The following is a 65665-nucleotide window of genomic DNA, read 5'->3' as shown; positions in this document are numbered from 1 at the left end:
ACTTTCAAAGTTTAAGTTTGAGGAATTGATCAGACATAACTGTTCTCATCTTTGTTCACAACAAATTTTGTGAACATCATTTCATTTTATTGAACTTTTTTGCTACTGTGTTGTCTTAATGGATTACACTGACTATGTTACAAGTTTTCATTCTTCTTCATGGTTTTCCTTTGTCTGTAAAGAAACAATGTGTGGATGGCGCTTTCACTGAAGCTTAATTTTTCCAGAATCTAAAGAGAGAAACATCTTTTCCTTCACAGGGCCTGGAGATCAGAGTCAGTTAAAGACAGTGTGGCAATATCCATCCTTTCCTGCAAGAGTGATGTTATTTTGGAAATAGTTCTGTCTAAAATGAAGATCTATATATATATATATATATATATATATATGCACATCAAACCTTTTTAATTACTTCAAAAGAATATTGAGACTGTAAGTCTTCTGATATGGTATGCTTAAGCAGCTTAAACAATTCTTAATCTTTATTTACATTCACTTCTGAATATCCTAAAGTAAATGCGACAGAAAGGATATAAAGCAGGTATGGTTAAGTGTTATCAACTGAGAATTAGTACACTCTCTTATTAGGTATATAATAATGTATATAAATGTGATGTAACATTTTATAAAGTGATACATAATACAGTTATGAATATTGTAAAATATATTTTAAATTTTAATCTCAATAGCTGTTTACCTATAAGTCTTCATAAAATAAAAGGTTTTGTTCCAAAATATGATAGTTGCATAGAGTGCACAGGGTATATCCCAATAGGCAATGGGTATATCTAGTGTAAAGTGTAACATTAATTTGCACTTTGATGGATTTTCATTCTGCCTCATTGATTTTCAAGTAAAGACCATGAGGACTCTTTTTACTGTGGCCTGTATAACACATTCCCAATGCTGTGTTTTTTAGTGGAGTTTATCAACCATGTACAGTGTGACATTCCTAGCCACACTATATATGTAGCACTTCTGTGAGCCAGTTCAGATTCTGGACTGTGCTTATTTCCACTCTTTCTAGCAACTCTTTATAAACAGAGAGTGTATCTTGATACCAGCAAGGTGTGGTCTTCCACAAGTATGTCTGTGTACTATTCCAATGTATACAATGCCTCATGCTATTGGTTCATTTTGAGTGCTTCCTGAAGGGGATTTATTTATATAAGTAAATTTTGCTTTTGTAATCCCTTCACTGTTTCAACATTGGATTCACACTTCCTTTAGTGCATCATTTCTTGCTCTTATAATGATGGTTGAAGACAGAGGGAGTGAGCTGTGCTATTAATGAGTCACACTTTATATAGTGGAGGATTTTCATGTACTTATTAGTATGCAGCAATGTCATGTATAAATATGTGCTTAGGTGAAAGTCTTGAAGCTAGTGAGAAGTGAAAACATTTGTATAAAGATATACCTGATTTATGTCCCCTTCTGAATGTAAAGAAAGAACAAGGATAATTTAAGCTGCTTAAGCATACCTTATCAGAACACTTACAGTCAAAATATTCCTTTGAATGAAAAAATTATGTGTCACCAATATAATTTCAGTTTGTGTAAGCAAATTCGAAAATGCTAACGTTAAAATGAAATTCTAGTACCTCAAATTTGAAGGCATTTGATGCTCTTTAGTTTAGTATTGTGGAAATATTTTGGGTTTTGGCAGTGTAGAAAATAGTTGAGCAAACCTTCCCAAAAATAAAAAATTTGTTTCAGCTGATGAAAATACATGTCAGTGACGTAGGAGTGGAGTGGAATCAATGTGTCTTTGCACATATGCTGACATTATGAGAAGGTCAACTTGCAGAAAGTGTAGAGAAAACCTGTAAAAGGAATTGTTAGTATCATCTTTAGTGTTGTAAATTTAACATTTTTGAAGTCTTTTATCTTTGGATGGAATGGTTGAACTGTGTTAAATTCAAGTAATGACTTATTATTTATCACAAATGTTCTTTTGTTAAAATGGTTGTGTATGTTGTTTGAAAAATATTTGTTTTACCTTATTTAATTAGAGGTGTAGTACAGATTTTGTGTGTTGCAATGTATTTATCTTACTGTGGCTCATGTATCATGATATGATAAATATAAAACTATAATAGATCTACCATCTGACATCAAATGCAAGCTTATAGCAGTCTTTTGTCAAAATTTCAGAGATTGCCTGTTGTCACTCATAAATCTGATGACTATTGATGCAAATGACCCCAAAATAAAACATATTTAACCAAAATTACTACAAATTTAAATATGCAAGATGATATATACAAATACACTTATGATAGTTATCTAATTATGATGTGGCATTAATTTCGTTCTTGAAAGTCAAAAGGCCTCATTTACTTAATTTGACATCAATATATTATACTTTTCTATAACAGAGTTCAAATCAGTTTATTTATAACACTCATAACAAGCTTACACTTAGTTATAATGTTATTTGTAAAAACTATTCTACACTATTTATTGTGCTTATTTCTGTAGCTTAGCATAAAGAAACAACAACATTTAAGGAAATATTAAATATTTTCATAATTACTTGTTTTTGCATTGAAATTATTGCAGTTATATTTATTTGAGTATAAAAAACAAAATGTTTGACACTCAAAAGAACCTTGTTTTCTACAGTAATAGAGTGTGCTAGCCTTGGTTTTATTAGCCCTGACAACTGTGTTTTAATGCTAAACTACCAATATTGTTTTACAAACATAGACCTTACAATTAAATACAAACCCTAAGCTATATTTTGAAATAAAAATCTAATCATTCTGATAAAACTTATTCTTCTTAAATTTTATACAAATCCATGTTTGCTATGGTTGAATAAAACACAACTAAACATGTCATATGTATGATGTATATTTAAGGATAAAAATGTTTAGCTTTGTTCCTTTGTATTTATCCTTGACCAGCATTACAAGTGAAAGACAAAATTCCATGAAACTGTTATAATTTAATGACATGTAGTAAACTGAATGATATCTTGGTTCATATTTATTTTAAGTATTAAAAATTTGTTACCCAGAAAGGTTTATATTTTTTTCTTTTGTTTTATGTGTATACATGGTTGTTAAATTGTGTTATATTAACTGCAATATTAACAGTAGTTTTTATTAGTTGTTGATGTTTTGAATCAGGTGTTAATATTTCAAAATTATTATGGAAGACACTCATTAAAATATCTAACATATACTCATAGCCCCATAAAATTAACAATTGAGTGCTAAAACTCACTGTAAAGTCTGTCTTAAGATCTCTTTCACAGTTAAAAGAACAAAAATATATGTATGTATATAAATAAGATCTAGGCTGAATATTTTTATAATGTGAATTTCTTTAATTTGTTTTAATTTCAAAACAATAGCTGTCAGTTCTTCTTATATTGCTGTTGCAAATCATATACTAGAAAATTAGTTTCTTGTTTGTGTTATGATATGCCTTAATATTTCATGTTAAATCTCAAATAAGTATTAACTTTGTCTTTACTGAATTAATTTTAACATTTTAATGTTTGTTAACAGAAGGATGGGGGTTAAATGAAGTTAATGCAGTCAATCTTGTATTGGGCTTGTAAATAATATAATGCAAAACTAGTTTCCTGTTTAAGTTATTTTATTATATGCAGCATTACTGTTATTGTGCAGGAAGTGGCTGGCTTTGTTCTACATTTTCTACCTTAGAGCCTGGACATATGGCCTCTTACTTTGCTAACTTATTTTCTCAACTTGTTGTGTCTTTGGAAGATGTTGTTAAGCATTTCCAACAGCTTTCTTTTACTTCATGTTATTCAGATGAGGATCAGTTAACTGTTGGGTCTTTCCATGTCAAATCATCCAGGGGCTGCAGGTGACCCCACAGAATTCCTCGAAAAAATTTCACATGTGCTCATTTACCCATATAATGAAATATTGCCAAAGATTAGATCAGTATCTCTAATAGTTTCTGATTTACAGCACTGTAAAATTTAATTTTTTTTTTTGGTGAATTCATTTTAGAGGCAACTTTGGCTGCTTAAAGCTGCAACAGTAATGGTGGTAGGAGGCTGAAATTTGCTACACTGACTGAATTAATCTCACAGAATTCAAAATGGTCTCAAACCAAGTTTATCTCTCTGAGAATTTGCATAGTGAGGCTGTACCATCACCTGAAACCCAAAATTATAAAAAAATTGGTTTATTTAAGAAGCCATAGCCCTAAGACTTAATATGATACAAAGCTGAATTTTGTTTTCAAATTTCCTATGACATATCAGTTGATAAATCAGCAATTGTTGTAGTTAAAGTCTATTAGATCTCCTGTAAAGAATGTAGTTGCATGCAACTTTTTTATGATGTAGCTAAAAAACAGTCCTATTTCTGGTCACAGTTTGACCATGTCACCAGTTATTCAGCCTTTTCAGATTTTTTACCATATATTCTTACATCTCTGAATATGATGTACAAAAAAATCAGGATGGTGTTCAACCTACTTTTGAGTTATAATTTTTTAAATATCCTCTGACCATAAGTTTTTTTATTGAAAAACAATTCAGTAGTGGTGTGTTACTGGTGCAAATATATCCATACAATTTTGAGAAAAATACCTGTCAGAATATTATGAATCCCACTGAAATATTGTAACCAGCCTTTCACATTGTTAAATAATGAAGTTGTATGAAACAAGAAAAGAATTGTTTCAGTTTCTGAACAAGTTTACTGGCATAACTAGTTACATCACATGACAATGCAAATATATTGTGTATGCATTACAGTTACGTAGATATGGCTGAGTTTAAGATTCATAATATAATAAATGCAAAGATAAATCAAACACAAAAAAAGGACAGTGCTACAACAGAGGATAACTGAGAAAGAGATTATAGTCATACCAAACTGCAATAATCATGACAATGAAATGTTTCAAAACTGCTTTGGCGATAAATTAGCCTTAACAACATCAAATAAACACTGATTTGTTCAGACAAACAGCTTGAATAAATTTCTAAAATTTGAGTTTGGTTATATTGTAAAAAAAAGTAACTTTGTGATAACAACATATTTGCATGTGATACCGTCAGTTGCATATTTTCTGATTTTCTTCATTACTACAAGTAATATATGAATTTTTGTTGTTTTAGTAATACTTGACAAAAGTTGAAATTTTTGTTTTCTGAAGTTAAGTAAAAAGATAAAACTGAATGATTATTGAAGTATAACCTTACTGTTCATTTTCTGAAAGAATTTAATCAAAGGTATTAAGATAATTTATTGTGTGCCTAGATCACGACATCACAACAAAGCTGTACCTTGGCTGAAGAAAACTGAGTACATTTCTACAGAGTTCAACAGATATGGAGTTTCTAATGACAAAACTGAAACAAAGTAAGTGTATACACGAGTCCTGAAAATGGAGTATATTTACTTGTGCGTAAGAAAAATTAGGGTGTAATATAATGCTTTTGGTATTCTGTTTATATACATTTATATTATTTGTAACTTTGACTGTTGCTTTTCCATGTGTAATGAAATTAATGTCTTTACTTTTTTTGGCATTTTAAAAGTATTAGCTTCTGGTATTATTATTAAATACAAAAGCAAGTTCTGTTACTTCAAGATCATTATTCTGTACATCAGAATGCATGTATAATTACAACTTTCCAACTTAAGTTTCTTCTACAACAGTCAGTTCTTATTTAAAAAGCTAAAGCTTATTTACATACCAGTTAGGTATATGTATTATGTTTCATTATGTTTTTATAAAACTTTGAGCTGTGGTAACATTAACACAGTGTTCCATTTTTTCTCTGATCTTTTTTCACTGGATTCATTAAACAAACGTGTAAGGTAACAGATATTTTCCTTCTTTAGACAGCTGTACTAAATGTTTTACATTACTATTTTCTAAGCTAGTCCTCAATCTGTTTTTAACTACTTAGCTTTTGATATGGGCTAGGTGTACTGCACTTAACTTCTGAGCATTAAAGTAACCAAGAGATTAGTGATGCAATAACTTTTGATAATGTAAGCATATATTCATTAAATTTCATGTACTATTAGTACATTTTACGAGTCTTTTGGAGATAAAAGTTGGAGTTTTTAATTAAGTACTTTTAAAATAAATTTCTCCAGGAACATGTGTAGTCAGTGTTGACTGCTCTGAGTTCAAAGTGAGTTTTATGTTAGTGTTAAAAATACTTTTATGCATCCTAGAATTGTCATATTTGGTTTGCATAATTTGTGAAATCTCATAAATAGGTATGATTTTTTTTTAAAGGAAATCATTATATTTTAGCTGTTAATTTCTCTACCCTAGCTTTAAACTGGGTTGATCAATTTGACCAACCTCATAACCACAATAAAATCAGGAAATAAATCTAAATTACTTTTTTTCTTTCTTGAGTGACTGCAGGTTGTAACAGGAAACTGTATTTGTTTATCCTAAATATCTTAAAATTAATAACTGTATACACCAATTTATATGTTTTACTGTTTTATTGATATTTGAATCATGTCTTACTAATAATTCTGTCAAATAAGTTTTAAATTATTCCATTAACAAACAGCTCCCATTATACTGGTATCAAATTATTTAATGCATGAGCTGCCTGCTAGCATACCCTGTGTAGAATTTTTATGTTTTTGCTTCATTATCTTACCTAATCTTGCCTGATCTAATAAGTTTCTAATTTTTATACATTTTAGTTACTTTTATAATAATAGTTAAAGAATACTCATGAAAAACAAGAAATATATTACTTACCTGGGTCTTCTCTTTTGGCTGTTGACTGGCATTGCATCAGTATAGTTATTTATGATTTGTTGGTTATTCAACTGTTTATATAAAACCTTACAAATATTTTGTTTGGTATCATCCACATTAGAAATTTTAAAAAAACTTAGCAATCTATGACCAGCAGCGACCAAGTTCAAAGGTCATAACTGGAAGAGATAATTGTTTGCTTTACTTCTTTAGTTATTGTTCTATATTTTAAGAAAAGTTTCAAAACTTGTCTCTAAATAGTAATAATGTGTGTGTGTGTGTGTTTAATAGTTTAAATGTTACTGTATAATACAAAATATTAGTCCACTGAAACACAACCAAGAATGGGCCAATTTTATATTATTGGATACGGTAACATGATTGCATTACATTACTAAAAGTCTGCCAAATTTTATCTTATAGCAGTTTTAACATTTATCATCTGATTAATCATTCATAAACTTTAAAAAAATGTAATGAAAGTATAGCAGCTTAAAATGTTGAATAGGGCTAACATTTAGGTCATAACAGCATATACATGTATTGTTCAAGCATATATGTCTAACAAGAGCTGCAAGCTGAAAATATGTGCACCCACATGTTAAGGATTATGTATTGAATTGGTTAATGAGCAAACTTGTAAATTTCAACCAAGAAAATTTGTATGTCCTGTACATGCCTTTTGACATGTTTTCAATTTCTGATAATATTCTTGAATCTGATCAGCAAATACACTGAAAAGTCTTCATTGTAAGTAGCTCTGAATGAGACACATAGGTATATATAAACAGTGATTTAATTGGTTGGTATTTCTCTGATCTGTTATGCTCACTTTATGTTCTTGCCTTATGTAGTCTAAAATATTCAACTTCAAATGTTCTTAGTTGTCAGACAGTATAATTTTTGAAAGTGGTTATACAGTACATAGGACTTAGACTATTTCTTGTATTTGAAATTGAACTGAAATGTTTTACACAGTTTACCATCTTAATGTAACCATTAGAAAAGCATATTCTTGAAATTCAAGTATATTCTTTTTTCTTTTGAAGTATGTTTTTCCAAACATATTGATTATTAGTTAAATTTAATTAGGTATTATCAGAGTTTTGAGATACCTGTCTTGCAGTTTTTACTTAATTATACTTTTAGTATATGCTACTTTACTGTTTTTTCTTAATATTTAGTTAATTGTCTTTTAACATTTGTGAAAATAGCTATTAAATTAAATTTTACTGTGATTTAAAAAAAACTACATTCTTGAAGAGTTTTCTTATTCTATAATATCTCTAAACATAGGTTTAACTGTAGTTACAGATCAGTCATACAATACACTCATTAGACTCACACTTTACATTTGTATTTCAATTATTGTTTATTTCACCTACCTTTCTGCAGAGTTGGATACAATGTCAAGAAATTGTTCAAAGAAGAAAACCTTTATATGGACAGAGAAAGTCAAATTAATGCTATTAATAAAACTTTTGAAGATGCCCAGAAACCTGTAAGTAGTATAATAACATTTTAGTAACTCTCCTAATACATTAATATATATATATGTGTGTGTGCATGTGTGAAAATAGTCAACAAGCACATAACAGTAAATGTATTTATCCTTCTACTTTTCTGTATGTTGTTAATATCACCTGATTTTTGTCCTGTCTCAATGAGAGTACTTGATAAAATGCAAAGAACCTAGCACAAACTTACTAAATTATATCTCATTTCTGCTTAAATAATGTGGTATAATTTTTATATCTTATTTTTATGGTTTTTACAGGTTGGGAAGTTTTCAAAATTTTGTGAGATGTTGTTTTGAGATAACATTAAAATACCTTATTTAATATTTTTCAATATGTACTCTACATCTGTCCAATTGATTAACATTCATTTACATACTTCTTTTGATACTTTACTAATTGCAGTAGTCATTACTCTTAGCTATAAGTCACAAGAAAAATCAGAAAATTTAACAAAGATCTATTGATGACCTTTGAATCTCACCTTTCTAAATGACATCACTATTTGTAATTTTTACTAACAATATTTGTGGTCAAATTCAGCTTATATTTAACAAATAAAGTTTTTAATAAATAATAAGTTTATTTCTGTGAATTGTTTGAATACAATGAATTCAAATGTGATAAAAAATATTCAAAAAAAAGCAAGATTTAATCAGTACAAGAAATTAAAACATTTCATAATACTGAAATTACCTAATGACAGTTTTGTCTTTAACTGTTCCATTTGCTTTTTTTTGTGCTGGCACTGACAAAGTGAAAGTATTAGACAGCCTATATAAAATATACAGTCCTCTACCCTATAGGGCAGTGATTAGTTTGGTAATGTTTGACATCAAATCTGCCAAATAACTTTTCATGATCTTGTTGCTGAGATTTAAGGTTATTTATTGGTTGCTCTTTTAAACAGTTGTTTGCTTTCTGACAGTTCTGAGCTTTCTGTTAGAACAATAGAATGCACACACATCTGATGTAAATCCCAGTAATAGTACACCTTAAAAAAATATCTGGTTCTCATCACCAGCAGAATTTTATCCTTGATCAGAATTCTCATGTTTTCAAGATGGTGGATGATACACAAGTCTTTGGCATGTGTTCCACTGTCCATTGGACACTTGCACTGTGGGAGGCATCCTCTCTCAGGACATAATACATCCTAAAGGTCATTTTCTAACTGTTTGTCTACATTTATTCATATTTTCTCAAGATATTTACAATACTTTAATATACTTTAACTCAATGAGGTTTTTGTGAACTGCTTTGATGTACCTGTTGTTAAATTGCATTACAAAAAAAAAAAACAAACTTCTAGGGAAATACTTTGGAATTTCAGAATTACTTTCTATAGGTTGTATAGCTTCTGCAACTAAAATGTTTTTTGTTCATTTTGAAGTTATCAGTGCTGACTGAAGGATGGAGACCATATTTCAGAATGATGAGAAACAAGTTTAGTAAAATATATTTTTTACTCAACATTTTATAACTGGTGCTTTTTTCAAGGATCTTTGAGCATCATATGTTAAAACTGATTTTAAATAGGAGTAACTGGTTAATATCCTATAAAATGACTTCTGTAATGTCTGTCAATAAATAACAAAAAAAAGTGGGTGAAATTTATCTTTCTTGAATATCTTGTTTTTATATGTGATATATTTGAATTTGCAGCTTTGAAATTTCAAGAAGATTTCATTGTAATATCTTTTGCTTAAGTATTCTACATTCTTATAAAACATTTTGTAAAGTATTTATTATATAAAAATGTATATTTTATCTTTGCTTTAAATTGGAAAAGTAAAACTGAAATTACAAAAATTAAGTATGATGTACAGATGGCAATGCTAGAAAATACACAAACAAGGGAGGGTTGTAATATTAACTCATAGCTACTTGTGTAGGAAGTTTTGTATGTTTTTTTTGTATTCAACCTATCTTGTTTCTGTACTTTCTAGCACTGCCATCTCTACACTACACTATACTTATTTTTTTAAAAAATCTTTTGTTTGCTACTTTATAAATTGGAACTTTCAAAACAACAATTAAAGAATTTGAAAATTGAAGTAAATGGGAAGTATTTTAATTGTTTTTCAAAATAATGTCTCACAATAAAAGTTCTGAAATTTTAAAAAAACAAAAAAATACTACTAATAAGTCAAATTATATGGTTTGTTGCATGCAGAATCTTTATACGTTACTTAGAACTTTATACTGTTCTCATGCAATTTAAGTAAATATTTCATTGTAAAAAGTGAAGGACAAGGATATCAGTTATATTTTTTCAGTATAGAAAGGGTAAACATTTCAAGAAGGTCACCATTTGAATGAACAAATCAGAAATGCTTTGTGCTGTGCCTAAACAGTCCAGCTATTGATCAAACTAGACATTTAGAAGATGAGTAGCCTAATGACTAACTGTGGGAATTTTATCTGAGTTGTCCCAACATTTTGGCTTCATAAAGAAATGAACCATCATTCAAACCAAGTTCAGAACTCAAAAGCAAAAACTTCAAGAAAGTTGACTGTTTTTTATAAATGACTTGCACTTCCTAACTGGATTACATGTTTCACTATGGAAGCTGCAAGTGTCAGTGATATCATTTTCTATAAGCTTTTTAAGGGTCACCCTCCTTTACTGTATGGGGATATTCATATAGCTTTACTTGCACTAATTACCATTTCTGTGTCAACTAGATTTGCAGTAGTTATATCAAGCTTTTCACATGTAAGGAAGAAGCCTACATCAGTAGTTTCAGTGGTACGAATTCAACCAGAATAATTTTCAGAGATCACAGCTGTCTGTGGATCAGTCATGACTATGCCAAGCACCAAAGAGATCCACTATATGAGCTTTACATCTCAAGGGTGTACTCATGGACCATTTCATCAAGAGTCCATCAGATAAAACCATGGGATGCCATGCTTGAGGAAAAAGTATCCATTAGTAGCTTTGCTAATATTCCTTCAGTCAAATTAACCATTAGAAATGCCAGTATCTCAAAATGCTTGAACTCAAACAGACTTTCCTTCCACCAATACCATCTGAATTTTAACTCTGGTCTTTTCAGAGCCTCTATGATTAGTTTTTCATAGCAGCATGAAGTGTTTCTTCTCCACATCTCTAGGTGACTTTTTGAACAAGAGGGATGAAGTCCATGCTTTGACAGTAAACTAAATGCACATTTTGAGAGGAATTATTTGTAAAATTGTGTAAGGTAAGAGAGGGAGAACATGCAATTCTATAAAATCCCACAACAGTCACAGGAAGTCATATAAAGCCACAACATAAATTAATGATGTCCATGTTGGAGTTTGGGTATTGAGTTGGGGAGTATAGGAGTCCGTTCGAATTCCAAGATATGGTGATCAGTTTGTTTCATAAAGGACTGAATGGCATTTATTATATGATGATAAAATTACACTGGTAGAAAGTGAAAATTTTTGGTTGGTGTAGGATCCTCCAGAACTCTAGTTGTTTCTTCTTTGTATCAGGTACTTCAAGTAAAACCACTACTCTAAGAGATGAATATGGTTGTCTCTAATCTAAAATTAGGCACTGGTATCTAAGGTTTAGACTTGTTGTGGAAATTAAAATCAGCATGACCTGTGAAATAAGCTTTGGCCTTTTAATGAAACAATCCAGTGCCAACATGTTAGCATAAATATCTTCAGAAAGGAGCACTATTACTTCTCAATCTATAAGTAGTATTTCAGATTCTTTTAAAAAGCCAGTTTAGTGTGTAGTTGGTGTTTGATGTGGTAGTGGAACCAATATGTGAAACACATTGTTTTTGTCCATAAATAAAGCTGCATTTGTTCACAACACCAAAGGCTTGCTTTGTGTCAGTACTAATCTGTAATTACAGGGAAATGGCTATTCATTTTGCTGCTAAAATAATTATCAGCTCATTGAATGCAATGGAAATGACTAGAATAAACTGTTGCTAGTGTTGCTTCAGATGCATTGTGACCAAGGACAGATCCATGGGTACCTAAACATCTGACATCACTATTTGAGAATTGTACAGATAATTTGGGCTCGTTGTAGTAACAAGAACATAGTAAATATTGAATAAATTTTCCAACATGTATGTCGGATCTTATAGCCAACTGAATCCAATATCAGTAACATGCGCTACATAGTCAATAGATGTATCTAAGTAAGTGTAAACAGTATGTGTGTATCTAGTACTGAAAGGAAGTGTATGTGGTTAAATCTTTAGTGTGTGTCTGGTCAAAAATAGGGTATTCATGTACATACTGGAAGATGTCCACTTGTCTAATGCATTACACCTTGCTTCCAGGAACTTGCTAGTGAAACAAGAGCAGATGTAAAACTGCTCCCAGATTAAAAAAGTTTTTTATAAACTTTTTTGTTGTACCATTTGGGTTGCATAATGTACTTGCCATTTTTGAGAGTTTGACAGAGAGGATTAGAGTTGGATAAATGTCTCATTTATATGGATAACATTTTAGTGTTTTTTTGTAGACTACAGTATACAATCAATGGTTTTTTCAATAGGTAAAGAAAGCATGCTTGAAGTACATATCAGAATAGTATGTGCTTATATGTACTCTTTGAATTTCTCAGTCACATTTTGAGGGGGGGTTGGAATGTTTATGGATCATAACAGTAAAGAACAGCTCCATCTTGTGAGAGAATATTGTGCAATTTCTCCAGCTGAAGTAAATTTTAGGTTGACTATCCAAACTGTTCAGTCAATCTAATGGGATTTCATTGTTAACAAATATTCTAGTTAATCATAGCAGCATTGTCAGGATGGAGTATAACATGTTATCCTGTGTATACAAAGAATTAACTACTGTCATCTTGTATTTGTCAAACCATAGTATCACTGATTGTATGGTATAAAGTTTACCATTCAAATGAACCATATATCATTTAAATGGCTTATGAATTTCAATAATGTGTTAGAGATATCCACATTTAGAATTACAATGCTGTATGAGGACAACCTTGTACATTTTCACTAGGTAAAGCAGATGGATTGTCTACCGAAATAGTGAAAATCCAGATTCTGAAATACATTGCAGCAGCAGTGACAACAACCATATACTTTATGATGATTTCCTTGTGGTTGTACTTCACATTAAAAGAGCTCTGGCAGGAGCTTTCCAAAGATTGTGATCTAACTTGAGTGTTACTTGTCATGCAACAATAAGAAGGGTAACTATTAAACATTGAAGAACGTAGTCTTGGTTCCCATACCATTATATGACAATTACAAATGCAGGTAGTGCATACTATAGAGTAGTGGTTTTGAAACTGTGATATAACTACTGGTCCCCAGAATTCTGAGGTAGGAGATACTCTGATGCAAAACTGAAAGCCATTAGTTGTGCCAATGTATGGAACTAATTTTTCAAGCTACACCTGCATTAAGGTATTACAAGAGAGTTTAAACTCCTTGTTAGAGTTGTATGGTCAACTTTATAGAAAATAGATGTAGATAGTTCTTTACTGGAGATGAATAAAAGAGATTGGTATGTACAGTTTTTATCAGTTACTATATTAAGGAGTCAGTTTTGTTACTTCAACACAGTCTCTTGCTAATTAGTGGAAAACATAATTTTGAGCAACCAGATGGTTCAGTGACTCAGTTTTAACAACCAGTACACAAATATGTACTTTTTTTTGCATATTTAAAATTATAAAATTTACCAAGAAGAAAAGTAAATCTAGTTTATCATGTAATATTTTTTACTTGCCACTAAAATAAACCATTTTGATTGATTTCTGGGGATGGGTAAATAGAAAAATAAGACTTGGACATCATATAATGCTGATTTGTAGTGTATGTCTTGAAAACAGCACACTGAATCAAGCCATTTACTTATACAATAGAAAATTGTTTTACAGTTCAGAGTAAATAGAATTTTATGCAGCATATACGATCTATACAAACAGTGGCAATATATATATATATATATATTTTTTTTTTGTTAGATTGAGAAACATTGCAGTAAACCTGGAGTCTATCCACTGGAAGTATTGCCTCTATTTCCTGACTTTGAGGTTAGTATCAATAATAGCTTTATTCAAGAGTGTAAGTTATCCCTATTATTATTAATAATTGTATTACCTAAACCAATAGGAAGTATTTATAAAATAATAATGATCTTAGCCACAAGAATGGAAACTTACCCTTATTTAACCCTTCATACCCAATGCCTAAAATTAGTGTGCAAAATCTCAACATCAACATTTCAAAAATTGTGATTTAGAGCCTCAAATTACCTCCAAAATAAAACTGTAAATGATATTCTGATATTTTAATTATTTGTTTGTTTTTAAGTTTTATTAACATTTGTTTCAGATGAAGTACTTAAAAAAGAATAGAAACTGTTAGCCCTAATTTTTTTCCCATTATAATTTTATTGTTGGTGGTACGTATTAAATTTCACACCTATGCAAGTGCACTTTGTTAGTAAAAGACTTTAAGCCAAAAATCTAGTAATTTTATATTTGTTTAAGGCTATCTTAGTTCATATAATTTGAAAGCAGAGAATTTGATCATGTCAAAAACTCTAAAAGGCAACTATTCCCATGTTTTCTTTTGCAATTTTCAAATTTCTAAATACATTTTGAGACATCTCAAAGTTAAGCAGGGTTTTGTCTTATAAGTTATTGAAAATTTATTATTTGTATGCCATGAAAAAGTAGTAACTTAACAGTTTCCTTCATTGTTTATTTATTTATTTTATTAACTCTCACTACAGACTCAATATAATATACATGAGTTAGTCTACATATTTGCACATGTTAAGTGTTTGCACTATAACTTTTGATACAGCACGTGTCTTCACAAAATTTGGTAAACTTTAGGTAAAGATTATAAGTTTTTGTACACAGAAAATCAGATTTCTAATTAAATATTTTTTACTAAATATTTGTTTGTGAAAATTGTTTTGTTACTAGTCCAAGTACAAAGGGGTTTTGTGTTATAGTTAAGAAAACTATTCTTCGTTGTAAAAATCTTGGATATTATTTGCTTAATCTCTAGAACCTCCTAAATACATTTCAAATGTTTGTTTTTAGTAAGATTTGACATTTCATGTTTTTTTCTATACCATTTGTGGGGTCTATGAACTGACCAACATCATAACCATCATAAAAAAAAATAGGAAATATAAATTATTTTTGTTTTCATGCTGGAATGATTACATAGTATAACACAAAAATACAAATGTTTAGTTTAAGTTGATTAAGTCTCATAATGCTATATATTTAATATTTTGTATTATGTTGATCCTTCCAGTCATGCCCAGCTAACATTACATAAATTGCATTGATGAGGTGCAAGTGTACTCATGATATGTATTCAATAATATAAAATTGACCTTTAGTCTTCTCTGTCTTGGCTGTGTTTTAGTGGAGTAGTATTTTGTAATATACAGTCACATTTCAATTATTGTACATTATATATGTATATAAATTATTACTATTTAGGAATAAATTATTAAACTTATGTTTATTGAAATATAAAACAATAAGTCAAGAAATAAAGCATACAATTGTCTGTTGTCGCTAAGACTTGAAATTGGTTGCTGCTGGACATAGGTCGCTAAGCTTTTTAAAATTTTGAATGTGGAAGATGTTAAACAAAGTTTTTTTTTTAGGTTTTATATATATATATGTGACGTCCTTTGACCCATGACTCATCATAAAAGTAACTGTCATGGGCGTTTTTTTCCCATTAAAATAACTGTTGTATATTTCAAGGCCATTGTAAATACGGGTATCATAAAATTTGGCTTTGAACAAAGATAAATATTATGAGGTCTACTTTAAACATGTACATAAAGTTGTAAAAGAGGACATAGATAACTTTCACATTTTAAAATAGTGAAGTGAATACTGTATTTAAAGTGGTTTTAATGTTTTAGACAGTTTTATTCACTGCAGCAGTTCTTTCAACAATGCCTCCCAGTGACTCAATCTTATATCTGCAAATGTGAAATTCTAAAAACTGGGTTTCAGTACTCATTGTGGGCACAGCACAGATATTCCATTATGTAGCTCTGTGGTTAACTACAAACATCTAAATATTTCAACAAAATAGCCTAGAGCATGATGTCACTAGGCATGCTATAGTATATGTACAAAAATTGGCTTTCAGGTCAACAGTTGCAGGTCATGCATAGCCAGGGTGTAGATCCTGGGGGATGGAGGGTATACATCCCCTTCATTTTAGGTAGGGGTATAGTGCATACAATCATCCCCCCTTCAGTTTGGTCTGTTGAATTGTTTTATTGCATCACAGACCTACAAATTGTGTGTTTGTTCTTGTGATTCTCGTGTTCTTACCAATCGAATTACATAATTAGGCCTAGATGTAGGCATTTTCAGTAGCCGAAATGTACATCTTCAATATAGGCATGCTTCTAAGCTTTTCGATCTAAGCGATAGTTCATAAGTATCAGACAGTAGACCTAAGTATACATGCAAGTATCGTGGCAACAAGATTACTCTGTAACTGCATGTTTACAGCTTTCAGGTTCACGTAATCACAGATTACCAATTTGCAAATTTAACAGTCCACATAAGTGGTTGCAAAAATCATCCCCCATCGGGTATAAAAAAATCTACACCCGATATAGCTACATACTAAATAGTTATATAGTTATTTTTATTGTATTACAAATCATCATTTAACTAAAAAATCAAAATTATAATTTAAAATATCTCAAAGTGAGCAAGGTGTGTTTGAAGTTTCTGTATTTTAGTTACTGTGACTTTTATTACTTATTGACTCTCACAATCCAAGGCCAAAGGTGGCATTATACTACCCACTAGATTATAAAGGGTTACACTGGGGTGTTAATTTTATCTGAGCTTGGGATCATTTTGGTAATATGACATATTGTTAATCTGAGGGCTTGCATTTTACATTCTGTTGCAACAGAAATGTCTTGCATTTTGGGGTTGCTGATGTACTGAAATGTTGGTTTTCAAACCCCACTATTCAGTCAGATGACAATAGGCAAATCTTGCCTAAGAATTGTTGTGCATATTGGTTAATTTTTATTTTTACAGTCTTTTCTTTTATCACTCTTTATTCAAAGTTTAATGCCACAAATCCTGTTTTAAATCTTTACTTATGAACAAATTAGTAACTTTTTTTGCTTCCATGTAATTTCAACAGTCACAATTTCAAATGTAAATCATTAGAAAGCATTCTCACATTAAAGTACAATCACAAAGATGCCAACTATTTCAAATGACTGAGCATAATGATTGTAGACAGAGTCCTTTATCATTTGTGGCTACTAGGCCTGACCAATGTCTCTAAGCTGTTTATTATTATATTATTATTATAACTATTATTATTTATTACTGCTATAGATTGCTCATTTATAACTGTGTTTTGTGTATTTAATAAATAAATTTTAAAAAATATTTTGAAATTATGTCTTTTATTTAGTTCAGAGTAACAAATGTACTGGTAAAACAACACTGAACATGCACAAACAGTAAGCAGAAAAAGCCTTTGTGTAAGGACTAGTTTATATCATGTTTATGATGCTTATTGTAATAGTTTTGCAGCTGTTGCAGCCTTTGCTTTCATGAGAATGTCTCTGGATGGTTGGGAGTTACAACAACATTGTCCATTTGACTGCATACACATCTTGTGCATTATAATACTGCTCAAAACTGAGGTGCTCAAGTTTGGTCTGAACTTGCTTTTGTTTTTAGTCACTAAACTAAATATCCTTTTACTGTCAGCATTAGAATGGAAGATTGTAAGAATTCCAAGCATAACCCTACACAGAAAGTCATACTTCTGGTTACCATTTCCATCCTTAACTGTAGACAGCTGAACCCAAAACTTGTCAACATTCAACTGAAGGACAGTTTCTGAGAAAATATCAATTTAATAGTTCAAATATTGCCCTTCCAACTTGTCAATAGTGTTGTGCTCATGTGTATTTGCAAGGACAGAATACCTGTCTGTGAAGAAGTGTAGAGAAGAGAAATCTTTGCTTACTTTCAGTTTTGGATCAGCAACCTCTGCATGAATCAGAAGTTCATCATTTAGAGGGAAATGTTTCATCATGTAATTTGTAGCTGCAATATAGTATTTATTGACACTGGTGTAGAAGCTGATCAGGTCCAGGTCCTTTTCATATTTAACAATGTATTCCTTGGCAGCATTTCCAATAGAAACTGCCTCATCAGATTTGTATAAGGATTCATTGTTGTAATCAAGTTCAGTGATGTTGCCTTCACTGGCTTGATGTATCTGACAAGTATATTTTTAACTTGTGTAATCAGAGTTCTATGCATAATGTGTATGCAAGGTTCTTCTCTTTGCAATATCAAATTGGCTTTCTCAAATAAAGGAATTGCCGACTGAAGTAAAAGACAAAATAACAAGTTCATTTTGTTGTCCAAGAAACTGTCAACTTATCTAACTTGCTCTGCACATAACTTTTCTTGGTTACTTCCTTGCTAGCTTTTGTTTTCTTCTCTTTTTTCATTGATTGTCTCTTCTTTAGTTCAAGGTCAGACTGCCTAAACATATATTGAGTGATATCAAATGTTTCTTTGTCTGTTTTTGGAGACTGTTGTCTTGTGTCCCTGTGTGGCTGAGAAGATATCTTGACTGTGTCCCTGTGTGGCCGAGAGGGTGTCTTGACTGTGTCGAGAGGGTGTCTTGACTGTGTGGCTGAGAGGATATCCTGACTGTTAGTCTTGCTACCTGACTGAGCTGCATGCCTAGCTCCTTTTGAATCTAGTTTTTCCTTTTCACAGTGAAAAATACTTCTTCAATGGCTTCCACATGTCCAATATTCTGTTGAGGCACATCCCAAGTGATAGCCATCTTGTGTTAACAAGTTGTAGAGTTTTTCTTGTTTCTTTGTCATACAATCCTTGAAACTCTTTGAAATGTTGTTTTCTGCTAGCACTTTTGTCCAGAAAATAGTAGATATATATCAGTATATCAGAAACTAGGCAGGGCAGTTTTCTGGAAGCTTTCTGGGCAGCAATATTCATGAGGTGACAGGCACAGCCCATGAAGTAAATGCTGGGCTGTCATCTTGAGATGTGTCCCATCACACCTTTACCTATACCAGCCATTGTCTGAAGAAAAACTAAGACAGATTTCCCATGGAATTTTCCTCTTTGTCAGTTCATGGTCCAAAAGCTTAAATATTCTTTCCCGTTGAAGCTTCTTTCCATTCCACCATTGTCAAAAGAGAACAAACAATTTTTCCAAGTAAAGGGTCAAGATATCGTACAGCCACTGGATACAGTTTTGAGTCATCCATATCTGTGGATCCATCTGTGGCTAAACTGTAAACACTGTTAGTAAGTATGCTTGAAATCATTTTGTCATCTTCACAACCAAACATTTGTACAATGGCTGTAGTTTTAGTTCTAGCACAACCATATTTTTTTGCTATATCAGTCTGGGAACATTTTTCTGAATAGATGTCCTGCATGATCGGCTACAGCTATGGGTAAATTATGAGCAATGACGAATTACATGAACATCACTTCTGCATTTATGGTTTCATATTCTGAATTTTTACTCATAAATGTCGTTATCTGCATCGTTTTTGTCTTCACCTCAGCCTTTTTATGGTGAGATGCTAATTTTGTATGCACCACAAAAAAAATCGATATGACAAACTGTACAAAACACATAACTGTCACTGACTTTTGATGCAATGACCGAAAATTTTGCACTATACTCTTTTCTAAATTTTTGATTCACAGTTTTAGTCCTTTTAGATTTGCCAGAAACAAGACAATCTGGTGAGCGAGGCCTCTTTTTTTTTTTTTTTATCTTGTGAACGATCACATTGGTGTTTCTATGCCAATAGAAATACCCATCTACACGAGCGCTGAGTGGCTGACAAGCACTGATGACGTAACTATAGATTCCCCCATGTACCCAGTATGGAGAAGCACCACACTCAAACTATTGGTAGAGGTCAGAGATACAAATATTTTTTATTATTTCAAGCACAAACATGATTATTGCAAGTAGCCATTTGGACTATGTCTTTTATTTATTATCAAAATTTATCTGTATCTCACTAGAAATTTCCTTTTCACCCCTTTCAAGCCCTGGGGGAACAATTTATCACTTTATTGTATAGGCCTATATAATATATAATAATTTGGGAGTTGCAACAAGTCGTAATATTTGTCTGGATGAACGTATAGTCATAATGGTTACGCTCAAATCGTAATGGTTGGCATCTCTGCAATCAGTGTTTACCATTTTAATTGTAAAACAAAACTTGACTTTAATTTTACTTTTCAATTATTTCTAACATTTTACATTGCTAGTGCTTTGTTTGCATTATTTGTTACTTTATAAAGTGAATGGATTTCTCTTGCTGTTCTCCTTTATTCAACTACTGTAATGTAAATAACTGAATCCACAAACTAGACTTTGTATTTCTAGCTATTGATCACAGTTTTATTCTAACACTTGATGATTAAAATAGTATAAAATTGTGTACTGTGTAAACTCTTAATTTAATTCAAATATAATATTATCCATTGAATTAGACAATGATGATTTGAAATTTCTATTGGCTACTTTCACAGTAATTTTATGATCTATATAGCATATTTTACTGAGATAACATGTAAATGGAAACCACAAGTATACGACATATTTTAAGTCTACTGACCTTTGATGAAGTTTTGATATCATAGATTGTAGAATGTAAACATGGTAAAGAAAGGCTAAGTGTTTTATAGTATGTTAAAACTTCATACAAGTTATTTTTCAATTAATAATCTATGAGCACAGCATATTAAGGCTTAACAAATGATCCAACTACTATGTAGGTAAAATAATATGTTTTAAGATAGAACTCAGAGTTGTTGTCTTGAAAGGGGTGATTACAATAAAATTTTGAAATGACATCAATGTGCAATATTAATGTTTCTTTAAAATAATATAAAAACCTGAACTTACTATTTCAGGAAAGATGTTATGAATAATTGTTATTTTGTTGTAACTTATTTTATATAGGTTTTAATAATAGAAGCATTAGTTTTTTTATAAATATATTGTTAATGAAGTTGTAAAAATGATTAAAATGACTTTTATCCAGTAAAGTCAGAACACACTTCAACAGATTATAATTTTCATTATGCTTTTTGACAGGTTTCCTTATTCATAGAATCTGTAAATTAATCATAGATCATAATATATATAATCCATGTTTTAAAACTTAAAATTACAAAAATAAAAATGTGGTGAGAATTTATGCATATATTTTAAAGATGTTATGCTTGAAATTTAAATTTTGGATTCATGTGAGTAGGATCTTACCTTATCATTATGAAATTTCGCACAAAGCTACACGAGGGTTATGTGTCCCTAATTTAATAGTGTAAGACTAGACAGAAGACAGATAGTAATCACCACCTTGGGCTACTCTTTTATCAGCGAATAATGGGATTGACTACCGCATTATAATGGCTGAAAGGGCGAGCATGTTTGGTGTGACGGGGATTTGAGCCCAAGACCCTTGGATTACGAGTCAAGTGCCTTAACCACGTGGCCATGCCCGAGCATTGTAAAAAGTTGGATTTATACTAGTGAACATATGCAAAGATATCCAAAGGTACTATCATATTCATGATGATAAGAGGTAAAATGCAGTGGTAAGTTTGAGGTAACTAGATACAGTTAAAATACACGATAACTTATTGCGGAGGACTCCAGAAACTGGATTTAACTAGTCTGTATAAAATGGATCTTTAAAACTTTAAAATTGATTTTGAGATTAGGAATCTCACAGTATTATTGAAAAAAAAATGTTATAGAAGGAAATACAAAGTGTAACAAGCAAAACAAACGTTGGATGTGTTGCTTTTCATTTTTTTTAATGATAATTTATGGTAATTTTTTTCACTAATTCGTCACCCAGCAATCAATATTAGAGACATGACAGAGGTTTGGTAAAGCACAACATGAAACTGTTTGGAAAGTCTTTCGATGACCTAAGTCTTTTACTATCAGTTAAAGTAAATAATTGCGTGTTTTAACGTACAAGGTAACAGTAGTAAAACTGTATTAAGTTTACTAACAGTAGAGTTAGTACTGTATTTACTTGGGAGTGCTAATGCCAAATTACATCTCATCAGACGAAACATGACTTGCTACATGTTTGACTGAACATTAATAAACTATGAATCTTGAAAATATCAAAATCACTTTAAAAAAAAAACTACAGCACAGTTCTTAAGTCTCAGAATGAGCCAACTGTCATAGAAAATGTTCTTACATGAAATTAGTACAATAAATATCTATTTTAACTAAAAAACTTACAGAACACCCATTTCCACCACGGTGTTAATGAACTGCCTCCCTACCACAATTATAGCTAACTGTAAAGAGAGATCAAACAAACACCCTCCTGTTCTACACTAGAAGGAAATGTAGAAAACAGTTTCAAAATTACTGTTATATCACTTTATAAAATATCTCAGAAAGGACACAAGACTGAAAAGTACAATAAGGTATAAGTTAGTGAGAGCTCTAATAACTTGTCCAGAACCAAATGGTCCAAAAAAATAATGTTTCAAACCTAAAACGTTAAAGAATGTGTGTGACTAACATGAAAAACTTTGATTGATTCTTCATTGTTTAACTTTCTCACGACAGGCTCAATCCCAAGAACTGACCTAATAATTATTCTGTGCTTGTTATAGTATTACAATGTATTCATAATTATTCTGTGCTTGTTATAGTGTTACAATGTATTCATAATTATTCTGTGCTTGTTATAGTGTTACAATGTATTCATAATTATTCTGTGCTTGTTATAGTATAACAATGTATTCATAATTATTCTGTGCTTGTTATAGTGTTTACAATGTATTCATAATTATTCTGTGCTTGTTATAGTATTACAATGTATTCATAATTATTCTGTGCTTGTTATAGTATTACAATGTATTCATAATTATTCTGTGCTTGTTATAGTATTACAATGTATTCATAATTATTCTGTGCTTGTTATAGTATTACAATGTATTCATAATTATTCTGTGCTTGTTATAGTATTACAATGTATTCATAATTATTCTGTGCTTGTTATAGTATTACAATGTATTCATAATTATTCTGTGCTTGTTATAGTATTACAATGTATTCATAATTATTCTGTGCTTGTTATAGTATTACAATGTATTCATAATTATTCTGTGCTTGTTATAGTATTACAATGTGTTCATAATTATTCTTGTTATAGTATTACAATGTATTCATAATTATTCTGTGCTTGTTATAGTATTACAATGTATTCATAATTATTCTGTGCTTGTTATAGTATTACAATGTATTCATAATTATTCTGTGCTTGTAGTATTCATAATTATTCTGTGCTTGTTATAGTATTACAATGTATTCATAATTATTCTGTGCTTGTTATAGTATTACAATGTATTCATAATTATTCTGTGCTTGTTATAGTATTACAATGTATTCATAATTATTCTGTGCTTGTTATAGTATTACAATGTATTCATAATTATTCTGTGCTTGTTATAGTATTACAATGTATTCATAATTATTCTGTGCTTGTTATAGTATTACAATGTATTATTCTGTGCTTGTTATAGTATTACAATGTATTCATATTCTGTGCTTGTTATAGTATTACAATGTATTCATAATTATTCTGTGCTTGTTATAGTATTACAATGTATTCATAATTATTCTGTGCTTGTTATAGTATTACAATGTATTCATAATTATTCTGTGCTTGTTATAGTATTACAATGTATTCATAATTATTCTGTGCTTGTTATAGTATTACAATGTATTCATAATTATTCTGTGCTTGTTATAGTATTACAATGTATTCATAATTATTCTGTGCTTGTTATAGTATTACAATGTATTCATAATTATTCTGTGCTTGTTATAGTGTTACAATGTATTCATAATTATTCTGTGCTTGTTATAGTAATTACAATGTATTCATAATTATTCTGTGCTTGTTATAGTATTACAATGTATTCATAATTATTCTGTGCTTGTTATACAAGTATTACAATACAATATTCATAATTATTCTGTGCTTGTTATAGTATTACAATGTATTCATAATTATTCTGTGCTTGTTATAGTATTTGTATTCATAATTACTGTGCTTGTTATAGTATTACAATGTATTCATAAATTCTGTGCTTGTTATAGTATTACAATGTATTCATAATACACCTTTAAGTAAACAAATTATTTTTTGTTATATATTACAAATCATTTTTTTAATGGAGTATTTTTTACTAAAATGTATCTACTAATACTTACATATGTATAAATATATAAATAGAGAATTTCTGTATACCAGTCTGAGTGTTCATTTCTATGTTTGGATTAAAAATCCTTTTTTTAGTCTCAAAAATTACAAACTGATACATGTAGTTATAAAAAAAATAAGGAAAAAAGTAACATACACTGGTACATATAGCTCTATAAGAAATAAAAAACAACATACACTGGTACATGTAGCTCTATAAGAAATAAATAGCTCTATAAGAAATAAAACAATATACACTGGTACATGTAGCTCTATAAGAAATAAAAAACAACATACACTGGTACATGTAGCTCTATAAGAAATAAAAAACAACATACACTGGTACATGTAGCTCTATAAGAAATAAAAAACAACATACACTGGTACATGTAGCTCTATAAGAAATAAAAAACAACATACACTGGTACATGTAGCTCTATAAGAAATAAAAACAACATACACTGGTACATGTAGCTCTATAAGAAATAAAAAACAACAGACTGATATCAATAACAATATCCTGACATTATACCACTTCAAGATCAATAACAGTATCACTGACATTATACCAGCTCTATAAGAAATAAAAACAAATACACTGGTACATGTACTCTATAAGAAATAAAGGTCAATAACAATATGGTGACATTTACCACTTCAATGTAGCTCTATAAGAAATAACAGTATCTTGACATTATACCACTTCAATATCAATAACAATATCCTGACATTATACCACTTCAAGATCAATAACAATATCCTGACATTATACCACTTCAAGATCAATAACAATATCCTGACATTATACCACTTCAAGATCAATAACAATATCCTGACATTATACCACTTCAAGATCAATAACAATATCCTGACATTATACCACTTCAAATCAATAACAATATCCTGACATTATACCACTTCAAGATCAATAACAGTATCCTGACATTATACCACTTCAAGATCAATAACAATATCCTGACATTATACCACTTCAAGATCAATAACAATATCCTGACATTATACCACTTCAAGATCAATAACAATATCCTGACATTATACCACTTCAAGATCAATAAACAATTTGTTTTTAATATATATCTTTGACTAATTAGCTCGATCTCAAGACAGTTTTTATTCATTGGTTAAAACATGAGGTTACATCTTATGTGACCCCGTATTTTCATAATATTGTGTATTGATATGTGAACCTTAACACTAGGAGAAACTTCTGTCAGTTTAATAAAACATACACTCTCAAAATCAAATATTTCTGCCTACATTTGTTTCTAAATTAGCGAGAGCTATGCCTGAACTTAATGGAGCTCCACGTGTGGTCATTTGGGTCATCTGTCGAGCAATAAAAGTGTAAGAAAAAAGTTCATGTTTTTGGTTTAAATCTAATTTCACACAGATTTTACGCTGAGTTAGTTTGTCGGTAAATAATTTGACTTAAGTTTAAGTAATGATAATTTCCCACTGTTGTTCTTTTAGTCAGTTCAAGAGACTTAAGAATTATAGTCAGATTGTTGTGGTTATACATACATTGACATACCAGAGAAATGATTAATAAATATTCTGTCAGACAGTTTCCGTTTTGTAAACAGGAATCAAATTCTAACTATTGCAGTCCATCTGAGTTTTTCATCTGTGTGTTGAGGAACAGTACTGTGTTATACCTTAAACAATTCTTCTTAAACTTGTTGTTATTTGTTGTTAAGCACAAAGCTACACAAGGGGCTATCTGTGCTCTGCCCACCAAGGGGATGGAAACCAAGATTTTAGCAGTATAAACCCACAGAAATACAGCTGTGCCACTGGGGGCTCCTCTTAAATTATTTCAACATCTGTGAATTTTTTTATTAGGTTATTGTATGTTATGTCCTATATTACCTTGTGCATAGAGAATGCTTTATGGCTGCCAACTGTAACAGAAATACTTCCAAAAACTTGTGATTCAATTTTCTGATTGATTAACTGCACAGAGAATGTGAACTGTGAGAACCATTCTGGTGGGCAAGTACTTGATGTCTGGTCTATTGTTCCTGTTTATTGTAGATTCTGCTGATTTTAATACATATTTTCTTAAAGCCAAGCCATCCATCATCAGCATATTTACCAGTGAATTCCTTTTTTCTACTGTCAATTCCTGATACATACATTTTACTTTTGAGAAGCCAGCAATCATAGGCTGAGTGATCAGTTATTTCTAGAATTACCCCTCAGTTTTTGTTGTGTAATAGCTTGGCTTTTACACTTTGTCCACCTTTGGGCTCACTTTACATAATACTACTGAGTTTCACAAATTTCCTACAGGAGCATTATTTGTGATTCAAAATCAGAACTGTATATTTTCAACTAAGATCTGAAGGCATTCACATGGAGAATGCGCTCACTAGGTCTGCAGCTTCAGCCACTGTATGGACATATGGAATTCCCAGTCCTATTCTGAAGTCATTATCTCCCATGACTTTCTTTTTTATTTTGGTAATCTATTCATTTGGCTGCTGTTGATTCAGTACTGATTTCTTCAATATCTGATTACTTGCTGAGTGAGCTCAACCTTCTTCTTTACATTTTTGACATATGGAGCTACTGAATTCTGTCATTATTCATGAGGTTCTGTATGTTTTGAGGTCTTATGCATGCTTTGTTTATGTTTCATTTTATAGATTCTGCCAAATCAGTAGAAGATACCATGTGATCATAATTTTCTTTTATTTCTTTATCTTCATTGCTTTAGCTCTTGCCTTCCTGTTGGCTTTGATGTTTCCCCATAATTTTGGATATCCATCTTTCTCCACACTGCTTATACTACATCTTTCACAAATGAATTTCTATCTTGGTGTTGCAGTTGAGGATATTTTCACTATTTTCAGTATCTGGTTTCCACATCATTAATTCTGAGATGGTGACAATTCCATTGAATTTCACAGTTGGGCAAAGAATATACATGACCCAAAAGTGGTGTGGTTTTACTTTTCTGATCTTTTGATCTGAATATCTTTTTTCCAGATGTATCATTTGGATACTTTTGGAAGGTATTTGTCATTTTCTCATGCCAGTCCCTCTTCCTTATCAACATGGGATTCTCATTAATCTTTTGTGAGGAAGTAAGTACTGTATCAAAAGCTATTATTTTCATATACAGAAAATGTATTTATGATAGGTAATATCCTCTTTTCACACTTCTCTAGTGCTGTCATGTTTTGCCAAACTTTGAAGTGATAGTTCAGTAGAGGAGTGTAGAGGGAGTCACATGAGCATGCCATGCTTATATTGGTGAGGAGGTGATGCATGATTATTTGCATGAGCAACATGATCTAATATTACAGTTCCAATAGGGGGAATCAGAAGACTTGTGGCATGTGTAAAGAAGAAGTGTGTATATAGGGACAGCACTGAATCAGAATAGATAGTCTTGTGACTGGATGTCAGTGTCTATCATAAATACATTTTCAGTATAGGAATATTATAACTATTCTCAGTAGAACCTTTTTTTTTGTAAAATGCAACACTTTGTTACTGAGCTGCAAAATATTACCATTTGGACCTTGCAGTGACATCATAAGGTTGTTGAGCTGAGTAAAAATATTAGCTTGATAGCACAGTGCTATAAGCCACTTTTCATCCATAAAATGTACTACTAATGTAGGGCTACAATCTAATAGAAAAATACAAAATTATTTTTTCATTTGTATAATGTAACTGAATACTTTCCTTTTAGACAACCAGCACACCTCTGTATGTATCAGAAGTCATTGTAGACGGATCACATTTCTACAACAAATAATGGAAAGCCACCTGCTGTCAAAAGTCAAAGCTCTTTGTTTCTCAGAATTTACATACTTTCAGGGACTTTTAGCACTTTTTTTGCTTCAGGTTGCATAGTTTTAGGTGTGTAACCTCTCTATCTGTTTATTTTTCAGCATACAATTAACCTCTGCTTGTTCCATGACTGGCCCAGTTTTCCCATGTTTTGCTGCTATATTACTCACTAGCAGTGAAGTTCAGCCAGCAGTTTTCAAACTTGTTCATTTTTAAATTTGTTCAGATGTAATATATGTGCTCTCATAGTCCTAGTTACAAATCCCTCCCTTCACTAACCACCAATCCCCCACCCTGGGGCCACACATCACAGTTTGAACACCATGGTTCTTGCTTCCTGTTATTGGTTATCCATTCTTTTCACAATCAATGGCTGTGTGCTCCTTAGAAATATAAAATCTATCTGAAATGTGCTTTCAGATGAGTAGATGTTAGCTTTGTGCTGCATGTTTGCTGCCTCATTGTACATTAATATAGGCTACATAGATTTTGGGCTTTGTTGTTCATTCGTGTATTTGTCTTACATACATGCCCACACCTTGTGTGTCAGTGGTAAATTTTGTAACTTACAATGTCTAAAATTGGATTTTGATACCTATAATGGACAGAGCACAGATAACTCATTTTATAACAACCTCATTATCATATGCTGAATCTACAAGAATGAATTCGCCTTGACATCTGTGAGTGTAAAGCAAACAATTGTCTTGCAGTTAACTGTATCTAAAACACTGGTCTTTGTAAAGACTTGTATAAAAACTCAGAAATATAAGTGAGGTATGAAGAAAAGTACCTGTTTTTATAACACCACTGTTTATAAATGTATCAATAATGATAAACAGAAAACTTACTCTGTGTACATGGCATTTATGTCACCATATGCACTTCATAAAGGTTTTATGAAGAAGGTATTCAGTACTGTTTATGTATTATCAAATATTGGAAGTATAGTTGTAACATGCTTTGATAGAAGATCATACATTTAATTCATATATTGACTGATTTAGCCACATCCATCTAACATGCTTTGATAGAAGATCATACATTTAATTGATAGAAGATATATTGACTGATTTAGCCACATCCATCTAACATGCTTTGATAGAAGATCATACATTTAATTCTTATATTGACTGATTTAGCCACATCCATCTAACATGCTTTGATAGAAGATCATACATTTAATTCTTATATTGACTGATTTAGCCACATCCATCTAACATGCTTTGATAGAAGATCTAACATGCTTTGATAGAAGATCATACATTTAATTCATTTATATTGACTGATTTAGCCACATCCATCTAACATGCTTTGATAGAAGATCATACATTTAATTCTTATATTGACTGATTTAGCCACATCCATCTAACATGCTTTGATAGAAGATCATACATTTAATTCTTATATTGACTGATTTGATTTAACATGCTTTGATAGAAGATCATACATTTAATTCTTATATTGACTGATTTAGCCACATCCATCTTATATTTGATAGCCACATCCATCTAACATGCTTTGATAGAAGATCATACATTTAATTCTTATATTGACTGATTTAGCCACATCTTATATCTAACATGCTTTGATAGAAGATCATACATTTAATTCATATATTGACTGATTTAGCCACATCCATCTAATGTTTGATCATACATTTAATTTATATACATTGTTTGTAATCTTTATTGTTTTGACTGTCCCATAAATTAATGGGAGTATTACATATAGCACAGTGAATAAGAGTTTATTGTTGACACCCTTATATATTATGAGTTTGTTTTATAAATAAATCATTGTTTGTAATTGCATTTGATGATGAGTAATATGATGTCTTTTCCTACAATTTATGACTATTGTATAAATAAATAAAATTAACTTTAGTAAAACTATTCTTATAGCAGTTTTCAAACATAGAAATGCTACAACTAAGTAACTTACTAAGTAATCACATAGACAATTTATAATAGACAGGGTAACTTTGTTTCACAATTTATGGAGGAGAAAGAATGGAATAAACTAGTACTTTCTAGGCATGTGATCATTAATGCAGTGGATGTCAATGTTACACGTTGTAGCGTGAATCAGTTTGGCATTGTTAAATAAAATTTGATTGGCTGTATAATAGTTCTGGTTACTTACCATAAAGTAATATCTTTTTTTATGAAAGGGTAGAGTTTTATGGGGTTTTTTTCCACACTTTATTTTGTCCAATATTTAATAAAACTCATAAAACTACTTTCATTTAAAGAGTGTGGGATTAATCTGTGAACTTGATTGGGCTCATCACGAATGCTTAAGGAAGATGTGTAGCTGCTTATAATCATCTACAAGAACTAATGTAGTGTGTTATAAAGAATAGCATGATTATAAAATGAATCATTTTGACTGATTAAAAGTACAATAAACAGTAAATGAATTTTATGAATGAACTATGCATGTATTGTTATAAGAAATTGAAAAGACCATGGAAAATTAAGAATATGAGTTCTGTATGTTAGTTTGAATTTAAGTGCTTTATATGTTGAACATAATGTGGGATGGCATAATAAAATAGTGTGTATATACATGTATTTTTTGTACATTTGTCAGGTTGTTAACCTAGTCCTAGATGATCTGTTAGGGAACAAAGACTTTGCATATGGAATTCTAGATGTGTTGTGGGTAAGTTGAATATGTTTTTGATTATAGATTGAATCCAAATTGTAAAGTTTCTGGTGTAGTACAGTACTTCTTCTTACATGTATAACTATTTTCATTCAGTGCTGCCTTCTGTGTGCAGAAATGTTTGTCATGCCATAATCCTTGAACTTCCATGTGGCTCAACTGTGTCTGGCATGTAAGTTGTCATGTAAACTCCCAATAGGAGTGTGACACACCCTCCTGACTCCCTTTACAATGAACTGTTACTTCTTATTAGACAGTGATTGAGTGCAGATGTTTTTCAGTTGTTAACTCTTTTCCTTCAAGTATTAATTCCATTTCTTTTGTGAAGTAATGATTAACTTGATTTGCTACAGTTAATTGTTTCTGTAGTCGTTTGCAGAGATAATTTACCTTTGTTTATTAATTTTGTTTTCTCTTTTTGAATTCTTCATGGTTTAATATGACTTCTTAAGTTTGTTTTACAATTTCTGAAATTATTATTGTTGCTTTGAGCACCATTACTGTTTTCAGGTCTGAGTGTCTCAACTGAGGGTTTCCTAGTTTTAAACTGTTGGGAGATTGGTTGTTATAAGAGGTGTCTTTTTTCTCCTAACAGTGTTTGTTTTTTCCTGCAATGCAAAACGCCACACTGGTACGTCCCTTCACACCATCATTTGAGTGTTGGACTGTTGTATGTGTGGGTGGTTGTGGATTTGCTCTTTTGCTTCTTTTAGTAGATTGGTTAGGCATGTGTATAATACTGTTCTACTAACCTTGAGATAAAGATGGTGGGGATCCTCCTCCAATCACAAGTCAGAAGTAGTATTCCTGATGCTGCTTGGGTTTGGACTGGAGTTGATGAGCCACTTGCCTTAGCGACTCAACACATTTTGAGCACATTCCTCACATATCTGATTGTAGATGGTTCTTGTCTAGTCTTTCTTCATGGGGACTGAGATTCCAGTGTATTGTTGTTTGGATTCAAACTCACTTAGTGTTTCTTTCTTTCTTTCCCATTTGATTGTGCTCTTCTCACTTTCCACCCATATATGTGACACCTGTTTCCACACTTTGCATAGTGTATACCTGGTACAGAAGTGGTGTGGTTTCCCATGTGTGTTCCTTGTTGGGATCACACTTATGGTGTCTGTCATATGCTTTTGAAGGATACTTATTTCTATCATTGTCACTGGACTCTCTGCCTATTCTAGTTACACATTTTAGTGGAAGTAATGCATGGGTACAACATTGGGTGTAGAATATACCTGTAACAGAAGTTGTGTGGTCTCCTACATAGGATCTTCTACTTTGAGGATCTCCTGTTTTTTTGCATGTTCTTCAGAAGCTTATGATGGATGCTTCTTTTTTTCTTGTATCAGTCAAGAAAAATTACTTGTTGAGTGTGAGATTCTAGCTGTATATGTGAGAAGAATATATTGAAAATATATATCCTATAGATACTTGATTGTGTGGTTTGTGAAAGTTGAAGACTTGTGGCATGCAAAGAATTTTGCATATAGAGGGTAGCACTGAACCATATTGCTATATTTGAGAGAGGAGATAAATACCTATCGCAAATATATTTTCATTACAGGAAATGTATAACTTGGAAGAAATAGTTTATTGCAGATTTGTTTACCTAACTCTAAAAACCAGTTATGAATTAATGTCACATTACTCAAACCTTCTGAATTTTTCTTGTTGCTTAAATTGAGTACTGTTACATCATAATGTCTCAAATTAATGCAAGTATGTTTGTAAAAGTGAAGTTAGATTGACTTTTGGTTTAAGTCATAATGGACAATTTCTAAAGTGAGTTTCACAGCTTGTAATAACAGATATAGAGAAGAAATAAATTGTCTTATTGAATGGCATTCTGAAGTTATTGAATCTGTCTTGTGGACTTTGATGAAAAGGAGAATTATTTAATCCTTTAGCTACTGGCTCGGTATTATATACGACTTCACCTTCAAATTTGCACATGTTAAGTATTTGAACTATAACTTTTGTTATTGCATGTGTATCTTCACAAAATGTGGTAGACTTTACTAAATATTACAAGTATTTTGTATACAAAAAATCAAACTTTTAATGAAATATCTTTACTAAAGATTTGCTTGTGAAAATAGGGTGCAAAGTGATTTCATGTTATGACTGAAAAAACTACTCTTCATTGCCAAAATCTCAAATATTTTGCATAATCTCTTAAAACCTCCTAAATACATCTCAAACGTGATGTCATTGTGTTTGTTGCCTTACATTCAAAATTTTATTGAACTACTATTTTATGAATTTAGGTCAATAAATTTGGAATCACATTGTAGATTATAATTCAAACTTTAATACTATGTACATACATAAGTTAATTTCTTAATTTAAAGGTTAAATATTTAAAGAATCTGAATATAGATTTCAGTGAGTCGTGTAGTATTTTGAATGCAGCATTGGTTAAAATCAGATGACTGTGATCCCAAAATACTAAGTCTATAGTTTCATACTAATTAGAAACTCAAATTATTAATATTATCAGGCTAGAATGAAAAATGAGAACCTTATATCTTTTTATTTTGCTGAGATACGACTTGCATACTGAATCAAACCTAGTGGCTTCTTTCACCATATGGTTCGTTATGTACACTTACTTCAAAATGATATGTGAATAACCAATCAAAAGTTTAGAATATCCTCCAGAGTAGTTTACTCAGCTCTTTTAATCTGTAAAAAAGCTGCCACATTCTTTCAAACCAAAATTTCAAGAAGATAGGTTGTGTCTTTAGTCTGATTGAAATTTCATATTTTACTAAATCTAAATAAATTTTAGGTACTAAGCTTAATAAATTACAGTTAAATTCTATGGTATCAGTTTAGTTATTTATGATGTTTTGGTAATTTAACTGTATATATATATATATATATATATATATGTGTGTGTGTGTGTGTGTGTGTGTATAAAACCTGAAAACAATTTTGTTTGATATCCTTCATATGCAAAATTTTAAAAGACTTAGAGCAGCAACTGAGTACAAAAATTGTAGCAAGAAGAGATAATTGTTTGCTTTACTTCTTTATTTTTTATCATTCAATATTTAAGAAAAATAAGCTCCATAACTTATTTCTAAATAGTAATTAGTTATGAGTATAATGTACAATAATTGAAATGTGACTGTATTATAAAATATTAGTCCACTAAAATGCAGCCAAGACAGGAAAGACTAAAGGTCAGTTTTATATTACTGTCTTTTTGTGTTATAATATGTAGTCATTCTAGCATGAAAAACCTCATTTACATTTATTTCCAAAGTTTTTATGATGGTTGCGAGGTTGGTCAAATGACAGATCACACATAGTTAGAGTAGAGAAAATAACATAAAACAAAGTCTCGCTGAAAATAAGTGTTTGAAAGTACTTAGGAGGTTTTAGAGATTGTGAAAATAATATCTGAGATTTTTAAACAAAGAATAATTTTTTTTTAATCATAACATGAAATCAGTTTGCACTCAGATTCACAAAGAATCTTTAATAAAAATTAAAAATCTGATATCTTTATACACAAAATATTTGTAATCTTTACCAAATTTTGTGAAGATACATGCTGCATCAAAAGTTATAGTGCAAATACTTAATGTGTGCAGTTGTATAGATGAACTTGTATATTACACTGAACCCATAGCAAAATGGTTAACCTGATGTGAATAATAATATTCAGTGGTAAGGTTTCTGCTTTTTAAGTTAGATGCGTGTTTTACACTAAGTAAGTATTAGTGCTATGTAGAGATACACTCTAGATATTTATGTTAGGATATGTATACGTATTTTTTTTTTTTTGTTGTTGTGTGTGGTGGGAAGAAACTTGCTCGGTATGTAACTTTTCATTTGTATGCTTTCTAATATACTGAGATTCTCTTTTTTATTTTCTGCAAAAAAATGTTATGTGAGTGATTTTTAATAGTTACTGTTGATATCTTTCCTTGCATGTGTAGGACCACCAGCCTGTCTACATATAAATAAAGATTAATACTTGATAGTCAAGTAAAATAAAATCAGTAGGAAAAACTGCATTAAAAACAAACCCAAATAAAAATAAAAAATGCTGCAGTTTATCTTGCTTACACTCAAGTGTTAGTACCTTATTATTATTATTACATTTTCTTTACTTTGAGAGCAGTCACCTTCCCACAACAGTTTGCAGGTAGTAAGGATGATACAGATGTGAGACATTATGGGCTTGAGTACTCACATCTTGCTCTCCTAATTTTTATTTATTTTGATTATTTTATTATTATTTATTTATGTATTTCTTTTTGTGAAACTCACAGTTGAGTTTGAAACTGACAATTCATTTATCCCCATCACAGTGTGGGTCCTACTTTTTCAGTCACCTCTGAGACCTATGATACATTTTATATCCTATGTCTGTACCATAGGGATTCTTCTGATTTGTTCAGTTTTTTATTTTTGTTTATTAGAAAATATATACTTACACACACACACAAACACTGGAATAAAAATATTTTATCAGATGTTTGTCAATGGTTGGTATTAAGTGTTATTAACTATTGTCAGCTGTAATTTCATATCCTATTAAATGAAATCTCAAAAATGAAACATAACCACCTTGTCATATATTTATATTACAGTACTTTTGATAATATAGTATATATGTAATCCCCCAAAAGAACAGTGAATTAACAATGAGTGTTTTGTGATGAGAAATTCACTTGAATTTCACTTCTCAAAACTCTCTTTTTTTTAACCTAAAGAAGGTTAAGGCTTAAGAAGGTTGAAATGTTGTTCTCTACTTTATTTTAATAAAAGTTTTAATACCCATACCAGCCATCTTAAGATAAATTTTAACAATGAGTGTGCTTATCTAACAGTTTAACTTCTATGGTTTTTTACATGAACAAAATTTGTTATTTATCATATACATTTATTTTCTCAGATGGAGATGCTGGAGGTTCCTTGATTTATTCTTTGCTGATGTTAGCATTAGAAAACAATTGTCCAGTCCAGCTGCTTAGACAGGTATGTAACTGTGAACATTATAAAAAACCAGCTTTATGAATTGGGTTAATTTATACTTTAGATGGTATTTCTCTGTGTAGCTGTGTGTTGACAGCTAGGCCAAGAGAATTCTTCTTGATCAGTATTTAACTCATTAATGTTATTGTACAAATTGTAGATTTATTATGGGCAAAATATTGAACAGTGGTAGATGAAAACAAATTATTTGCAGTATTTTAAGGTTGTTTTTGTGTGCAAAATAAATAAGAAATTAGGTATGAAATTTAAAATATGAACATGGTCACTTTTGATTAAAAGGATTTTTATTTTAAATTTAAATAGTCAAAGTAAATCATATATTGTCATAATTTATATTTAATTTTATTTATATACTGAATTTTAGGATTTTGATCTTTTGAATAAAAATTTTAAATATTTTACTACTAAGAAGAGAATTAGACTATATACTATCATAATTTATATTTCATTTTTAATTATATACTGAATTTTACGATTTTGATATTTGAATAAAAATTTTAAATAATTTGCTACTAAGAAGAGAATTAATTTTATTTAAACATAATAAAATGGTGACAATGGTATTACTCTTTCTTATTCTAAGTAACTCCTATATTTGAAATATGCTTAATATAAATTAATTTAGTACATAAAGACAACATTATATTTTGTTTTTAAACTTTTGAAAATAAACATTTTCATTCTGAAATATATAAAATAAAAATAACGTTTTCTTCAGGTATTACACTTAATTCATCACAATATTAAATATAAATGTGAAGCCTATTTGATTTACTAATTGTCATTGAGTTATAGAAAATCCTATATGAATATAGCTTCTCTTTAGTTAGTAAAATACAAATCAAAATACTACATATAAGTTCATCATTTAATTAAAATTGTTTGAAAAGTGTAATTTTACTAATTCCTCCTTTTTGTATATTCTGGTTTGTAATCATTTTATTGTTCACTTTTGGATTGTATATTTTTCTACATTGTTTATGTTCTCTTGTTTTCATTTAACACCAAGGATCAAACTTATGAGCAATGCATTTATGGAAAATACATTCTTTATGCACATAAATTAATAATAGTAACATGAAATGAATGTTCTTATTTTATGAAATTTACGTGCAAGAATGGTCATAGAACATATTGAATAATAATAACAAAGAATGTGGTAATTAAATTATGATAAAAGAGTCATGCATAACTCTGATTTTTGTAAGTCCTGTTTATAACTGTTTGAAATGTGCACAACAGATATCATGGATTAATGTTATAACAGGATTATTTCCACACATTCTTGGAAGGTCAGTGACATTGGAGTCAGTTATTGTTGTAACTAGAGAAAGGGGTTTGGTAGAGAAATACAAATTTTACTAATTGTAATCATAGTAATGGTAGATCTTAAAACAGCTTAACTTCTGTACCAACAGATGCTTTGAAATATTAATAGTAAAATATTTATTTCATCCTCAAAATTTAAACCAGACAGAGTGATACTTCTAGAACTTAAGAACATTTATGTGATGAACAGTTCATATTGTTTCTGTAATTAGTGTATATATTTTGAAGACAATCATAAAAACCTGTTGGTTTAATTGATTCTCAGGTTTTTAAGGCAAAACTGAAATTCAGAGTTATCAATCAAGTTAAAAACTTATTTTAATAAAACAACTTCTGTGTCATATTCTTATTGGAAAGTTCAAAGTTGAGCCATAGCACTGCCAATGGTGAGCTAGTTTGTGTTAATAATCTTTGTTTGTGTAATATTATACAACAAGTTTTTATAGTTGTTGAAATAACTTTTCATGTAATCAGTTTAAGTACAAGGTATTTATAATTTTGTTCATAAACTTGTGGGTCATCAGAAAGAAAAATTGTTGTTTAGAATGCTCTTTTACCAGGTTAATAATGACTACATCATGTTGTTGTTCCTTCCAATTTAAAAGTTGATAAGTTAAAAAAATTCAAGCATAAATTACAAGTAGTCAAATTATAATCTTAACTGTGTGTGTTTATGGATTTTGACATTTGGGTCAGTTTTGAGTTGTTTAGATTAAAATAATATTGAAACATCCAATACTTTAGTATCAAATAAATAAATTTTGCTTTTACTCAGGTGCTCTGATTTGTATAATTTGTTATTAAATTTTTTTAATTTGGATATAATTTTACTACAGACTATGGTGTGTGCAAATCAGATCAAAACAGGCTTTATCTGCATTCTTTGACATTGGCAAGGAAACCTCGAGTATAATGTAAGAATTCTTTTTTTGTAGTAGTATTAAAATTAGTGTTGATATGCAAGGTAGATTTTAATTACTATACACAGGTATTTTATTGCAAATTCAATGTAGCTATAAGATGTTGCTTGTAGTATTACATCTCAGATTTTAGAGAAGTATTATTACTGTAAGTAATTACTCACAACAACTCGTTCCATAACTCAATGATCCTGTTAGAAAAATGAAATTACCTTAAATGTAATTCATTTGGTCCATTCCAAGACCTAATCTGTTGTCCTTTTAAGTTATCATCAGAGTATAGCTCAACAAAATAAGATGAAAGATCTTACCCTGCCCCTATAAAGTAATCCTTCCATCCCTGGAATAATCCTAGTTGAACACATTTCATTAAGTCAGTATCTTGGATAACAAGACCAAAATTGTTCACTTGGAATGCCAAGTGAGACTTAACATAAGGAGGTATCTTTTAAATCGTTTAATTGTGATGTTTTAAAATACATCATAAATTATATTCGCTATATTTATAGCAACAAAGAAGTACTTTTTGAATGGCTTGTGTGAATTGTTTTCTACCATGTAAAGACCTTTTTCTTTATTCATGCTTTGAGCTAGTTTCCATCTTTATTGAATGTGTGATCTAACTTAAGTCAAATGAATTATCCTGTACTTACTGTATTTAAATATCATTTAACAAACATTTGTTCAACTTACCATTTTACTTAGTTCATTCTGTAATACCTCAGAATCTTCAATACAGTTAGATGTACCCAAAGATTAATTTCACCAACAAATTAAGATAAATTGCTAATTATACACTTAAAAGATAACTCAAGCATTAATCCCTGAAGTACTTCTAGAAACTAAAACAGCACCAGTTGGTATAGAAAATCTGAACCACTCCAATAAATTTTCTCTCTGTTACATTCTATATGATTCCATTAAATGTGTAAAATTAAAATCTTCCATGATTATTGAATCAGTTTTCTTATCAGTAACAATTTTGATCTCATCATATAATATACCATATGTATTCAACATCGTGACCAGTGTTTTATATTTTCAATCCTAACAGGTTACAGTTCATGTCAGAAAACACATTCATTCCTTTTAGTAATTGTCCCTATTACAACATCACATCCTAATGCAGCTGGCTGCCTCCATACTGCCTCTCAATTTGGCACTTGGATGTTAAGAGTTAAGATGTGTCCAGTTTTTTTTTTTTTTTTTTATTGCTTGCATGAAACCTTTCAACATCAATTTTTATTTGATACTGAATGATAAGAGTTATCAGTTTAGGCAGGGAACTGTGAAGCCACACATGTGGCTGCTCATTCCAATGTATTGTTGTTAGGCCCAGTAAATCATTAACTTATTCGTTTTTCAAATAGATCTGTTTGTTGTAGGTCTATTATTAGTGGTTTTGAGTAGACATTTTCGGTGTGTTCACTCACTGATGATATACATACATATATATCATAAAAAATAATAATTTTTTTTCTACATTGTATCAAATAAATCAACCTGTATCATGAACCTGTGTTTAGACCTAATATATGTCTGATGGTTTGTAAAAGGAACTCAATAGGCCTTTTCTTAAAATAGTCTTTGTCTGATTATTTTGGTACAGTTTGATAAAACACACTGATATCACTGCAGCAATCACCCCTTGTCAGCAGCTAGTTCAACCTTATCTTGAGAAAATGCAATCAGACAAGCCCATGACTCTTCTTCTGGGTGGTGATGTCCAAACCATGATGAAAATTGTGCTCATGTATCTTAGGATGGCTGGTTCGGTGTTAAAACTTTTATTAAAATAAAGTAGAGAACAACGTTTAAACCTTCTTAGGTCATGTAAATAAATGTTTTAATATCCACAGGGGCTGCCTTGAGATACATTTTTACTTCAAGTAAGTTTCTTGTCATCACAAAAAACTGCTCAATCTTGTTGTGAAACCAGATATATAGAAAACATTGAATACAAAGCTCAAATTGGATTGATATAAATTGCAGGAAGATGATCTCTTGGCTTATAATAAAATCAGCATTAGGTTTTCTTCAACAAGGCTTCTTTCTTAACTAGAACTAAGTGACAAGCACAAAAATGGTGTTCAGAATACAGTATAGAACAGAATTACTAGCAATGGCCAAGACGTTGTTGAAAAAGTGCTAATTATAATAAACTGTAGTAAGAGACAATATCTGCTTTTTCCCAGCAAGTCTTGCTGTTGTAAAGTGTTACATTTCTTAAAGGAAATTGAATAGGATTCTCAACTCCTTTGTTGAATTTGACAGAGTTAAAATAAACACTGATGAAATCACAAAACAGTTTACTCAGTTTCTTCACAATGAGTTCATGGCTAATTTCAGTACATTTAGTGATTTCAACTTGGAGAATAAAAGAGCAGATGCATTTTGGAAAAGCACTTTATAAAGTATCCAAATTTGTAGAGTGTGATGGAAGATTCTTTCTGTCTTGTCACATGGACAAACTAGTTTGGAGACTGGAATCTCAGTGAACTCCAAGGTGAGAATGTCCTAAGCAAAGGATACACACAACACAAAAACTAGTTTGTGATGCTAATAAGCATGCTGTAAGTCTAGATCATTCTGCAAATTATTATATTTGTGAAAGGGGTGAGAAAAGCATTTGGAAACAGAAAAGTTACAATTTAAACAAAAGTAAAAATTGGTAGAAAAGTGAGAAAACCTAGATTAACTGAAAAAAGAAAAAACGATTGTACTTTGACATACAAACCCAAGAAGTCTCAAGTGATGAAAAATGTGAAACCTGCAGCAGTAGAGATGAAACTGAATCTATTCTGAAAGGTCATTAAGAGAAAACCATGATTGGATCAAGTCAAAGAAGAAATGGAAATGTGACACAGACTGGGACATTGATCTTTTGTGCATAGAATATTTATGTCAGTGAAAATTATTCCAAACATTTGTGAAATTGAAAACATGGCTTGGACAGTTGATGTTTTATTGATACATATAATATATTTTATTAAATAATTAAAAATACACCAAAATAGTTTCTGAATACTATCTTTATTTATTTTGCAAATTAAGCTCTTAACATTAATACTGTGTACTCATTTGTCAATTTAAAGCACAATTATAATCATATTGTTAAAATGGTAACCTTCATGACAGTGTGAATTCTGCTTTCCTGGCCCTTGAAACCCAAAAGAAAGTCTTTATAAAGTTCTGAATTTGTTCTGCCAAGTTTTATCCATTGATAAAACTCATAATTCTTCATCCTCTGTTGTTTCCATTCTTATCCCTTCTCTTCTTTCTTATATTTGTCTAAGGCAATGTCAAACCTTTTAGGCAAAGTTACTGTCAAAAGGATTTATCACCCTCTCCCAAGATTTTATTTTCATCTGTTTCTCATATCCCGTAGCACTGGGGGATTTGGTCATCATTCTGTCCCATGTTTCTAGACCTTCCTGAGTTTATAGTGATGAATTTTCTCACTTCTCAGTGTTCTTTTTTGTTTGAAACTTTGGATGACCAAGATTGATGTTTCTTCATATTCCCATTTTTGCAGCATCCATATTTTGTTGTTAGTTGAGTTAAGAAAGTTGAAAATGACAGCAGGTAGAGTTACTAGTTTTGTCACAAATATAAATGGGAAGTAATTATAAACATCTGAAAATAAGTTGTCTAATAAAAAATTTATAATTACTGTTATAAGGTAAAAACCTGTCAAGTAATATAGAATTGAGAAAAATAAAGACAGCTGTATGTTTCACAAGTATTTGCAAAACAAACTTGTCTTTGCTTTTGTCAATTCTGTAATTATGGAGTTTCTCCAAACATTAATAGTTTCAGTTCTTAATCATATATTAAGTGATATGTTACTTCTTTACACATGTATACAAAATTTGACTTGTCATAGATTTTGTATTAGCTATGGAAACATTTATTTAGTTATAGGCAGGTTATTAATTAACTATTGTGTTTTCTTTCTTTGAACATAGGGTGTATTCATTCATCTGTAAATCTGTTACTTTTGGTGGTTACTAGGTGTGTATAAATTTGATATATAATGTTTAGTAATTATTTGTATACTCTAGTTCTTACTAACAGATAAATAATTGTTTGAATTTATAATATTTAATATTTGTAATGAAAGACAAGGGGTATATATACTTTCACACTAACAACAAACTAATTTGCTATAAAAATTACATCAAGGTGCAGGAACATAAATTTAGCCAAAACCAGTTTATCAAATGTAAAGTGTGTAAGACAGAAAACATGTGAGCAGTGATACATCTGAATTTCAGTTTGTATTGAACAAACAACTGTGGGTAGTTTGCTACAAGACTGTTACAAGTATATATTTGGTGCATTAACATGTCTTAAGAAGCTCTGTTATGTTTTAAATAAAAATATAATTTCTAAGTTCTTGTTAGCTTACTGCCTTAAGGAAGTTTAACTGTTTTATTATAATTGCACAAAGTTTTTTTAGTAAAGGATTTCAGTTTTGTCATAAGCATTTGATAGCATGACAAGTGGTGAATATCAGTACGTAGATATAATATACTTTAAACTTGATGTTATTTCTTGAAACTTTGTAATAGAAAAAAAATAGTTGAAAAATCATTTGTTTTTCTTTAATTCATTCATAAAATCTAAATGGAAAATTGAAAAATGTGGCCATAAGAAAGAAAGAAACATATCAGGAATTTAAAATTTACTGAAAATACTATATCTTTCTTTTTCTCAAAATTAAGTTTTGTCAACTCTTAGTTTAGTTCAGCAACACTTTCACAATTAGCTTTTTTTCTCTGTTCAGAAGTCTGAAACAATATATGATACTAGGATGTATTTTATTAGAATAAGATATTTATGTTTGTTTATATACTAAGAAATAAAATTTTGATCACTTAAAATATTATTAGAAATAAAAATGAATCATGAAGCGAGGTGCTTAAGTTTAACTCTTTCAACCTGGCTATTCTTTACTATGGATGATGGAGAGTTTGTTATACCAGTTACTATGGCATGAAAACTTAGCCAATAATCTATATCTTAATAGTATGTAAGTTTTAAGTTCTAATTCTGTAAGGAAATATGTTTTGAAATATCCTGAATTCCCCTAGTGTTACACAGTAACATATTTTCTCTTTTTATGTAAAAGTCTATGGTTGGTCGTGGCTTAGTGGTTTGTGTAACACCAGTTAATGGCAGTTACGAAACAATGTTTCTCCAGACTTTGGGAACATAGTTGCACTCTAAGAATCATGGTCTCTACTTGGTCTTATATCAATAGACCATTAGTAGATACTGTGTATTAGCTGTCTTCTGTCATGTAAAAGTTAGGGACAGATAGTTTAGATAACCTCTGTTTAGCTTTCAAAAATATATAAAATAAAAATAAAATGAATAAGCAATGTCTATTAAAACCCTTTTTACAACTTTTAGTTAAAAGGTAGGAAACCAGTTGAGTCTTAACAGATTTTAAAAAAAATGTCACCATTCTAGCTACTTGAGTTTTTAGAGATCATAGTCATTAATAAATGTATATGTATGTATCTTGTTGTACATAGTTAATTCTCTTGACTCAGTTGCAGTATTCATGCTGACATGTAGTTTACAGATTTAATACCATTCTTATCATGTTGGCCAGTTGTTAATGAATTCACTAGTTACATCCTGTTATCACAAAATCTGCTCCATACCTTTGCTTTGTAGGTTTATTACAAGAGTATCAGTTGAAAAGAATAACCTGAAACTTTGCTGTTGACCAGCTGCTTTCCTCTTTATCTGTCAGTTTCAAAATTAGGGACATATATATTTGCTGTGCTTGAAAATGTTTAAGACTGGAACAACAATTTTTAATCTCCTCATCAAGACTTGAATTCTAAGTTTGATCTCAGTTTTTTGCAAATGTTAAATGCTTTTTCTGACTTTTGTCCTATAGGTAATATAGTTTAATTTTTTTGTTGGAACAAATGTTAAACAGCTTTTATTAAATTCAGGTACTCCAATTTATAAATTGTACTCCTTTCCAGGCCAATTCAATTGAACAAAATTAAAATAAGGTAGCTGCTGTAGGATTTTAAAAATCATACCCTTAACTGTATGTAAGAAAAATTAATTGTTAGTTTTTACATACAAATGTTATCAGTGTTTGTTATTATTACCTGTTGTAACGTTTGTTATCAGTCACCTGTTGTAACATTTGTTATCAGTCACCTGTTGTAACGTTTGTTATCAGTCACCTGTTGTAACGTTTGTTATTAGTCACCTGTTGTAACGTTTGTTATTAGTCACCTGTTGTAACATTTGTTATTAGTCACCTGTTGTAACGTTTGTTATTAGTTACCTGTTGTAACGTTTGTTATCAGTCACCTGTTGTAACATTTGTTATCGTCACCTGTTGTAACATTTGTTATTAGTCACCTGTTGTAACATTTGTTATTAGTCACCTGTTGTGTTTGTTATCAGTCACCTGTTGTAACATTTGTTATCAGTCACCTGTTGTAACATTTGTTATCAGTCACCTGTTGTAACATTTGTTATTAGTCACCTGTTGTAACATTTGTTATTAGTCACCTGTTGTAACATTTGTTATTAGTCACCTGTTGTAACATTTGTTATTAGTCACCTGTTGTAACATTTGTTATTAGTCACCTGTTGTAACATTTGTTATTAGTTATTAGTTACCTGCTGTAACTAGATAATTTTAAAAATAATTATTATGTTGTGTAAATACTATTTATGTATTAATAATATTGAATAATTTTATAGTTGTTTCTGTTACAACTATCAGACAAAAGAGCTTACCACAAGTTTTGGAGAATCACTCATCTTCTGTGTAAAGACAATGTGATATTAACTACAATATTAATGATATTTGTGGTTAATTGTTTTCTGGGAAGGTTGTAGGCTCACAAGTAATATGATGGATAAATAGTTTAGAAAAATGTATTAAAAGGGTACATGTGGTTCATGGACACTTAGTAATTAGAGGATTAAAAATTATCATTTTTCTTAAATTATCCTTTCATTTATTTCACCTCATGGATAGGCCATTTGGCATAGTTTGTATTAAGATATGACAAACAGTGCAACAATATGATAATTTTGAGCTTTCTTAATATATCTTCACAATGCCTGGCAAAATTTTGTTAAAGATTACAAATAATTTGCAAACCGAAAATAATATTATTTTAATTAAAGGTTCTTTATTTTTGTATTCTAGTTATTTGCACTCAGATTTTGAATATTTTGAGTGTTATCATCAACATATTGTGCAATGAAATATTTAAAATTAAAAGTAGAAAAATATACATACATTTTAACTTTTCATCAAAGGATGTTATATTCTTAATAGTAAGTTTTTACTTTGTCACAAAATTTAATATTTTGATGTTTTAGAATCCAAAGAAATTTATTTCTCTTTCCTTCCAGTGTCTCCTAAGTAGCTTGAACAAAGACTGTGTAAACAGAACAATTAATCTAGCTTCTCTCTGTGTACTTGCTATATCTAACTCACAGCTAGAAAATCTAACAGTTAAAACTTTGTGAAATTGTTCATCAAACTGAATTTTAAGATTTCTCCTTTAAGGTTTGTTTTTAAATAAAGAAATTAAAACATAGATAATATAAAACTTTGGACTAGAATGTAAACTGTGATACTAACTTCATTGATAATAAGATTGCTTTATTAATTTTGGAATGTTAGAACATAAATTTTTATGATGTGCACAGTATAAGGGTGCCTGTAATTATAAGGTTAATGTGTTTTTATATATTTATATTTAAGATACACAAATTTCTGTAAAACTTTATGCTTATGTTATGTAACAAAGAGAGGTTTGTGTTGGAGGCAGAAGATGTGATTTCTCATGACAGGTTAAGTCAGCTAAGTTTTAATATGCAGACACTAGTCTTTGTTAAGATAACATTAAATTTGTCAATAAAACCCTTAAAATGTTCAAAAACATATGCGGTGTGTACCACGTTTCACATTTACAATTCTATCAGCTTATGTTTTCATATGTGGTATAATTTGCTTTTAGGGGTGGGTGTATATATGCATAAATTTACACACACACTACTATTTATATTTATAAGCATAACACATTAGTTTATCAAGTGCATTATAAGTGTAAATGTGTGAATTCCTTTGTTATAAATATCTATTTGGATCTATGAATTTAATTTTGAATAAAAGTCACACCAGCCAACTTGTTTTTATTTTCACTTTCTAAAGTCTAAAAGGTTTTGGTGTACTTATTACTAACTGCTTGGACATTCTGAGTTTAAATTTCCTCTCAAGTGATTCAACAACACATTTGGAAAAGGGAAAACAAATATTGAGAGCTTTTTTCATGTATACTTTTGTCACCCTATGATCTGTTGAAGACTGCACTTGTTTTAATAAGTTCTAAATTGTTCAAGCATTTTTGTAGGTTTGTTCACTCATGTAGTTTTGTCAATGAATGCTTATTCTCAGTTTCTTGTAAGTACAAGATGAGTGAACTTTAAAGATAGTAGAAATTATTTTCCTAATTCAGTCACAAATTTGTTTACTGTCTGTGAAGTATACATATTTCATTACATTATTTACATTGAAGCACCATTCCTGTGTACTGGATAAAAGGGACAGTATATAAAAAACACACACACATTTATACAATAAAATATTGTTAAGTTCTGTTGAGAAGTCCTCACTAGTGTGTAATAAGATACTCATTATATGATTAAAAACTTTATTTTTAATTACAGACATATCAATTATACTTTGTAGTTATTGTTTAGTATACATTATAATTTCAAGTTTAACATCTCTCCTTTGTATTATGTTGTACTAATGATTTAAAGCTGGAGACAGTCTACATGTTACCTACAAATACATGAATGAACACATGGAATTTAACTAGGAGTAGATATCACTTAAATAATCTAGCTGAGTCCTTGTATCCAGTTATACAATGAGAATAACAACTACCCCATATTTCTTGAAAAGTTTAAATAAAAATTCTCAACTCCAGATTATGGAGCTTTTATTAAAGAAAGCCTCTAATAACATCAACCCCTTCATATTTAACCATTAACAGTTTCTTGTTGTTTTTTATTTGGTTGCTATTATTATTTTAAAAGATGCAATATTTGTACTTATCTTTGATCCTTTCTTTATAATATCTTCTCTTGAAAATATTGAATCTGTGTATGTATTATGTTTATTGTACCTATCATTATATTGTTACACTTAATAATGTTTATTTTTTAAGTTAATCAGAATATTGTGATCCAACTGTTTCAGGTTTTAATGTTGGTGTTGGAGTTTTAAGGCAATACTGTAATGAAAGATGTATTTTGATATTACTGTGTTTTTAATATTTATTATAAAATTTTATTTCTGCTTGTTGAATCAGATGCAAAAACTTGATTTGTTTTGAAGCTGTTGACTAAATGTCCAGTATATCTTTGTTTTTTATAGAAACTAGAACATAAACTATTGATATATATATCTTTATGACTCATAACACACATTTGTCATGTATTGCAAAACTTATTACATTGTTGATGTACCCATGAAATAAAATATCTCTAATATTAAAATTAATCTTTTATATTAGGTGTCTAACTCTCAGAGCTTATGGGAAACTATCATGTTGGAGAAAAACAATGTTGTTTGCTGTAGAACTGCTTGTAAGTGTATCCTTTCAATATTAATTATATTAAAATTTTCCTAATGCTCAAAACTCCTTATGAACAACCACATTTAGGTTAACACATGTATCTAGTATTTTTACCTAAATATAATTTATATGTAAATTTGTATGCTCATTTAATAGGACCAATGCATTCCCAAGTGAGAACACAAGTTAAAATAGTTACTAAATTTGCTTTGAGCACAACATGACAGTTACTGAGAGAATACTTGCTATCATACACAAAACTGCTATTTCGCTCACATTTCAGTCTATCAGATTTACATGCCACTAGCCTTGTGCTAAATCCTATCTAAAGTTGTGTGTTTAATGTGGACCATGAAGGTGCATGATGACATCATGAAACAATAGTTCTCCAACAAAAGGAGGGCAACACAACATACACGTGCAGTAAATTCCCCTATATGCTTGCACTCGTGATAACTTCATTCATTTCCTCAGCAGACCTGTTAAAACTTTTTTGAGTTGAATTGGATGAGATATTTATTTCTTTATGAAACATTTATTCGCTTTTTTTTGGTTGTTGTTGTTGTTACAAAAGCTTTAATTTTTGTCCTGAATTTTCAAGGAATAATTACTTCAAATATGTCTTGTATGGGCGATGTGTTATGCACACAAGTTTTATTTATACTTTGTTTATTATGGAATAGGTTACTACCATTGTACAGCATTTTGTGGGGAAGCTTGTTTATTGTGGAGGAGGTTGCTACCATTGTACAGCATTTTGTGGAATCCATCATGCATCATATTGCTTTCATTCTCTTCAACCTGTGTGTTGTGATCATCATGTTCTTTGCTCAATTATTATAATCCTTGTGATTATTTAATGCTTTCTACCTCACCTGACAGTAGGGTTCATGCTGGTATGGGTTGAGAAAATTCTATGTAGAGGAGCGAACAACATAGAGTTTTCTCAACCCATACCAGCCATTTTTACATATATATTGTACCCTACTTACTTAGTTCTACTGTTGAGACCTGTTTGGTCAGGATACACTCCTTACCATTGCATGACTACCTACTTCTTATCCTTTTTTTGACCTGATGTCTTTAGTGGTGTTCTTAATTCTCTGGAGTCCATGGGCCAAAGCAGCTTGGCATCAGCCTTAGTTACTTTCTCTGATTTCTTATCTTTCACAGCCTTGCTGTTCCTTGACAGGCTCAGTCTATTCTAATATATTTGTTTCACCTCTAAAACTTTCCCCTTCTTCCTGTCCTCCCACTACTCAGTGTCAGATTTGTTGCATTTCTTGTCAGCAACTATCCTGTTTGGTCATGCCCAATAGACACACATCTGTTTGTCACTCTTCTGCACTTACATGTTAATTCTACAAGTTCTCATCCACCTTCTTTCTTTCCACTTCATTTTTCTCTTCTCATTTTATTTTCTACTCCTTCAGACCCACAATCTATCTTTGTTTTCAAGGATGTGATAAAGATCTTGTGGCCAAAGATACTGTCAAGGAAGTATAAAACTTTTTTTGGGTTTTACTTTTGTCTCTTTGTGCTCCTTAAGAAGACCATGGGCTGGTGTCCAGTAACACCTATTGTCCTTCAACTGATCTTTGGCTGTTCCATAATTTTAGATAGAAGATTTCTTTTCTCTCCATTGGCCATTTTCACCTGAACTGTGAATGACCACATCCTGATTGCTCCATCCTCTAGACATTTGATACAGTTTGTTCATCACAATTGTGTTTTTCAATTTTATGCTCTTCCCTTCAGCACAATTCTTGCTCCTCATATGTTAAATTGAATGAGGAAGACCCTCACATGCAACCTTTACAGCATGGAACTGAGATTCCATTTCTACATTGAAGAGTAGCTCCTCTTAATCCATTTCCAGCTGGGGTAACACAGTGAAAAGATCTGTATTCAACCTTCACCTATCACATAAAGAATATACACTAAAATACTTCATTTTAGTTTTCTACCTCAACTTTTGTTATTAACAACACCAGTATCACATACCATATTCTACAAAAATAGAAAGCCTAACCACAATGTTTTGCATAGAATATTCTTAGCCAACTACAACTTTGATCTCCAGTATTATGAGCTATTAGGGGATTATTACCATTACTACTGAAGAGAGTATGATTGCTTGCATTTTTATAGGTGTTGCACTTTAAATTTATTACATAACAACCAACTACAGTGCAGTTCATTTTCATATAATTATTTCCAAAACTTTAGACTGTAAAAATATTATCATTACTACCAAACAAAGGTAAAGAAAGATCACTGTTTGTATTCTGAAGACTCACATAAAGACTAGCTAATTTTTAGCTTGCTATTAAAATTACAGCAATTGCACTCCACAATTTGCAAGCAAAGGAGAAAAGGCTAAGCTCGGCTGAGATGGTAGTTGAAGAAGACACCAAGGTATTCTAAATAGTAGCCTCCTGTAAATGAAGAAAGGTGTCTTATGTGTGATAGAGAATAGCATATTGCTGTATTCCATTAGGATCTCACTTGTGTGTGATAGAGAATAGCATATTGCTGTATTCCATTATGATCTCACTTGTGTGTGATGGAGAATAGCATATTGCTGTATTCCATTAGGATCTCACTTGTGTGTGATAGAGAACAGCATATTGCTGTATTCCATAAGGATCTCACTTGTGTGTGATAGAGAATAGCATATTGCTGTATTCCATTAGGATCTCACTTGTGTGTGATAGAGAATAACATATTGCTGTATTCCATTAGGATCTCACTTGTGTGTGATAGAGAATAGCATATTGCTGTATTCCATTGGGATCTCACTTGTGTGTGATAGAGAATAGCATATTGCTGTATTCCATTGGGATCTCACTTGTGTGTGATAGAGAATAGCATATTGCTGTATTCCATTAGGATCTCACTTGTGTGTGATAGAGAATAGCATATTGCTGTATTCCATTAGGATCTCACTTGTGTGTGATAGAGAATAGCATATTGCTGTATTCCATTAGGATCTCACTTGTGTGTGATAGAGAATAGCATATTGCTGTATTCCATTAGGATCTCACTTGTGTGTGATAGAGAATAGCATATTGCTGTATTCCATTAGGATCTCACTTGTGTGTGATAGAGAATAGCATATTGCTGTATTCCATTAGGATCTCACTTGTGTGTGATAGAGAATAGCATATTGCTGTATTCCATTAGGATCTCACTTGTGTGTGATAGAGAATAGCATATTGCTGTATTCCATTAGGATCTCACTTGTGTGTGATAGAGAATAGCATATTGCTGTATTCCATTAGGATCTCACTTGTGTGTGATAGAGAATAGCATATTGCTGTATTCCATTAGGATCTCACTTGTGTGTGATAGAGAATAGCATATTGCTGTATTCCATTAGGATCTCACTTGTGTGTGATCAGAGAATAGCATATTGCTGTATTCCATTAGGATCTCACTTGTGTGTGATAGAGAATAGCATATTGCTGTATTCCATTAGGATCTCACTGTGTGTGTGATAGAGCATATTGCTGTATTCCATTGTATTCCATTAGGATCTCACATTGTGTGTGATAGAGAATAGCATATTGCTGTATTCCATTAGGATCTCACTTGTGTGTGATAGAGAATAGCATATTGCTGTATTCCATTAGGATCTCACTTGTGTGTGATAGAGAATAGCATATTGCTGTATTCCATTAGGATCTCACTTGTGTGTGATAGAGAATAGCATATTGCTGTATTCCATTAGGATCTCACTTGTGTGTGATAGAGAATAGCATATTGCTGTATTCCATTAGGATCTCACTTGTGTGTGATAGAGAATAGCATATTGCTGTATTCCATTAGGATCTCACTTGTGTGTGATAGAGAATAGCATATTGCTGTATTCCATTAGGATCTCACTTGTGTGTGATAGAGAATAGCATATTGCTGTATTCCATTAGGATCTCACTTGTGTGTGATAGAGAATAGCATATTGCTGTATTCCATTAGGATCTCACTTGTGTGTGATAGAGAATAGCATATTGCTGTATTCCAGGATCACTTGCTGTATTCCATTCCAGGATCTCACTTGTGTGTGATAGGAGAGAATAGCATATTGCTGTATTCCATTAGGATCTCACTTGTGTGTGATAGAGAATAGCATATTGCTGTATTCCATTAGGATCTCACTTGTGTGTGATAGAGAATAGCATATTGCTGTATTCCATTAGGATCTCACTTGTGTGTGATAGAGAATAGCATATTGCTGTATTCCATTAGGATCTCACTTGTGTGTGATAGAGAATAGCATATTGCTGTATTCCATTAGGATCTCACTTGTGTGTGATAGAGAATAGCATATTGCTGTATTCCATTAGGATCTCACTTGTGTGTGATAGAGAATAGCATATTGCTGTATTCCATTAGGATCTCACTTGTGTGTGATAGAGAATAGCATATTGCTGTATTCCATTAGGATCTCACTTGTGTGTGATAGAGAATAGCATATTGCTGTATTCCATTAGGATCTCACTTGTGTGTGATAGAGAATAGCATATTGCTGTATTCCATTAGGATCTCACTTGTGTGTGATAGAGAATAGCATATTGCTGTATTCCATTAGGATCTCACTTGTGTGTGATAGAGAATAGCATATTGCTGTATTCCATTAGGATCTCACTTGTGTGTGATAGAGAATAGCATATTGCTGTATTCCATTAGGATCTCACTTGTGTGTGATAGAGAATAGCATATTGCTGTATTCCATTAGGATCTCACTTGTGTGTGATAGAGAATAGCATATTGCTGTATTCCATTAGGATCTCACTTGTGTGTGATAGAGAATAGCATATTGCTGTATTCCATTAGGATCTCACTTGTGTGTGATAGAGAATAGCATATTGCTGTATTCCATTAGGATCTCACTTGTGTGTGATAGAGAATAGCATATTGCTGTATTCCATTAGGATCTCACTTGTGTGTGATAGAGAATAGCATATTGCTGTATTCCATTAGGATCTCACTTGTGTGTGATAGAGAATAGCATATTGCTGTATTCCATTAGGATCTCACTTGTGTGTGATAGAGAATAGCATATTGCTGTATTCCATTAGGATCTCACTTGTGTGTGATAGAGAATAGCATATTGCTGTATTCCATTAGGATCTCACTTGTGTGTGATAGAGAATAGCATATTGCTGTATTCCATTAGGATCTCACTTGTGTGTGATAGAGAATAGCATATTGCTGTATTCCATTAGGATCTCACTTGTCACGTGTGATAGAGAATAGCATATTGCTGTATTCCATTAGGATCTCACATTAGGATCTCACTTGTGTGTGTGTGACAGAGAATAGCATATTGCTGTATTCCATTAGGATCTCACTTGTGTGTGATAGAGAATAGCATATTGCTGTATTCCATTAGGATCTCACTTGTGTGTGACAGAGAATAGCATATTGCTGTATTCCATTAGGATCTCACTTGTGTGTGATAGAGAATAGCATATTGCTGTATTCCATTAGGATCTCACTTGTGTGTGATAGAGAATAGCATATTGCTGTATTCCATTAGGATCTCACACTTGTGTGTGTGTGCATATTGCTGTATTCCATTAGGATCTCAGAGAATAGCATATTGCTGTATTCCATTAGGATCTCACTTGTGTGTGATAGAGAATAGCATATTGCTGTATTCCATTAGATCTCACTTGTGTGTGATCTCAGAGAATAGCATATTGCTGTATTCCATTAGGATCTCACTTGTGTGTGACAGAGAATAGCATATTGCTGTATTCCATTAGGATCTCACTTGTGTGTGATAGAGAATAGCATATTGCTGTATTCCATTAGGATCTCACTTGTGTGTGATAGAGAATAGCATATTGCTGTATTCCATTAGGATCTCACTTGTGTGTGATAGAGAATAGCATATTGCTGTATTCCATTAGGATCTCACTTGTGTGTGATAGAGAATAGCATATTACTGTATTCCATTAGGATCTCACTTGTGTGTATAGAGAATAGCATATTGCTGTATTACATTCATCTCACGACCCACGTTCTTCAAACAGATTTATCACTGCTGAGAATATGAAAGGGAAATACAAACTTCTCTCTTCATTTTGACTTGTTTGAAAATATATACTGGAAATAAGAACTTTGATAAATGTCTTGGCGTACCAAAATTGTAATGATATACCAAATATTGTACTGGGATTAAAGATGTAAGTCTCAAACTGTTTGAGGGTTCACACTGTGAAGATTTACAGTAACAAACAGTTTGTACTCATAGCGTTAATAAAAAACTGTTTACATTACATAAAAGTGATACAAACAGTTTCAGAAAGCTAACGTTACATTATAGTTCAGTGACATCGCTGTCTCAATAAAATAAGAAAGCTGGTTGTATTATAGTTTAGTAACATCATTGTCTCAATAAAATATGGAAGCTGCTTGTATTATAGTTTAGTAACATCGTTGTCTCAATAAAATATGGAAGTTGCTTGTATTATAGTTTAGTAACATCGTTGTTAAATAAAATACTAAAGTTGGTTGTATTATAGTTTAGTAACATCGTTGTTCAAATAAAATACTAAAGTTGGTTGTATTATAGTTTAGTAACATCGTTGTCTAAATAAAATATAAAGTTGGTTGTATTATAGTTTAGTAACATCGTTGTCTAAATAAAATACTAAAGTTGGTTGTATTATAGTTTAGTAACATCGTTGTCTAAATAAAATACTAAAGTTGGTTGTATTATAGTTTAGTAACATCGTTGTCTCAAAAATAAAGTTGGTTGTATTATAGTTTAGTAACATCGTTGTCTGAATGGAAGTTGGTTGTATTATAGTTTAGTAACATCGTTGTCTAAATAAAATACTAAAGTTGGTTGTATTATAGTTTAGTAACATCGTGTCAAATAAAATATAAAGTTGGTTGTATTATAGTTTAGTAACATCGTTGTCTAAATAAAATACTAAAGTTGGTTGTATTATAGTTTAGTAACATCGTTGTCTAAATAAAATACTAAAGTTGGTTGTATTATAGTTTAGTAACATCGTTGTCTAAATAAAATACTAAAGTTGGTTGTATTATAGTTTAGTAACATCGTTGTCTAAATAAAATACTAAAGTTGGTTGTATTATAGTTTAGTAACATCGTTGTCTAAATAAAATACTAAAGTTGGTTGTATTATAGTTTAGTAACATCGTTGTCTAAATAAAATACTACAGTTGGTTGTATTATAGTTTAGTAACATCGTTGTCTAAATAAAATACTAAAGTTGGTTGTATTATAGTTTAGTAACATCGTTGTCTAAATAAAATACTAAAGTTGGTTGTATTATAGTTTAGTAACATCGTTGTCTAAATAAAATACTAAAGTTGGTTGTATTATAGTTTAGTAACATCGTTGTCTCAAATAAATAAAATACTACAGTTGGTTGTATTATAGTTTAGTAACATCGTTGTCTAAATAAAATACTACAGTTGGTTGTATTATAGTTTAGTAACATCGTTGTCTAAATAAAATACTAAAGTTGGTTGTATTATAGTTTAGTAACATCGTTGTCTAAATAAAATATGAAAGTTGGTTGTATTATAGTTTAGTAACATCGTTGTCTAAATAAAATACTAAAGTTGGTTGTATTATAGTTTAGTAACATCGTTGTCTAAATAAAATACTAAAGTTGGTTGTATTATAGTTTAGTAACATCGTTGTCTGAATAAAATACTACAGTTGGTTGTATTATAGTTTAGTAACATCGTTGTCTAAATAAAATACTAAAGTTGGTTGTATTTTACTTTTGTAACATCCTTGTCTAAATAAAATACTAAAGTTGGTTGTATTATAGTTTAGTAACATCGTTGTCTTAATAAAATACCACAGTTGATTGCATTATAGTTTAGTAACATCGTTGTGGTGTTGACTTTATTAAATGTTTGTGTGTGTTTTCTTATAGCAAAGCCTCATCGGGCTATCTGCTGAGCCCACCGAGGGAAATCAAACCCCTGATTTTAGCGTTGTAAATCCATAGACATACCGCTGTACTAGCGGGTGATATTAATTACTTGAGTAATCCTGGATGTTGAACCTTAACTTGGGACACAGTGATGGTATGTAAAATCCGTATATATTTTAACACTACACGTAGAAAGCACTGGTCAGAGATACGGAACTACATCCATGGGTAACCCTTTATGAGATTAGCATGTTCGATTTACAAAAGACTAATTACTGCCACTAGAGAAGGATTACACGAAGAAAATTAACTTGAGAAAAGTTACTTCAATGTCTTTGATTTACGATGTATACTGAATGATCAACAGTTGTATAATTTAAAGTTATACAAACAAATGATACCAAATATCTATAAACCTGGTAATGGGAGAGTTGGTTATCTATAAACCTGGTAATGGGAGAGTTGGTTATCTATAAACCTGGTAATGGGAGAGTTGGTTATCTATAAACCTGGTAATTGAAGAGTTTGTTATCTATAAACCTGGTAATTGGAGAGTTGGTTATCTATAAACCTGGTAATGGGAGAGTTGGTTATCTATAAACCTGGTAATGGGAAAGTTGGTTATCTATAAACCTGGTAATGAGAGAGTTGGTTATCTATAAACCTGGTAATGGGAGAGTTGGTTATCTATAAACCTGGTAATATGAGAGTTGGTTATCTATAAACCTGGTAATGTGAGAGTTGGTTATCTATAAACCTGGTAATGGGAGAGTTGGTTATCTATAAACTTGGTAATTGAAGAGTTTGTTATCTATAAACCTGGTAATTGGAGAGTTGGTTATCTATAAACCTGGTTATGGGAGAGTTGGTTATCTATAAACCTGGTAATGGGAAAGTTGGTTATCTATAAACCTGGTAATGGGATAGTTGGTTATCTATAAACTTGGTAATTGAAGAGTTTGTTATCTATAAACCTGGTAATGGGAGAGTTGGTTATCTATAAACCTGGTAATGGGAGAGTTGGTTATCTATAAACCTGGTAATGGGAGAGTTGGTTATCTATAAACCTGGTAATGGGAGAGTTGGTTATCTATAAACCTGGTAATGGGAGAGTTGGTTATCTATAAAGTTGGGTTATCTATAAACCTGGTAATGGGAGAGTTGGTTATCTATAAACCTGGTAATGGAAGAGTTGGTTATCTATAAACCTGGTAATGGAAGAGTTGGTTATCTATAAACCCGGTAATTGGAGAGTTGGTTATCTGTAAACCTGGTAATGGGAGAGTTGGTTATCTATAAACCTGGTAATTGAAGAGTTGGTTATCTATAAACCTGGTAATGGAGAGTTGGTTATCTATAAACCTGGTAATGGGAGAGTTGGTTATCTATAAACCTGGTAATGGGAGAGTTGGTTATCTATAAACCTGGTAATGGGAGAGTTGGTTATCTATAAACCTGGTAATGGGAGAGTTGGTTATCTATAAACCTGGTAATGGGAGAGTTGGTTATCTATAAACCTGGTAATGGAAGAGTTGGTTATCTATAAACCTGGTAATGGAAGAGTTGGTTATCTATAAACCTGGTAATTGGAGAGTTGGTTATCTATAAACCTGGTAATTGGAGAGTTGGTTATCTATAAACCTGGTAATGGAGAGTTGGTTATCTATAAACCTGGTAATGGGAGAGTTGGTTATCTATAAACCTGGTAATGGGAGAGTTGGTTATCTATAAACCTGGTAATGGGAGAGTTGGTTATCTATAAACCTGGTAATGGGAGAGTTGGTTATCTATAAACCTGGTAATGGAGAGTTGGTTATCTATAAACCTGGTAATTGGAGAGTTGGTTATCTATAAACCTGGAATTGGAGAGTTGGTTATCTATAAACCTGGTAATGGGAGAGTTGGTTATCTATAAACTTGGTAATTGAAGAGTTTGTTATCTATAAACCTGGTAATTGGAGAGTTGGTTATCTATAAACCTGGTAATGGGAGAGTTGGTTATCTATAAACCTGGTAATGGGAGAGTTGGTTATCTATAAACCTGGTAATGGAGAGTTGGTTATCTATAAACCTGGTAATGGGAGAGTTGGTTATCTATAAACCTGGTAATGGGAGAGTTGGTTATCTATAAACCTGGTAATTGGAGAGTTGGTTATCTATAAACCTGGTAATGGGAGAGTTGGTTATCTATAAACCTGGTAATGGGAGAGTTGGTTATCTATAAACCTGGTAATGGGAGAGTTGGTTATCTATAAACCTGGTAATGGGAGAGTTGGTTATCTATAAACCTGGTAATGGGAGAGTTGGTTATCTATAAACCTGGTAATGGGAGAGTTGGTTATCTATAAACCTGGTAATGGGAGAGTTGGTTATCTATAAACCTGGTAATGGGAGAGTTGGTTATCTATAAACCTGGTAATGGGAAAGTTGGTTATCTATAAACCTGGCAATGGAAGAGTTGGTTATCTATAAACCTGGCAATGGGAAGAGTTGGTTATCTATAAACCTGGGAATGGGAGAGTTGGTTATCTATAAACCTGGTAATGGGAGAGTTGGTTATCTATAAACCTGGTAATTGGAAGAGTTGGTTATCTATAAACCTGGTAATTGGAGAGTTGGTTATCTATAAACCTGGTAATGGGAGAGTTGGTTATCTATAAACCTGGTAATGGGAGAGTTGGTTATCTATAAACCTGGTAATGGGAGAGTTGGTTATCTATAAACCTGGTAATGGGAAAGTTGGTTATCTATAAACCTGGCAATGGAAGAGTTGGTTATCTATAAACCCGGGAATTGGAGAGTTTGTTATCTATAAACCCAGGAATTGGAGAGTTGGTTATCTATAAACCTGGTAATGGGAGAGTTGGTTATCTATAAACCTGGTAATTGAAGAGTTTGTTATCTATAAACCTGGTAATTGGAGAGTTGGTTATCTATAAACCTGGTAATGGGAGAGTTGGTTATCTATAAACCTGGTAATGGGAGAGTTGGTTATCTATAAACCTGGTAATGTGAGAGTTGGTTATCTATAAACCTGGTAATGTGAGAGTTGGTTATCTATAAACCTGGTAATGGGAGAGTTGGTTATCTATAAACTTGGTAATTGAAGAGTTTGTTATCTATAAACCTGGTAATTGGAGAGTTGGTTATCTATAAACCTGGTAATGGGAGAGTTGGTTATCTATGGGAAACCTGGTAATGGGAAAGTTGGTTATCTATAAACCTGGTAATGGGAGAGTTGGTTATCTATAAACTTGGTAATTGAAGAGTTTGTTATCTATAAACCTGGTAATGGGAGAGTTGGTTATCTATAAACCTGGTAATGGGAGAGTTGGTTATCTATAAACTTGGTAATTGAAGAGTTTGTTATCTATAAACCTGGTAATTGGAGAGTTGGTTATCTATAAACCTGGTAATGGGAGAGTTGGTTATCTATAAACCTGGTAATGGGAGAGTTGGTTATCTATAAACCTGGTAATGGGAGAGTTGGTTATCTATAAACTTGGTAATTGAAGAGTTTGTTATCTATAAACCTGGTAATTGGAGAGTTGGTTATCTATAAACCTGGTAATGGGAGAGTTGGTTATCTATAAACCTGGTAATGGGAGAGTTGGTTATCTATAAACCTGGTTATGGGAGAGTTGGTTATCTATAAACCTGGTAATATGAGAGTTGGTTATCTATAAACCTGGTAATATGAGAGTTGGTTATCTATAAACCTGGTAATGTGAGAGTTGGTTATCTATATACCTGGTAATGGAAAAGTTGGTGGTCTATAAACCTGGTTATCGGAGAGTTGGTTGTCATCTATAAACCTGTAAAACAACGTAATAAGCTTGTTTTTATATATGATTTTTGTTCTACGGTACTTTGTTTTTATCTAAACAAATTTGTTTGATGAATGAACAGCAGAAGTTTTACATAAATTGAAAAAGCGAACAGATTTCTTTAAGATCACTGGTAAAATATCAATTAAAGACAATATTAATATAACACCGTTTATGTTTTAGCAGGAATCTAACCAAGGATTTTATCTTTCCAGTTTATATATTTAATACTGGGCCTGGCATGGCCAGGTGGGTTCAGGCATGCGACTCGTAATCTGGGGATCACGGGTTCGAATCCCTGTCACACCCTTTTCAGCCGTGGAGGCTTTATAATGTGACGGTCAATCCCACTATTCGTTGGTAAAAGAGTAGCCTAAGAGTTGGATGTGGGTGGTTAAAAACAAACAAACAAACAATTTAATACTGACCCCCCCCTCTGGAGGGCCTTAATGACTATAGAAATTCTTCACAGTTTATTCTTGTTATAATAAATAATTAACAGTTTGATCTTTTGTCAAATAACTAATTCTGTATTGAGGAGTTTTGACCCAAAGCCTAAATTTTCAACTCTTATCAAATATTTTACTAACGAAAAGAAGCAGTAGTTTTTTTAACCTATAAGAATACAAACTGCACTTGAATGAGTTCTCAGGTGAAAAGATAGTTTTGTCATTCACATTACTCGAATATTTAACTTCAAACAAGCAAAAACCATAAGGAATATATAATATTGTAGAGTTCAGTATTGGTCATTATCATTGTTCTGTAACCAGTTAGCACTAATATTTTGTTGTAAGTATGCATACATGTGACTTTAATGTCGAAGCGGTCACTGGAAGATTTGGTTGTAGTAAAATATCAGCCCGAGTTTAGAACAGCTACTACCAAACCCGGACTGTGAATCCAACGATTCACGGTTCGTTACAGTTACCCACCAAAGAGGCTTCCTAATTTCATGCGTCATAGGTGTATTGTGTATGACAGTCAAATCTCACTATTCGATCATCAAATGGTAGCGCAATAGATGGCATTTAATGTTGTCTAGCCGCTTTCATTCGGGACTATCAGTTAAAAAGTAGGAACGGTATTACATAAATGCCCTAGTGTTGCCTGTGCGAAACTCTGAAACAAAAAATAAACAAAATCATCTGTTATTTTATTAAAACAAATCTTCTGATAATATTTTGTTGAGATGAAACATATTATAAGCTACAAAAAATGGTTAAAAGTAGTTCACAGATCTATACAGGTGAATATGTGATCATCTGTGAAACAGGAAGAACCTCATAGAGATGATTTACAGGTGTATTTAAAAGAGCTATGTGAACATGTGTGAAACAGGAAGAACCTGATAGAGATGATTTGCAGGTGTATTTAAAAGAGCTATGTGAACATGTGAGAAACAGGAAGAACCTCATAGAGATGTTTTACAGGTGTATTTAAATGAGGTATATGATCATGTGTGAAACAGAAAGAACCTCATAGAGATGATTTACAGATGTATTTAAAAGAGCTATGTGAACATGTGTGAAACAGGAAGAACCTCATAGAGATGATTTGCAGGTGTATTTAAAAGAGCTATGTGATCATCTGTGAAACAGGAAGAACCTGATAGAGATGATTTGCAGGTGTATTTAAAAGAGCTATGTGAAGATGTGTGAAACAGGAAGAACCTGATAGAGATGATTTGCAGGTGTATTTAAAAGAGCTATGTGAAGATGTGTGAAACAGGAAGAACCTCATAGAGATGATTTACAGGTGTATTTAAAAGAGCTATGTGAACATGTGAGAAACGGGAAGAACCTCACAGAGATGATTCACAGTTGTATTTAAAAGAGCTATGCGAACATGTGTGAAACAGGAAGAACCTCACAGAGATGATCTACAGGTGTATTTAAAAGAGATATGTGATCATCTGTGAAACAGGAAAAACCTAATAGAGATATTTTACTGTTGTATTTAAAAGAGATCTTTGATCATCTGTGAGACAGGAAGAACCTGATAGAGATGATTTACAGGTGTATTTAAAAGAGATATGTGATCATCTGTGAAACAGGAAGAACCTCATAGAGATGATTTACAGTTGTATTTAAAAGAGAAATGTGAACATGTGTGAAACAGGAAGAACCTCGTAGAGATGATTTACAGGTGTATTTAAAATAGCTATGTGATCATCTGTGAAACAGGAAGAACCTCATAGAGATGATTTACAGGTGTATTTAAACGAGCTCTTTGATCATCTGTGAGACAGGAAGAACCTGATAGAGATGATTTACAGGTTTATTTAAGAGATATGTGAAACAGGAAGAACCTCATAGAGATGATTTACAGGTGTATTTAAAAGAGCTATGTGAACATGTGTGAAACAGGAAGAACCTCATAGAGATGATTTACAGTTGTATTTAAAAGAGCTATGTGAACATGTGTGAAACAGGAAGAACCTGATAGAGATGATTTACAGGTGTATTTATAAGAGCTATGTGATCATCTGTGAAACAGGAAGAACCTCATAGAGATGATTTACAGGTGTATTTAAAAGAGCTATGTGATCATCTGTGAAACAGGAAGAACCTCATAGAGATGATTTACAGGTGTATTTAAAAGAGCTATGTGGTCATCTGTGAAACAGGAAGAACCTCATAGAGATGATTTATTTTTATTCTATTTTGTTCTTTAGTTTCAATGCCTTTCTTATGTGTACTACAACACAGACTTAATTTATTAAAATGTCTTTAATTAATTGTTATGCGCATGTCTGCTTCCATGAAATGTAACTTAACCTACCAGCATCTCGTCCACGAAACAAACATTTCTACAAGAGACAAAACTATACACACAATTTCTTCGGACTCTATAGAAAACTGTTCTAGTGGTTAACATATCAAGACTGTGGATTACAAAGTTCATGTCCCGTTGCCCTTAAAACAAACTCAGTATTTCGAATCAGTGAGTAAATCTGACAGTGAAGCGTAACTATTGTGTCAGATAAGTTCGTACAGGGTTCACTATTTGAAGAATAAGAGGTTTGAACAAAGAAAGACAGAACATTGCAATATTAATTATAAACAAAATGTGATAATGGTATGTCAATCAGCCAATCTGACCTCCTGGTGGCAATTATTAGATAAGTAACAGATCCATAAAACGTTTAAATAAGTGTTAACTAATTATTAAACATCTATTTACAGGTAAAAACAATGTAATAGGAACCATTATGATATTACCACTCTAATGAAAAAAATAACTAGTGGAAAATATGTAAATATTAAAACAATTATATATATATTATAACCATACAATATTCAATTCGTAAACCAAAACACACTGCATGAAATTAAAAAAATACGCTGCACATTTTGTTTTCTCCATAAAGTGATTCTAGAGTTCGTGTTACAACGTGAGATTATAAAATGTATCCTATATTTTGGAAATGACTGTTGAAATAGGACCCACATTGCAGCTCCAATTCGCTAGTCTCACATAAGAAAATTAGAAATTAGAAGAGTGAGATGTGGGTGCTCAACATCCCACATCTGTATCACCCTTCACTGCCTGTTGTGGAAGGTGACTGCTCTCCCATGAGAGAATAAGAAAAATATAAATATTAAAATGAAATAAATAAAAATGAAAGGTACTGACATCTGGTGGTAAGATAAAACTTACCTCTTCAAGTTAGCATTCCAGATTTTCAATTTATTATACACAATAACAATACAAGGAACAAAACACCAAGTGTATACAAAAATGTACAACAATGATATGGAATGAAATAACAAAAACATATAAATATACAGTACATACAGCTATGTTAGTGAACACGAAAATTACAAAAGGAGAAATTAGAAAAAAGATATGTATACACACATGCATATATACACTAAATATTAAATTAAAAAATGAATCTGCGCATAAAACAATATGTACTGATATGTACAAGTAACTAAATCCAAAAAACAAACAACAGAAATGAAAGTAGAAAATTACAAATGACTAAAGAGAATTACAGAAAAAAATGAAATACAAAGCTTAAAGAAAAATTTAAAAACCCAAAAATTAAGAAGGATTTAATTACAAAAAAACAGCCATACAAACAAACATTCCACATAATATACATTATGTACAAAAAAAATTATAGGATACAAAAAAGTACACACAAAATAGATAAAAAAATTATGAAAATACAAATAAACAATAATTACATAGAACAGACAATCTAGAAAATCAGTCTGATTCCGCTACCCTCAAGCGTGCACACCGGTGAGACGTCCGGGCACCAACAATGATAAAGAGTCCCTCCGATTCAGTAACTAATAGTTCGCATCAAGGCGGAATAACAGTTTGTATCTGGTCTTATTTGACAGAACAACACTGGAGCCCCCTCAAAAAGGAATTGAGTACGGGTAAGCCAGATGACCCTGATATGGGGATGTGAAAGGTAAAGGCCAGGACACTGTGAACGGGGATCAGCAAGTGATCAAAACGGTCTCAGCCGAGATCGATGGGACACGGAAAAGGTGAGCCACTTTCTTCCTTCCGATGTCGAACAAAGGACCAACATGTAAAGGACACTATACCTGAGTATGACATGACTCGGCGACACTGATACTGGACAGGTATAATCGTTCTCTCACCGGTAAAATGTCATGAAACCCTGAATGTAAATATCAACATGGCACAACATTCCATGGAAGAGCGGGGTGGTGTTGCTCTATCCTGTGAATACAGTCTGGAGGAAGCAGACGGCAGAGAGTATTGGAATTCGCCGGAATATCACGTGGCATAACGTGACAACGTCTGATCGCTGCAACAGTGTCAGCATACCAAGTGGGAGAATTAAAACACATTGGTTTATTCAGGCCCGGTGAAACACAAAAATGTCTGAACCAATCAGGAAATGAGCCAGTTGGCTACAGGGATGATCCTCCCAAGAGAGACAGCATATAGTGGTGGACAAGAAAGGCACTCGGTCCAGACACGTGGGATGTCCACTCCTCTCATGAAGGGTGGCTTAACTAAAGACAACCAAGACACTGTCTCAGTCTTACCACTCCACAGACATGTCACTCAACAGCTCGCGCACAGCAGTCGTTCAGAGGAAGTATCTCACCAAGATACCATAACAAGTGGAGAAGCCTCCTCTTCACCGCTTCTGTCAAACAAGTTAGCAGGGCTGTAACAATCTTGAACTGCCAAACTGACACGTTATACCATCTTCCCACAGGCAGCCTCAGGACTGGCAATGAAGGGAATCCCAAAACACTTGACTGGAGAGGAAGCCCATGCCAAATCAAATGGAGTATCTGCAGATGAGGCCCACTTGCCCAACTCCCAAGCCCTAGACTTAGTGTAGTTGAGCTGAGCTGCACTACCCTGAGAGTACTTGTTAACAATCACCCTTGTTGAACCCAGGTATGTTTGGTTTTCTAGAAATCAGTTCATATCATCTGCATAACTTACATACTTGATGGATGCCCCACCTGGGAAACGAAGGCCACACATTGAAACCTAGTGATACAGATGAGAGAGCAGGTACGATCATTAACACATAAAGAGATGGCGATAATGGACGTCCTTGACGAACACCCTGACAGATGTTAAAAGGGGCATCAAGTATCCATTCACTAAGAACGTGCTCGAAGAAGACGTATAGAAAGTTCGTACATAAGCTGGAGTAAAAACCAAACCTCTCCAGAACGTACCGCAAATATTTGTGGTAACTCAATCAAAGGCCTTACTCTGATTAAGTGACACAAAAATTTTAGGGATGCTCCTGTCTGTGATATAATGTAACATGTCATATAGAAGTACCAAGTTTTGATGGATACTTCTTCCTCACACATTTCAATGTCAAGGACAAGACGGCATGACAACACTGAAATGGGTATACAGGGTTTCAGAAATAATCTTTCCATCCACACTCAAGAGTGATATGGTAAGCTGT

The 65665-nt window shown here is 31.6% G+C and overlaps 1 protein-coding gene across 9 annotated transcripts; it reads left to right on the top strand.

The window, feature by feature from the left end:
- Positions 1-5043: 5043 nt before the first annotated feature.
- LOC143241802 (RNA polymerase II-associated factor 1 homolog) lies at positions 5044-42331 on the top strand. Of its 9 annotated transcripts, none has more exons than XM_076485056.1 (8): positions 5044-5360; positions 8134-8239; positions 14218-14286; positions 30975-31046; positions 34226-34246; positions 35971-36053; positions 38237-38314; positions 42289-42331. In XM_076485056.1, exons 2-6 carry the CDS (start codon positions 8180-8182, stop codon positions 35992-35994), a joined length of 246 nt encoding a protein of 81 aa, XP_076341171.1. In that variant the 5' UTR covers positions 5044-5360; positions 8134-8179; the 3' UTR covers positions 35995-36053; positions 38237-38314; positions 42289-42331. The 9 variants fall into 9 exon arrangements, with proteins under 9 accessions (XP_076341171.1, XP_076341165.1, XP_076341169.1 ...); XM_076485050.1 differs by lacking the exon at positions 34226-34246 and adding an exon at positions 21635-21869 and having other exon boundaries at positions 5047-5360; XM_076485054.1 differs by lacking the exons at positions 34226-34246; positions 42289-42331 and adding exons at positions 21635-21869; positions 39930-39985 and having other exon boundaries at positions 5047-5360.
- Positions 42332-65665: the final 23334 nt, after the last annotated feature.

The sequence above is a fragment of the Tachypleus tridentatus genome, unplaced genomic scaffold (assembly GCF_004210375.1).
Source record: "Tachypleus tridentatus isolate NWPU-2018 unplaced genomic scaffold, ASM421037v1 Hic_cluster_1, whole genome shotgun sequence".
NCBI lineage: Eukaryota > Metazoa > Arthropoda > Merostomata > Xiphosura > Limulidae > Tachypleus > Tachypleus tridentatus.
This window is presented reverse-complemented; position numbering and strand designations above follow the sequence as displayed.

Coding starts and splice junctions, on each gene's coding strand:
- LOC143241802 (XM_076485050.1), top strand. CDS start 5,330: ATGGAGTTTCTAATGACAAAACTGAAACAAA. Junction 8,240..14,217: donor TTGAAGATGCCCAGAAACCT/GTAAGTAGTATA, acceptor TTTTTTTGTTAG/ATTGAGAAACATTGCAGTAA. Junction 14,287..21,634: donor CTCTATTTCCTGACTTTGAG/GTTAGTATCAAT, acceptor CTAATTTAATAG/TGTAAGACTAGACAGAAGAC.